Here is a 72,089-nt window from a genome sequence, read left to right as displayed (position 1 = left end):
TAGAATCTTAGAACATATTCTGAGCTGAAATATATTGAGGTATCTTGAACAGAATGGCCTTAGTGCCAACCAGAATGGATTTTGAAAACACTGATCATGTGAAACTCAACTCGCACTTTTCTAACATGACACATGAAAAGGTATTTCTTGAGTTCCAAAAAGAATCTCACTATCACACCTGCACTCATTGTCAAAAGTTCAATCATATAGGGTATAAACTGAAATTTGTGACTGTATTGAGGACGTTTTGATGGGGAGGACGCAACATCCCTGGGATGGAGATTCATTGTCAGATGTTCAAGTAACTTTGGGTGTGGCCCAGAGAACTACTCGTATATTTGGACCCTTGCTGTTCATGTTGTATATTAATGACCTTGAAGACAATATTAATAGTATAGTCAGGCTTTTTGCAAATGATGAATTTATCTAAAATAAAGTACTATATGAGAGAAGCTGCATAAATCTTCAGTCAGACCTGAATAAGATTTCAACGTGGTGTAGAGATGGGCAATTTGCTCTAAATGTTCACAAATATAAAATTCTGCACTTCACAAAACGTATTACCTTATGACTATAATATCAGTGTGTGTCTGTTGGAAATTGCCAACACATGCAAATACCCAGGTGTACCACTCTATAGGGATGTAGAGTGGAATGATTACATAGGCTCAATAGAGGGTCAAGAAGATGGTAGACTTCAATGTACTGGCAGAATACTGGGAAAGTGCCATCAGTCTACAAATGAGCTTGCAGAAAAATAACTCGTGCAACCGGTTCTAGAATATTGCTCAAGTGTGTGGGACCTACACCAGATAGGACTAACATGGGATATTGAACGTATACAGAGAAGGACAGCACAAATGATCACAGGTCAGGTTTGTTTAATCTATGGGACAGTGTCACAGAGATACTGACGGAACTGAGCTGGCAGACTCTCGATCGCAGACATGTGTAAACTATCCCGAGAATGTCTATTAGCAAAGCTTTAACAACTGGCTTTAAATGATTACTCTATGGATATACTAGAAACCCCATACATATCGCTCACATAGGGAATGTGAGGATGTTGTTGTTGTGGTCTTCAGTCCTGAGACTGGTTTGATGCAGCTCTCCATGCTACTCTATCCTGTGCAAGCTTCTTCATCTCCCAGTACCTATTGCAACCTACATCCTTCTGAATCTGCTTACTGTATTCATCTCTCGGTCTTCCTCTACGATTTTTACCCTCCACGCTGCCCTCCAATACTAAATTGGTGATCCCTTGATGCCTCAGAACATGTTCTACCAACCGATCCCTTCTTCTGGTCAAGTTGTGCCACAAACTTCTCTACTCTCCAATTCTATTCAATACTTCCTCATTAGTTATGTGATCTACCCATCTAATCTTCAACATTCTTCTGTAGCACCACATTTCGAAAGCTTCTATTCTCTTCTTGTCCAAACTATTTATCGTCCATGTTTCACTTCCATACATGGCTAAACTCCATAAAAATACTTTCAGAAATGACTTCCTGGTACTTAAATCTATACTCGATGTTAACAAATTTCTCTTCTTCAGAAACGCTTTCCTTGCCATTGCCAGTCTACATTTTATATCCTCTCTACTTACCAGCACAGCAAGGCCGTTTTGGTAATTGTTACAAGGCCAGATCAGTCAATCATCCAGACTGTTGCCCCTGCAGCTACTAAAAAGGCTGCTGCCCCTCTTCAGGAACCACACGTTTGTCTGGCCTCTCAACAGATACCCCTCTGTTGTGGTTGCACCTACGATACGGCTATCTGTATCGCTGAGGCACGCAAGCCTCCCTACCAATGGCAAGGTCCATGGTTCATGGGGGGGATGTGAGGATAAGATAGAATAATTATTGCACGCCCGGAGGCGTTCAGTCAATCGTTTTTCCCCGTACTCTATACGTGAATGGAACAGGAAGAAACACGAATAACTGGTACAATGGGACGCACCCTCCGCTATGCACCTTACGATGGTTTGCATTGTATAGATGCAGATGTAAATACAGCGGTGATAACGGCATTCCTGCAGTCAATCACAGCTACGTTTCGCGATGCATGTGCACCGTTTATTAAATCAGCTACTGATTTGCTCTCTGTCTCTGTCTCTCTCTCTCTCTTATTGGCTTTACAGCATCTCTTGCCAACATGATTTTTTTTTTTTGTAGCGACAAAGAATTATGCAGCCATGAAAACATGGGCCCTTGCCTTGTAGCTTGCTGAGAGCTGTGAAGTTTGTGGCTTTGTGGCCACATGGCACAGAGCTGAGGGGAGGCGGTTTATTCTCAGTGCCAGCAACTTATTCACGTCTCAAACGTGATCTGTGTGCTCACTGCGCCGTACCGATCAGTTTGGCTTTGTGAAAGAGCGTTGTTGAACAAATGTGATGCACATTTCACTGTGAAGTTAAATTAATTAATAATAACATTGCATCACTGTGTTAGACAACACGTTGGCAACAGTACGAATTTCGATCGGTCATTGACGTGAACCATCGGAGGCAGACACCACGTTTTTGTGGCCGAGCTTTACTTTATTTGCCTGTATCTCAAATCGATGCGATTGAAATAACTGTGATGCAGTGGCAGCCTCAAAACTACATGGTCGTATTTGACATTAATTCAAGAGTGGAACTCTGGCTTATCTCTTGCAATAATACCCCATAATTCGTCCTTCCTGGAATTTTCTGCAGTGGAAATACTTATTTGCTTCAGCCAATTATGACGCGCTAGCTCATATTTCTGTTTATAGCTGCAGGTGTTACGAGGGAAGGCCCTGCCCAGATTTCTTGAAATTCACATTTTTCTTTTTCAGTTTTCACAAGTGTTTTTAAGAATTCTCAACGCATTCGGTATTCTGTCTGTTGGGTTACTCAGTGACAACAAAGGGCAGCAAGTATTCACAAACATTGTTACGGTATGGTACAGAAGTTTCCTTGAGGCCATCAGGAAGTCGCGTGTCGTCAGACATCGCCGAACATTTCCAGTGCTTACCGTCGCAACAGATCTCTTACCACTGGCACAAAGCTCTGACATCTGGCGACACTGCGCCCAACCACAAGCAATTGTCAATCGAATAAGAAAAGAATCTTCCTGCCGTCGACAGCCAGGGCCTATTGTCATTACAGATAAAACAGTCAATCACAAAACAATTTCTATCGAACTATAGATTAAAATCATTGTATACTAAGAGAAAAAATACTTTTGTAAGAATTTATTTTCTTGTATTTAGAAGTTACTTTGATCAAAGTTTCCAACATAATGTAATTTTGTTTAAATAACAATCAGATTCAATTAAAAATAGTTACCTTAAATGCAGCTATAATGTCAATTCAGAATATACAGACAGCTTTTTATTTTTAAATTTTATAGATAAGCTTCAATTTTTCCTGCATTAAAAAATTATTTCTTGTGCTGGTTGTTTGATTACCTCAGTTTATTTTTGTTTTGACACTCTACGTAAGAAAGTTTTATCTTAGTCAAAATTATTTTTTAGCAGGGTGAAATAAAGAAATTTCAATTAGGTTAACTTAAGACAATGATATTAGTTATTTCTTTTGTACCCTACGCTTCCTCTAGCTTATATTGAGGTTGGCTTGCAGTATACCATTTGCCTAATTGCATGTGGCAAGCTGCCTTAAAACTACGTCCAGGTTGAACATCTCTACAGACCTGTACACTATCAGGGTATATACGTGGACAAGCAAAAAAAAAAATCCCGGATTTTTCCCGGATTTCCCAGTTGAAAATACACTTTCTCACAGATGAAAATACACTTTCTCACAAATGAAAATACACTTTTTCCGTGTTAAGTGACAGCATACTCTTCCTCGGCACTATAAAAATCATCAATACTTTGAATGTTTATGGTTTTATATACTGACGTTTAATTTTCCGGCACTTTAGAAAACGAAACTCAAGAGGAAAAACACGTTTTGAAAGACCTTTGATGTGCAGCAACATGTATGCTGCTTATTTCCGTATTATGGAGGTTGTTGTTGTTGTTGTGGTCTTCAGTCCTGAGACTGGTTTGATGCAGCTCTCCATGCTACTCTATCCTGTGCAAGCTTCTTCATCTCCCAGTACCTGCTGCAACCTACATCCTTCTGAATCTGCTTAGTGTATTCATCTCTTGGTCTCCCTCTACGATTTTTACCCTCCACACTGCCCTCCAATACTAAATTGGTGATCCCTCGATGTCTCAGAACATGTTCTACCAACCGATCCCTTCTTCTAGTCAAGTTGTGCCACAAGCTCCTCTTCTCCCCAATTCTATTCAATACCTCCACATTAGTTATGTGATCTACCCATCTAATCTTCCGCATTCTTCTGTAGCACCACATTTCGAAAGCTTCTATTCTCTTCTTGTCCAAACTAGTTATTGACCATGTTTCACTTCCATACATGGCTACACTCCATAAAAATACTTTCAGAAACAACTTCCTGACCATTAAATCTATACTCGATGTTAACAAATTTCTCTTCTTCAGAAACGCTTTCGTTGCCATTGCCAGTCTACATTTTATATCCCCTCTACTTCGACCATCATCAGTTATTTTACTCCCTAAATAGCAAAACTCCTTTACTACTTTAAGTGTCTCATTTACTAATCTAATTCCCTCAGCATCACCCGATTTAATGTGACTACATTCCATTATCCTCGTTTTGCTTTTATTGATGTTCACCTTATATCCTCCTTTTAAGACACTGTCCATTCCGTTCAACTGCTCTTCCAAGTCCTTTGCTGTCTCTGACAGAATTACAATGTCATCGGCGAACCTCAAAGTTTTTATTTCTTCTTCCTGGATTTTAATACCGACTCCAAATTTTTATTTTGTTTCCTTTACTGCTTGCTCAATATACAGATTGAATAACATCGGGGAGAGGCTACAACCCTGCCTCACTCCCTTCCCAACCACTGCTTCCCTTTCATGTCCCTCGACTCTTATAACTGCCATCTGGTTTCTGTACAAATTGTAAATAGCCTTACGCTCCCTGTATTTTTCCCCTGCCACCTTTAGAATTTGAAAGAGAGTATTCCAGACAACATTGTCAAAAGCTTTCTCTAAATCTACAAATGCTAGAAACGTAGGTTTGCTTTTCTTAATCTTTGTTCTAAGATAAGTCGTAAGGTTAGTATTGCCTCACGTGTTCCAACATTTCTGCGGAATCCAAACTGATCTTCCGCAAGGTCCGCTTCTACCAGTTTTTCCATTCGTCTGTGAAGAATTCGTGTTAGTATTTTGCAGCTGTGACTTATTAAACTGATAGTTCGGTAATTTTCACATCTGTCAACACCTGCTTTCTTTGGGATTGGAATTATTATATTCTTCTTGAAGTCTGAGGGTATTTCGCCTATCTCATACATCTTGCTCACCAGATGGTAGAGTTTTGTCATGACTGGCTCTCCAAAGGCCGTCAGCAGTTCTAATGGAATGTTGTCTACTCCCGGGGCCTTGTTGCGACTCAGGTCTTTCAGTGCTCTGTCAAACTCTTCCCGCAGTATTGTATCTCCAATTTCATCTTCATCTGCATCCTCTTCCATTTCTAGTACATCGCCCTTGTATAAACCTTCTATATACTCATTCCAACTTTCTGCTTTCCCTTTTTTGCTTATAACGGGGTTTCCATCTGAGCTCTTGATATTCATACAAGTGGCTCTCTTTTCTCCAAAGTTCTGTTTAATTTTCCTGTAGGCAGTATCTATCTTACCCCTAGTGAGATAAGCTTCTACATCCTTACATTTGTCCTCTAGCCATCCCTGCTTAGCCATTTTGCACTTCCTGTCGATCTCATTTTTTAGACGTTTGTATTCCTTTTTGCCTGCTTCATTTACTGCATTTTTATATTTTCACCTTTCATCAATTAAATTCAATATTTCTTCTGTTACCCAAGGATTTCTATTAGCCCTCGTCTTTTTACCTACTTTATCTTCTGCTGCCTTCACTACTTCATCCCTCAGAGCTACCCATACTTCTTCTACTGTGTTTCTATCCCCCATTCCTGTCAATTGTTCCCTTATGCTCTCCCTGAAACTCTGTACAACCTCTGGTTCTTTCAGTTTATCCAGGTCCCATCACCTTAGATTAGCACCTTTTTGTAGTTTCCTCAGTTTTAATCTACAGGTCATAACCAATAGATTGCGGTCAGAGTCCACATCTGCCACTGGAAATGTCCTACAATTTAAAACCTGGTTCAACTTCTTTTATGTTTCTTAAACCAAGTATTAGCTATGATTAAGTTATGCTCTGGGCAAAATTCTACCAGACGGGTCCTCTTTCATTTCTTCCCCCCAATCCATATTCACCTACTATGTTTCCTTCTCTCCTTTTTCCTACTACCGAATTCCAGTCACCCATGACTATTAAATTTTCGTCTCCCTTCACTACCTGAATAATTTCTTTTATCTCATCATAGATTTCCTCAATTTCTTCATCATCTGCAGAGCTAGTTGGCATATAAACTTGTACTACTGTAGTAGGTGTGGGCTTTGTGTCTATCTTGGCCACAATAATGCGTTCACTATGCTGTTTGTAGTAGCTTACCCGCACTCCTATAGTTTTATTCGTTATTAAACCTACTCCTGCATTACCCCTATTTGATTTTGTATTTATAACCCTGTGTTCACCTGACCAAAAGTCTTCTTCCTCCTGCCACCGTCCTTCACTAATTCCCACTATATCTAACTTTAACCTATCCATTTCCCTTTTTAAATTTTCTAACCTACCTGTCCGATTAAGGGATCTGACATTCCACGCTCCGATCCGTAGAACGCCAGTTTTCTTTCCCCTGATAACGTCGTCCTCTTGGGTAGTCCCCACCCGGAGATCCAAAAGGGGGACTATTTTACCTCCGGAATATTTTACCCAAGAGTACGCCATCATCATTTAATCATACAGTAAAGCTGCATGCCCTCGGGAAAGATTACGGCTGTAGTTTCCCCTTGCTTTCAGCTGTTCGCAGTACCAGCAGAGCAAGGCCGTTTTGGTAATTGTTACAAGGCTAGATCAGTCAATCATCCAGACTGTTGCCCCTGCAGCTACTAAAAAGGCTGCTGCCCCTCTTCAGGAACCACACGTTTGTCTGGCCTCTCAACAGATACTCCCCCGTTGTGGTTGCACCTACGTACCGTATCGCTGAGGCATGCAAGCCTCCCCACCAACGGCAAGGTCCATGGTTCATGGGGGGAGGTATAAATCTGAATTCCACCAAATAACGCATGTCACTTTCCGAAGCATTGAAACTGAGTTTCTGATGCGCTTTTGTAAGTATCATAGCTCGTTCACGTGATCTCGCCAGCTGATGACAGCAATAGGACACGTGATGTAGTCAGCCAATAGGAAGATCACTCTTCAGTAGCGCGAATACACAAATAAGAAAAGTTAATGGCTTAAATTAATATACATAGCATTCACGTATAATATTGGTCTCAAAGATTAATAAGCTGGAAGAGAAGCTAAGCTTCCACATATAATGTTGATCTTTTTTGCTCGTGTTGCACTTTAAGATACACACACAAATGTGCCAGTAAAATTTTTAATAACGACGCAAATGTCTCTTCTTCTGAGCTCAAAATATTTCTAAATAGTCGTCTTCAAAGAGTTGATTTTTAAATGAGAGTCAAATGCTTTGTGATTTAAGAAATTCATTGTACATTCTCGCACATAATTCATCTTGCGTAAAAGGAAATCTGCTTTGAATGAAACGATTTTCAAACCACCGTTCGCAATATTTTCCCGCAACCTGTTAGAAATAGGTTCGTTTCAGCAATTGCAAGAATGCGCCAGATAACTGGCACCACCGTGCTTGCGCAGCTAGGATGACGCAGGAAGCCCGTATGTTCGCACGTGTAAAACATTAAAAGGTCTTACATACGTCATAAAATAAACAAGACATCAAACGACACTTCAAGAGCGTCGGGAACCATACTAAAGAGCATAATTCAGCTTAAAATGCACATCCATATGTAAATTTTCTTGGAGAACCAGTTCTCATCTTTGGTTCTTTATTATAGCATAATGCCATACATGCACTTGAAATGAAACGAACAGTTGACACTAGCCAATAGTGTGAAATTAAACACTTCGTTTCAAATAAATTAATTGCCTCAGTAGAAAGGATTAATAAAAGCCAATTCTCTTTAGCAAAGCAGCAAAAATAACTTCATTGTTCTGTAAGGCGATTAATACTTGACTGTCAAGGGTGGAAATAAAATATGAAACTATTAACATATTTTAGCCTGCCGTAATTATGCGAACGTATTTAAAATCATTTGATAGCTCCCAGCCACAAAAATCCGTTCTGTTATCATTTAACGTGAGAACAATAAACGAAGAGGAAACAACAAAATCACTGAATGTAAACACAGGTCACGTGGAGACGACCCACCTCCCCACCACAACTTTGAATGTTCTGTGCATCAGCCCCGGATCTATGATATTTTTGAAACGGGGCAATATTAAATAGTGGCGCCCAGCCACACTTCCGTAACCAGAAGCGGGAAAAAGAACTACTCATACGCGACTCTACTGCGCATGCGCAAGAGCCCGCCCGCAATGCTCAAACGAATCTAATTTTAACAGTTGTCACGTCACGCTCATCGGTGGCAATTTGTTGTTATAAAGCATGGCATAGTGTTCCTAAAGCCTTTGACACACTTTACTGTTGGCAGACGCTTGTTCGAGCACTGTTTTGTTGTTGTATACGGCACATTTCCTTTGCAACTTAAGTTTTATTTTCGTTTTTGTCCAGTTTATGTATTGTTGCTGCAGTGTCATTCTCCAGTAGCGGGATACAATAATATCCTTTGTTAGAGTATTAGTTCTTATCAGTCAAAATCACAAAAATTTAACTGAAAACTAAAACAATGAAAAACTCTCGGAATTCTAAACAATTCTCGGGTTTTTCCCGGATCTCCCGGTTGTCCCGGGTCGTATACACCCTGACTATGATACGATGTGAAATCTCAACTATGCTGATAAGCCACCCAGTATCAAGGAAGCAAACACTTAGCGTGCTCAGTTATCTCACTGGGTAATGACATTGTTGTTGTTGTTGTTGCTGTCTTCAGTCCTGAGACTGGTTTGATGCAGCTCTCCATGCTACTCTATCCTGTGCAAGCTTCTTCATCTCCCAGTACCTACTGCAACCTACATCCTTCTGAATCTGCTTAGTGTATTCATCTCTTGGTCTCCCTCTACGATTTTTACCCTCCACGCTACCCTCCAATGCTAAATTTGTGATCCCTTGATGCCTCAGAACATGTCCTACTATCCGATCCCTTCTTCTAGTCAAGTTGTGCCACAAACTTCTCTTCTCCCCAATCCTATTCAATACCTCCTCATTAGTTACGTGATCTATCCACTTTATCTTCAGCATTCTTCTGTAGCACCACATTTCGAAAGCTTCTATTCTCTTCTTGTCTAAATTATTTATCGTCCATGTTTCACTTCCATACATGGGTACACTCGAAACAAATACTTTCAGAAACAACTTCCTGATACATAAATCTATATTCGATTCTTCTTCAGATTCTTCTTCAGAAACGCTTTCCTGGCCATTGCCAGTCTACATTTTATATCCTCTCTACTTCGACCATCATCAGTTATTTTACTTCCTAAATAGCAAAACTCCTTTACTACTTTAAGTGTCTCATTTACTAATCTAATTCCCTCAGCATCACCCGATTTAATTTGACTACATTCCATTATCCTCGTTTTGCTTTTGTTGATGTTCATCTTATATCCTCCTTTCAAGACACTGTCCATTCCGTTCAATTGCTCTTCCAAGTCCTTTGCTGTCCTGACAGAATTACAATGTCATCAGCAAACCTCAAAGTTTTTATTTCTTCTCCGTGAATTTTAAGACCTAATCCAAATTTTTCTTTTGTTTCCTTTACCGCCTGCCAAATATACAGATTGAATAACATCGGGGAGAGGCTACAACCCTGTCTCACTCCTTTCCCAACCACTGCTTCCCTTTCATGCCCCTCGACTCTTATAACTGCGATCTGGTTTTTGTACAAATTGTAAATAGCCTTTCGCTCCCTGTATTTTACCCCTGCCACCTTCAGAATTTGAAAGAGAGTATTCCAGTCAACATTGTCAAAAGCTTTCTCTAAGTCTACAAATGCTAGAAACGTAGGTTTGCCTTTTCTTCATCTTTCTTCTAAGATAAGCCGTAAGGTCAGTATTGCCTCACGTGCTCCAACATTTCTACGGAATCCAAACTGATCCTCCCCGAGGTCCGCATCTACCAGTTTTTCCATTCTTCTGTAAAGAATTCGCGTTAGTATTTTGCAGCTGTGACTTATTAAACTGATAGTTCGGTAATTTTCACATCTGTCAACACCTGCTTTCTTTGGGATTGGAATTATTATATTCTTCTTGAAGTCTGAGGGTATTTCGCCTGTCTCGTACATCTTGCTTATCAGCTGGTAGAGTTTTGTCATGAGTGGCTCTCCCAAGGCCATCAGTAGTTCTAATGGAATGTTGTCTACTCCCGGGGCCTTGTTGCGACTCAGGCCTTTCAGTGCTCTGTCAAACTCTTCACGCAGTATCGTATCTCCCATTTCATTTTCATCTACATCCTCTTCCATTTCCATAATATTGTCCTCAAGTACATCGCCTTCCCTTCTTTGCTTAGAAATGGGTTGCCATCTTAGCTCTTGATATTCATACACGTGGTTCTCTTCTCTCCAGAGGTCTCTTTAATTTTCCTGTAGGCAGTATCTATCTTACCCTTAGTGAGATAAGCTTCTACATCCTTACATTTGTCCTCTAGCCATCTCTGCTTAGCCATTTTGCACTTCCTGTCGATCTCATTTTTGAGTCGTTTGTATTCCTGTTTACCTGCTTCATTTACTGCATTTTTATATTTTCTCCTTTCATCAATGAAATTCAATATTTCTTCTGTTACTCAAGGATTTCTAGCAGCCCTCGTCTTTTTACCTACTTTATCTTCTGCTGCCTTCACTACTTCATCCCTCAGAGCTACCCATTCTTCTTCTACTGTGTTTCTTTCCCCCATTCCTGTCAATTGTTCGCTTAGTCTCTCCTTGAAACTCTGTACAACCTCTGGTTCTTTCAGCTTATCCAGATCCCATGTCCTTAAATTCCCACATTTTTCCAGTTTCTTCAGTTTTAACCTACAGGTCATAACCAGTAGATTGTGGTCAGAGTCCACATCTGCCCCTGGAAATGTCCTACAATTTAAAATCTGATTCCTAAATCTCTGTCTTACCATTATATAATCTATCTGATACCTTTTAGTATCTCCAGGATTCTTCCATGTATACAACCTTCTTTTATGATTCTTGGACCAAGTGTTAGCTATGATTAAGTTATGTTCTGTGCAAAATTCTACCAGATGGCTTCCTCTTTCATTTCTTAGCCCCAATCCATATTCACCTACTATGTTTCCTTCTCTCGCTTTTCCTGCTGACGAATTCCAGTCACCCATGACTATTAAATTTTCGTCTCCCTTCACTACCTGAATAATTTCTTTTATCTCATCATACATTTCATCAATTTCTTCACCATCTGCAGAGCTAGTTGGCATATAAACTTGTACTACTGTAGTAGGCATGGGCTTTGTCTCTATCTTGGCCACAATAATGCGTTCACTATGCTGTTTGTAGTAGCTTACCCGCACTCCTATTTTTTTATTCATTATTAAACCTACTCCTGCATTACCCCTATTTGATTTTGTATTTATAACCCTGTATTCACCTGACCAAAAGTCTTGTTCCTCCTGCCACCGAACTTCACTAATTCCCACTATATCTAACTTTAACCTATCCATTTCCCTTTTTAAATTTTCTAACCTACCTGCCCGATTAAGGGATCTGACATTCCACGCTCCGATCCGTAGAACGCCAGTTTTCTTTCTCGTCATAACGACGTCCTCCTGAGTAGTCCCCGCCCGGAGATCCGAATGGGGAACTATTTTACCTCTGGAATATTTTACCCAAGAGGACACCATCATCATTTAATCATACAGTAAAGCTGCATGTCCTCGGGAAAAATTACGGCTGTAGTTTCCCCTTGCTTTCAGCCGTTCGCAGTACCAGCACAGCAAGGCCGTTTTGGTTAATGTTGCAAGGCCAGATCAGTCAATCATCCAGACTGTTGCCCCTGCAACTACTGAAAAGGCTGCTGCCCCTCTTCAGGAACCACATGTTTGTCTGGCCTCTTAACAGATACCCCTCCGTTGTGGTTGCACCTACGGTACGGCCATCTGTATCGCTGAGGCATGCAAGCCTCCCCACCAACGGCAAGATCCATGGTTCATGGGGGGGGGGGGGGTTATGACATTAATAGCTACATATCTTTAATTTATTTAGCAACACTTATGACACAATCATTTCACAGTTTCCCAGATTTTCGCAAAACGCAAATGAGGAGTGAACACATACTTGTCTAGCTATATGAATTGAAATATGTACAGTACTGTAGAATACTTTTTTATATAAAAGGTAGGCAACGTACTAAAATGAAACATTACGTGTACTTAGTTCTAACCGATTGCATCCGGTGACTCTGTATGATGAGTGTAGGTCATTTGTGGTGCTCGATATCTCGCTGTTTTTTTTTTTTTTTTCTTCTTCAAGGCTGCGATGAACAAAATAATAATTTAACTACTCACAACATTGTAACAGACTGAAAACCTAAGGTCGCAACAAGTGCCCCGCAGTCAAGTGCACTCAAAGGGGCGGGGGAGTAGCTGGCATCACGCACGTTACAACAAGTAAACTGAAATACTTCGTCCTGTTCCGTTCTTGAAGTTTGTGGGTGTATGGTTTCGAGAGTAATAAAGACACATGTAGTTGGAAAAGCCCTCTCCTGCTTTACTTGATGACACACATCTCTTCAGTGAGAGAGACATACGCTCACAATGCCTTTCTGCGTCTCAAAACGATTGTTGCACCTAAAAATAATTATTTACTGCTTCATTACAGTCACCATCACACAGTAGATTATGAACAAGCAGGAGGAGGTGGTCTCACAAAACTGACTGTAACTTAAAAAAGGCAGTACTAATATACAGGAAGTAGATGGCCGAGTGGTGGACTGGGCGAAACCGTGTTCCCGCCCCCGCTAAAGGGTGGGCACAAAACCTGGACTGCGGAGGTGACGTCAACAACTGCTACTCGTCTCTCCTTTAACGTTTACTCGCAAAGTTCTGAAGTGTCAAAGAGAATCTGTGTAAAATTGCCTTGTGTCCTGTCTGTTGCTCTTTCTGTGTACAGTAATCGAGGATTCATCGCTCCCGGCACCGTAGCGCAACAGCAAAGTAAACCGCAGCGCAAGCGCATGCGGGCTTGTCGCGCACTTTCGTCAAGCGCGCCCCAAATTCTAGAGCCCTAGGCCATCACCTAGTTCGCGTTTACGAACGGACCTGCCCTGCCTTCAAGTGTATTAAAATCATATGGAAAATCCTCCTAGAACAACCCAAATATCTCCTTATCTTTCAACTTCTTGCCATATTCTGCAATGAAAAATAGGAGCTATAGTCCTTACAATCGCAAATTTTCGAAAATCTTCAATATTTTCTGCTTCTAGACAGTTATTAGTGTAAATGAACTTACCATAAAATGGAGAAAATGTTAAAACCGGATTACCATAGGAAACACTCAGAATCAGACGTACCCTCCTACCGAATGCAACTAATACTTAGCGCCAGGAGTACAGGACTGAGCGCGCTGAAATTCAAACTGCTGAAGAACCACAGATACTACGCCGTTGGAAGTTCTGCGATGTGTTGACAGAATGCTACAAGGTGACCACAAGCGTTCAGGTAACCAAACTGAGTAGACTGTGTCCTGTCAGGCATCATATAACAGAAAGTGTTATATGTTTCTTTTGCTGAAACTGGACTTCGAAGTTTTACCATAGGTTACACCAGATGATGAAGCTATGAACCTTGGTCGATATTTATTTTGAGCGTCAGTTGTTGTCATTATCATATCTGTGGAGGCAGTTTGGGTTTTGGCGTTGTTTATGTTTTAGGAAGTTGAATGAAATACAGTAGCTATGTCAGCGGAAGAAGGACCGGAGTTACGTGAACTGATTGCTCAAACACTAGAAAATAATGGTGTTTTGGCGAAAATTAGGGTAAGAAGAACGACTTCCAACCGTTATTCGAATAGTGTTCACTGTACGACTACAATTTTTTGACATATCTCGATTTGTTGTTAGGAGCCCAATTTCTATTACTTTGTGACGGGCGTATCTCATAATTACAGCGAAGTTTAAAATAATTATAAAAGCAGAGTCATAAGTTTTATACTGGTATATGTGTGGTCTTCTTACGACGCACGAGATGTGCAGACATTATTTGCAGAAGGGTAGTGCTTGTTTATCGTCCGTCAGTCATGAAAGGGCTGAACGGATCATGTTTTTGTGGTAATGATGCGTAGGGGAAACGAAGTCGGACTTGGGCCGTTCCCCACATTGCATCCTGAAATCTAAGGATTCCGTACTAAACCAGCACATATTAATGTAAGTGCAGTCGCATCGTTGGTTGATGATTTACTGGTTGAGAGGATGTTGCTTGTTATCTCGAGAGAAGTGTCATCGTCAAAAGTAGAAATGACTTAAGGTGTGGCCCTGACAGATGTGTTGGGACCCTTGCAGTCCATGTTGCATGTTAATGATCTCGCAGACCATATTAATATTGGCCATGGGCTTTTTGTAGGTAGTGCTCTTATCCATATCTAAGTACTACCAGGAAGAAAATAGCATAAATATTAGGGATAAGAAATATAATGACCACACAGTCTGTTATAAGTAAAGCATGTGGCAGGCCTTGGTTGATAGGATACTAGAAAAACGCAATCCGTCTGCAATGGAGACTGCTTGCACAATACTTGTTTCACCCATCCTATATACTGTATATGTGTGAGGACCAGTTCAACATAGAACTAACAGGGGACATTGAATGTAGGGTCATTCCATGTCAATGCACCAAATAATTCTAGGATTTGTAATGCTCCATCTCAGATTTTCATGAAACTTTGTATATGTGCTTATATCTATAACCTAGAACTTCTAGAAATTATTTTTGGTCTCAGACTAAAACTCTTTTATTTTGAATTTTCAATACAGTGATGTTCTGAATTTGGCTCTGTGAGAATGTAATGTCCAAGCAAGATGGTACCTATCTACACAAAATACAACTCATGTACATTAAGCTTTTGATTTAGGATTTTTTAACTTGAGAGAGAGAGAGAGAGAGAGAGAGAGAGAGAGAGAGAGAGAGAGAGAGAGGCATATAGGTAACAATAATACATTTATTTAAACAGTGAAGTAACATCACATTTCTCCATCCATCTGGGAACGTAGCTTTGGTCTTAAAAAATGTCTAATGTTAACCTTTCTATTAAAATAAAAATATTAATGGTTTTAATGCGAATGGACACACATAATTGAAAGTCAAAAAAACTTTTTACTATGATGAAAAATGAGGCATTCCTAGTAGGTTCAGTCAGGTCTGACAACCACTGCCTCAGATGCTGGGGTCTCAAATTAACATCAGTTATTCTAGGCAAACAAATTAATCTTAAGTGTGAAAAATTTAGTTCATTTTGTGGTTTTGGAAAGAATATAATATGTTGCATGTATCTGTGCAACTAACCACCAACTCACAGTGATGATGTGTTCTGTGTGTTTGCAGTAGCTTGTTTAAAACCTGTACACGAAAACACAACAACCACCACTGTCATGTATTGTTGAACATTGTTGACATGCAACAATCAGCCCCTTTTGCCTCAATGACTCCTTTTCTTCTGTGAGACAGGTCATATTTGCCTGTGGTACAACCATTTATCATTGTTTGTAATGTACAGTGTTTTTAATGGGAATACAGAAGCGACTGATTCCACCTGACAACAAAGACGAAAATAGATCAAAAAACCAACACACACATCATCCTTAAAAAATATAATCAGACTAACGGGACAAGCGTGGTTTTTGGGAGGGGACAAACTAAATATAAACTCATATAAACACACACCACCATACCAAATGACACAAGACAACAAAATAAATCGGCAATACACATAATTGCCAAATTCCACTACACACGATATCCTCTGGAATCGGTCACTTCCCTTCGCATATATAGCTCAACAGCAACTGTCGATACCATATTATAAACCTCCAAAAATTACACCACCGCCACAACTATTGGTACCACAAAACAAACACCTAGACAAACAAAATTGGAATCTAATGCTTCCCTTGACCTATATAGCTCAACAGCAGCTCACAATACCAAAACACCCATAGCTACGACCGTGCATCGGAATCGGACACTTTGTGTCACTTATACGGGTCAACAGCAACTCACGATACCAAAACACCGATACCACCAACCAAACAACACGCAAAAAATACACCAAGAAGAGAGACTACTTACCACAAAAAAGTTCCGGCACTGCACTCTAGGTCAGCCACTACAATCTCTCTCTCTCTCTCTCTCTCTCTCTCTCTCTCTCTCTCTCTCTCTCTCACACACACACACACACACACACACACACACACACACACACACACAAAAAACCCAAAAGAAACTCGCAGCCCACCATCCCCCTTTTCGCCCCTACCTCGACCCTCCCCCCAAAATGAAAGACCCATCAACAAATAAAAACCAAAAAATAAACAGATATCAATCACACACTACAACTCAACGACAACTGCAACAACATAATCACAAAACAACCACCCATCTACCTCCACAAACATTACCAACAACTACAGCCCCCCACCCCCCTCCCACACCAGAGCCACAGCCCCCCTCCCTCACAACACCTTCTTAACCCACCACCTTCGCCCTTAAAACAAAAATGCAGTAGCCCACAGGGACGCTCTTCCACCAACAATACTTACCTAAATGAGACTGAGGGTTAGAAGAACACCTGTTCCTGCTCCCAATAAGTCACTTAACCGTCCCCCAAAACCCCTCTATCATATTTGAACAAGCCCCAGTCTCATAATTTTTGAATTCCAAACGATGGTTAACTACTAGATGATGATACCCCCTCTCGCCCAACCCCATATAAGAGGAGAAAGCATTGGAAACTATTGTGCTGCCCTCTTCAATAAACTAATCAATTAATCCCACCACTTCCCTTTTCGTCCACCCCTCCAAAACCCTAAAAACACTCTGAGAAACACCCCCAGATACAGTGCCCCCCCCCCCCCCACCCATAAACCAACCAGAGACTTATCCCTCCCATACTACTTCTTTCCAAGCTGTGACTTGTCAACCTCCACCCAACTTACCCCTGTACTTAATATACTCAGAACACACTTCCCTACAAAATGAAAGCTAGTCAAGAACCGTCCTCTTACTCACACAAGTCTCATGCGCACAAAAACTGTGAGAGGATCTATAACAAAAATAATATATCATCAACACAATCTCTCGCGTGCCCAACCTAGACCCCTCGAACCAGGTAACACGCCTTACGGAGTGCCATAGGTTGTCCCTATGGCACCGCCACATGTAGCCGTCCCAGGTCCGAGATGCTGGAACTTCTGCCAACCTCATTTCCTGCCGACACATGCGACACCTAACCACTTCTGCCAGCAGCCCATATAGTTGCAAAACTTTTATAAGGGACAACACATTTCCGCATGCAAACGAGCACTGTTAACTTTATCCATCATATCCATACCTAACAAAAGCAGCCACAAATTAAATTAAACAAATTAACACATGACATACAGCAAGCAGCACTACAATAAATTAGACATAATAGAAACTTAATTGTTAACTCACTGAAACCAATTCCTGTTGCAGCACAGTCAAAACCAATATCTTGCAGGCCAAGCAGCAACACCAAAATGAACCCAATACACCACGAAACAAGCAAACCTGAAACACACCACCGACCACAACAAAATGACATCTATAAATACAACACACTCATAAACTAAATTCCACTCCGTCATGACGTCACACCCCACAACCACCTTACATCACGGGCCAAAGCCGACAGGTGGGATCGGACGCCTCCGTTGACCCTTTTTTACTGAAGTAGTCCTCAGTTATTTACAATGGAAAATACAAATTCATGTAGTGTCAGAAAAATACTTAAAACACCATGTCAGTTGGTGACCTATCATCCCAGTAAAAAATCTTTAAAAATTTTTAGAGCTGAGTGAAGACCAGCAAGATTTGATAGTGTTATGGTCTAGTATAAACTTCCCAGATGATTGAGAAAGAACTGTGTGAACATCTCAGTTACTATATCTGAGGGTTTTTGTAAGGCATCAAACAACTTGGTGTGATCCTTTCAAAATACACAGGCAGACATTTAAAAGATCCTTGAGGTCAGTAAGTTTGCCTTTGTCTAAATCATTAAATGCTAAGAGAGTGGATGTAAAGCACAATGTATTGTAAGATTTCTGAACAAAAGATGCATCAGTGATGAAAATGAAAGTGCTGCCAGTGACCACGAGGTGACATTTCATGAGTGAGTGCTAAAATGTCAAAGTATCAAGGATGCAAATAAAACTTCAGATGATTTGGGACGCTCTCCCTTAAAACTTCATTCCGGTCACCAAATCACAGCAACATCGCTTATGGCAAAAGGAAGATAGGAAAACTGTACCAGGGATTGGATTGCAGTACTGAAATTTCTGACAGTAGGGAGGATAATACATACGATGAAATTGTTGACAAAGCCAAAGATTTTGATGCCATTATATTATAATGCAATAAAAAGTGGCTTGTATAAAAATGTCTGAAAAAATTCTAGTTTTAATTTTAGATCCTCAATCTTGGTTAGCAGAAAAAAATTATGTCAGAATTCAATGTTTGTTAGTATGAAATTCAAATGTAAATAAAATAGAAAGAAACTTCCACATGGGAAAAATATATTAAAAACAAAGATTCCAAGACTTGCCAAGCAGGAAATTTTGTGTGTGTGGGTGTGTGTGTGTATGTGTTTTTTTTATTTATTGTGCCTGTCTACCGGCGCTTTCCCCACTTGGTAAGTCTTGGAATCTTTGTTTTTAATATCTTAGTATGTAATTCGACAGGCAAGGAAATGGAAAACAGAGATGGGTATTTTATCAGTTCCTAAGCCAAAAAGAAGTAAAATGATCATTGACAAAGTTGTAAAGTTTGTCCCTGATTTTTACCAAAATGGTGAATATACGTGAATGTTTCCAGGAGCAAAAGACAAAGTTAGTATTCAGAAGAATGAGTGTATGCAAAAAAAGACTTACCTTTTGCAACCTAAGGGAACTATAATATTGTTTTAAATGGGAGAACCCAAACATTTACATTTGTTTTTCAAAATTTTGTTCACCAAGACCAAAGTGATATATTTTAGCTGGTGTTTCAGGCGCTCATTCATTTTGTGTCTGTGGTATTCATGAAAATGTAAAACTGCTTTTGGGTGTGGAACACACTCAAGAAACATATGAAGAATTTACAAAATTTCTTGTATGTGACTCGGTAAACTATGACTGCATGCTTAGTCACTGTAATGATTTCCCAGTGATGACAAATTGCTAGAATTTTTGAAAGAAACATTATCTTACAAAGATTATGATAGTGAAATTGAGTACAGCCAGTGGATTAACACAGACCATCATACTGAATTGGTAAAGCAATGTGCAACTGTTGATGAACACACTGATTTGTTGGTAACAAAATTACAGGCAAATAAATCACTCTTCTTTATATCTTAAGTGTCTGTCAAGGGCCGTGAAAAATTTGAAAGAAAATCTAACCCCGGAAAAAGCAACTCTGTTAATAGACTTTGCTGAAAACTGCAGTGTTTCAGAATGAAATCCAGTGTTACCACTGGACAAGAAGCAGCTGTATAATCCATCCCATTTGTGTTTATGTAGTAAATGAGAAAAATAAATTGATAACAGCAAACCATTGCTTTATAAGTGATGATATGTATCACATTGTAGGATTTGTAAAAGCTGATCAGAAAAATATGGTTAAGCAGTTGGCTGAACTCTACCCCCAAGTCAGGAAATCGCATTATTTTAGTGATGGATGTGCTGTTCAATATAAAATTAGGAAGAACTTGTGAACACACAAATGATTTTTCCAGTGATGCTGAAAATTCTATGGGTTTTTGTTGGGTTGTAGCCCAAGGAAACGCACTGATTTCTGTAAGACTCGATATTTTTCTTTAGACGCCCACATTACAAGAAGTTGTACAGCCGACTGAACAAGCAAGATGGCATGGGCCATTAGGTTAGTAGAGTCAAAGAACTTGCAGTGGCAGAGATATATCATTCATATTTGAAGGTGGTAAGGGAGACAGCAGTGATGTGATAGGGATGTCCATCTCTGGAGGTTGTTGTAGTAGGGACCAAGCTGGGATGTCAACGTGGAACACTTCTAGGTGGTGTGGACAGATGAGGCATCGGCACACACATGAAGATGGAGCGGTGTGGAGAGGGACTGTGTCCCCTGTGTTGTCGGCTGGCAGCATTCGAACTGTAACCCCCTCTATGGGGGTTACCGTAGCTTGGAGAAATGTGTGGTCAATCCCACGGGGGAGCAGGTGATCAACTGATGAACAGTGTCCCCTGTTGGGTGGGGCGAGTTGTCTTGCAGCAGGATGAAGATGTGGATGTTTTTGACGAGGATGGTGATGTCCTCCACATGTTCGAGTGGAACGTTGGTTTTCAGAGCCACTAACGGGGGTAGGGAGGAGGAGGTAGAGAGAGAGGGCGAGAACCAGAGGAACGGCATTGTTGGTGGCGCAGACGCACATTTGGGTGAGATCTACAGTAGCAGCTCTGAGTGGACATAGCTTGAGCACAAGTCCTGAGTGCTGGAAGGCTGCATAATGTCGTCGGGAATTAAATACACTGGGTCGAGGTGTGCTGTTCGCCCATACCCTGTCAACCTCCCAGCGTGGTCCCTGTCGCAACAATCACCGGAGATGGACAACCCCCATCATATCACTGCTGTTTCCCTCACTGCCGGACACATCCTTCTTGCGCTACTCTCAAACTGTGCTGCACGGTGGGTGGGGGGGGGCTGTCTGGTGTCGACTAGTACGGACAACATATATCTACCATCGCAAGTTCTTTGACTCTGTTAAACTAACGTCCTATGCTGTCTTGTCTTGCTTATTCAGTTGGCTGTACAACTTGTTGTAATGTGGATGTCTGTAATGAAATAAACTGAGTTTTACAGAAATGAGTGTGTTTCCTTGGGCTACAACCCAACAGAAATCCTACAATTCCTTTTTTGCTACTAGCTACAGTAAATCTGTGTGTGATGTGGTGGGAGGAACTGTACAACATGTGTTGAGTTTTCAGCTAGGCTAATATCAAACTGCAAGACTAATATCAACAAATGATTTTTCCATTTCTTAGAGAGAATCAATGTAAATTTCCTATGGAAGAAACTCTAGAAGAATTTTGATAGCATGTACACTAGCTGGTACCAGGAATTTTCACAATTACAAGCCTCTTTCCTGCGAGTCATTAGAAATTAGAAAAGTAACTTGTTTTGAAACCCTTCCTTGATTTTCTCATTCAATGTAAATGTCCTGCAGGGGGACATGTACCTGTCCTCAACAAAACTTTTTTCTGGCAGCTGTATATGATGCCTTTGTCAGGAATGCATATGATGGAGGAGATGCTGAACCACTTTTTCTCCACCCACCTTGACCATTAGTTTCATTTTTTTGACCGGAGGAGGAAGACTTCTTTTGTGCCTTTGGAAAACATATTATGCACTGTTGGTGCACCTGAATTAAGCACACATCCTCTTGAATTGATGCACGCGTGTATTCATCATGGCGTACTATCGACAAGTTCTTCAAGGCAATGTTGGACCAGATAGTCCCACTCCTCAGTGGAGCTTTGGCGTAGATCCCTCAGAGTAGTTGGTGGGTCACATCATTCACAAACATCCCTTTTCAATCTATTCCAGGCATGTTCGATAGGGTTCGTGTCTGGAGAATATGCTGGCTGCTCTAGTCAAGCAATGTCGTTATCCTAAAGGAAGTCATTCAAAGGTGTGCGCGATGGGAGTACGAATTGTTGTCCACGAAGACAAGTACCTTGCCAGTATGCTGCCGATATCATTGCAGTATCAGTTGGAGGATGGCATTCACGTATTGTATAGCCATTATGGTGCCTTCCATGACCGTCAGCGGCATACATCGGCCCCACATAATGCCACCCCAAAACAGCAGGGAACCTCCACCATGCTTCACTTGCTGGACAGTGTGTCTAAGGCGTGCAACCTGACCAGTTTGCCCCCAAACGTGTCTCCGATGATTGTCATGTTGAGGGCATATGCAACACTCATCAGTGAAAAGAATGTGATGCCAATCATGAGCGGTCCATTTGGCATGTTGTTGGGCCCATCTGTACATCGCTGCGAGGTGTCATGTTGATGGACCTCGCCATGGACGTCGTCGGGAGTGATGTTGCGCATCAAGCAGCCTATGGCACACAGTTTGAGTCCCTAGGCCTGACAAGACGTCTCCTGAGACGCGACAAGGTAGCATTAGGCAAAATGCAACAGGGAATGACAATATTAATGTGGTAATAGTAAACTGCAGGAGCATCTATAGAAAGGTCCCAGAACTGCTCTCATTAATAAACGGTCACAATGTCCACATAATACTAGGAACGGATAGTTGGCTGAAACCAGATGTAAACAGTAATGAAATTCTAAACACAGATTGGAATGTAATGCAGAGACAAGCTGGACAGTGAAGGTGGAGGCATGTTTATAGTGATAAAAACTGCAATAGTATCGAAGGAAATTGACAGAGATCCGAAATGAGAAATAATTTGGGTGAAGGTCACAGTTAAAGCAGGCTCAGACATGGTAATTGGGTGTGTCTATGGGCTCAGCGGCTGTTGTGGCAGAGCACCTGAAGGAAAATTTGGAAAATATTTCGAGTAGATTTCCCAACCATGTTATAGTTTTGGGTGGTGATTTTAATTTACCAGATATAGACTAGGAGACTCAGACATTTATAACGGGAAGCAGGGACAAGAATCCAGTGAAATTTTTTTAAGTGCATTATCTGAAAACAACCTTGAGCGGTTAAACAGAGAACCGACTCATGGCCATAACATATTAGACCTTCTGGTGACAAACAGACCCGGACTATTTGAAACAGTTAACGCAGAACAGGAAATCAGTGCTCATAAAGCTGTTACAGCATTGTTGATTTCATCCTTAAATAGAAATATTAAAAAAGGTAGGTAGATTTTTCTGTTTAGCAAAAGTGACCAAAAGTAGATTTCATAGTACTTGATGGCTCAACACAAAAGTTTTATCTCAAGTACAGATATTGTTGAGGATCAGTGGACAAAGTTCAAAACCATCGTACAATATGTGTTAGATGCGTATGTGCCAAGCAAGATCGTAATAGATGCTAAAGAGCCACTGTGGTGCAACAACCGAGTTAGAAAACTGGTACAGAAGTAAAGGGAACTTCACAGCAAACATAAATGTAGCCAAAGCCTTGCAGATAAACAAAAATTACACGAAGCGAAATGTAGTGTGAGTAGGGCTATGCGAGAGCCGTTCAATGAATTCGAAAGTAAATATCTGTGTACTGACTTGACAGAAAATACTAAGAAATTTTGGTTTTCCGTCAAAGCAGTAGGTGGATCAAAACAAAATGTCCAGACACTCTTTGACCAAAATGGTACTGAAACAGAGGAAGACAGGCTAAAGGCCGAAATACTAAATGTTTTTTTCCAAAGCCGTTTCACAGAGGAAGATTGCACTGTAGTTCCTTCTCTAGATTGTCGCACAGATGACAAAATGGTAGATATCAAAATAGATGACAGAGGGATAGAAAAACAATTAAAATCGCTCAAAAGAGGAGAGGACACTGGACATGATGGGATGATGGGATACCAACTCGATTTTACACAAAGGGAGTTAACCATCTTCTTGCAGCTGTGTACCATAGGTCTCTAGAAGAGCGTAGCATTCCAAAAGATTGGAAAAGGGCACAGGTCATCCCCGTTTTCTAGAAGGGACATCGAATAGATGTGCAGAACTATAGACCTATATCTCTATCGTTGATCAGTTGTAGAATTTTGTAACACGTATTATAATCAAGTATAATGTCTTTTCTGGAGACTAGAAATCTACTCTGTAGGAATCAGCATGGGTTTTGAAAAAGACAATCGTCCACACGGCTCAGAGGGCCATAGACACAGGTTCCCAAGTAGATGCCATCTTTCTTGTCTTCCACAAGGTGTTTGATACAGTTCCCCACAGTCAATGAACAATGTAAGAGTGCATTGACTATCTACATGTACATGATTACTTCGCAATTCACATTTAAGTGCTTGGCAGAGGGTTCATCGAACCATAATCATACTATGCCTCTACCATTCCACTCCTGAACAGTCCGTGGGAAAAACGAACACCTAAACCTTTCTGTTCGAGCTCTGATTTCTCTTATTTTATTTTGATGATCATTCCTACCTATGTAGGTTGGGCTCAACAAAATATTTTCGCATTCGGAAGAGAAAGTTGGTTACAGAAATTTTGGAAATAGATCTCGCCGCGACAAAAAACGTCTTTGCTTTAATGACTTCCATCCCAACTCGCGTATCATATCTGCCACACTCTCTCCCCTATTACGTGATAATACAAAACGAGCTGCCCTTCTTTGCACCCTTTCGATGTCCTCCGTCAATCCCACCTGATAAGGATCCCACACCATGCAGCAATATTCTAACAGAGGACAAACGAGTGTAGTGTAAGCTGTCTCTTCAGTGGACTTTTTGCATCTTCTAAGTGTCCTGCTAATGAAACGCAATCTTTTGCTCGCCTTCCCCACAATATTATCTATCTGAAGTTATTCGTAATTTTAACAGCTAGGTACTTAGTTGAATTGACAGCCTTGAGAATTGTACTATTTATTGAGTAATCAAATTCCAACGGATTTCTTTTGGAACTCATGTGGATCACCTCACACTTTTCGTTATTTAGGGTCAACTACCACCTGCCACACCATACAGTAATGTTTTCTAAATTGCTTTTCAACTGATACTGGTCTTTGGATGACCTTTCTAGACGGAAAATTACAGCGTCATCTGCGAACAACCTAAGAGAACTGCTCAGATTGTCACTCAGGTCATTTATATAGATCAGGAACAGCAGAGGTCCCAGGACGCTTCCCTGGGAAACACCTGATACCACTTCAGTTTTACTCGATGTTTTGCCGTCTATTACTACGAACTGCGACCTTCCTGACAGGAAATCACGAATCCAGTCGCACAACTGAGACGATACCCCACAGGCCCGCAGCTTGATTAGAAGTCGCTTGTGAGTAACGGTGTCAAAAACTTTCCAGAAATCTAGAAATACGGAATCAACTTGAGATCCCCTGTCGATAGCGGCCATTACTTCGTGCGAATAAAGAGCTAGCTGCGTTGCACAAGAACGATGTTTTCTGAGACCAATTGTGTGATTGGACTGAAGGGTTCATAGATAAACGAATGCAGCATGTCATTCTCAATGGAGAGAAGTCTTCCGAAGTAAGAGTGATTTCAGGTGTGCCACAGGGGAGTGTCGTAGGACCGTTGCTATTCACAATATATATAAATGACCTTGTGGATAACATCGGAAGTTCACTGAGGCTTTTTGCGTATGATGCTGTAGTGTACTGAGAGGTTGTAACAATGGAAAATTGTACTAAAATGCAGGAGGATCTGCAACGAATTGACGCATGGTACAGGGGATGGCAATTGAATCCAAATGTAGAAAAGTGTAATGTGCTGTGAATACACAGAAAGTAGGATCCTTTATCATTTAGCTACAGTGTAGCAGATCAACAACTGAAAGCAGTTAATTCCATAAATTATCTGGGAGTAGGCATTACGATTGGTTTAAAATGGAATGACCATATAAAATCAATTGTTGGTAAAGCAGATGCCAGACTGAGATTCATTGTAAGAATCCTAAGGAAATGCAATCCATAAACAAAGGAAGTAGGTTACAGTACACTTGTTCTCCCACTGCTTGAATACTGCTGACCGGTGTGGGATCCGTACCAGATAGGGTTGATATAAGAGATAGAGAAGATCCAACAGAGAGCAGCGTGCTCTGTTACAGGATCATTTAGTAATCGTGAAAGCGTTACGGAGATGATAGATAAACTCCAGTGGAAGACTCTGCAAGAGAGACGCTCAGTAGGTCGGTACGGGCTTTTGTTGTAGTGTCGAGAACTTACGTTCACAGAGGAGTCAAGCAGTATAGTGTTCCCTCCTACATATATCTCGCGAAGAGACCATGAGGATAAAATCAGAGAAATTAGAGCCCACACAGAAGCATATCGACAATATGTCTTTCCACAAACAATACAAGACTGGAATAGACGGGAGAACCAATAGAGGTACTAAAAGTACCATCCGCCACACACCGTCAGGTGTGAGACATCCTGTCTCGTATTGTTCGTGGAAAGAAATATTGTTGGTATGCCTCTGTGTGGGCTCTAATCTCTCTGATGTTATCCTCATAGTCTCTTCACGAGATATACGTAGGAGGGAACAATATACTGCTTGACTCCTCGGTGAAGGTATGTTCTCGACACTTCAACAAAAGCCCATACCGTCCTACTGAGCGTCTCTCTTGCAGAGTCTTCCACTGGAGTTTATCTATCATCTCCGTAACACTTTTGCAATTACTAAAGGATCCTGTAATGGAGCACGCTGCTCTCTGTTGGATCTTCTCTATCTCGTATCAACCCTATCTGGTACGGATCCCACACCGGTGAGCAGTATTCAAGCAGTGAACGAACAAGTGTACTGTAACCTACTTCCTTTGTTTTCGGATTGCATTTCCTTAGGATTCTTACAATGAATCTGTCTGGCATCTGCTTTACCAACGATTGATTTTATATGGTCATTCCATTTTAAATCAATCGTAATGCCTAATTAACTGCTTTCAGTTGTTGTTCTGCTACACTGTAGCTAAATGATAAAGGATCCTTTTTTCTGTGTATTCACAGCACATTACACTTTTCTACATTTGGATTCAATTGCCATCCCCTGTACCATGTGTCAATTCGTTGCAGATCCTCCTGCATTTCAGTACAATTTTCCATTGTTACAACCTCTCAGTATACTACAGCATCATACGAAAAAAGCCTCACTGAACTTCCGATGTTATCCACAAGGTCATTTATATATATTGTGAATAGCAACGGTCCTACGACACTCCCCTGCGGCACACCTGAAATCACTCTTACTTCGGAAGACTTCTCTCCGTTGAGAATGACATGATGCATTCTGTTATCTAGGAACTCTTCAATCCAATCACACAATTGGTGTGATAGTCCATATGCTCTTACTTTGTTCATTAAACTACTGTCGGGGAACTGTATCAAATGCCTTGCGGAAGTCAAGTGCCTTTGCTAACAGTACAAAATCATATGGAACCCCTTTCTTGGGCTTGTGATGAGTGCAGAGTTCAGTTGGTAAGAACTGATGGTAGGATGGTAGTGTCATGCAGACGTCATGAAACCATGAACCCAAGTTGTCAACAAGTCACTGTACTGAGTAAGCTGGTGGAGGCTCGACAATAGTGTGTACTGTGTTTACGTGGAAGGGACTAGGTCCAGGTTATTTACTGCTACGTAGAAACCGTTTGCAGCCATTCATGGACTTCATGTTCCCAAACAGCGATGGATGACAGTGCTCTGTGTCACTGGTCCACACTTGTTTGTGACTGGTTTGAAGAACATACTGAAGAATTTGAGTGAATGGTTCGCTTACCCTGATTGCTCGACATGAACCCTGCCAAACATTTATGGGACATAATCTAGAGGTCAGTTCATGCACCACAACCTGCTCCAGGAACACCTTTGCAATTATGGACAGCTATAGAGGCAGCATGGCTCAATATTTCTGCAGTGGACTTTCAATTTTTAGGGTCCACGCCACATCGAGCTGCAACACTATGCCAGGCAAAAGGAGGTCCAATACGATATTAGGAGGTATCCCATGACTTTTGTCGCCTCAGTGAACTGTGGTGGGTAATTTCTTTGTCTACCTTGCATGTAATAGTGCTTTCTCTGAATGCATTGTATCTTAGTATGTAGAGAGAGATGGCAGAAACTTTTTCTGGAGATGTATCATTATTACTGTTATTATTATTATTGTTGTTGTTACAGGCTCAGCTAAGAGCAAGTGTTATCTTGGCAATCGAAGACCAAGAAGCATTTCAGGTAAGCCATTGTTATTTGTGAAATATATGTATTGTAATAGAAATTTCTTAACATTTACTCTTTTCATTGTTTATTTCAGACAAAGGTTCCATTCACAAATCAACCACTGAGAACATTTTTGAAGACCTTTGAAGGTGCTTTTATAACTTGCTTGGTACGAGAGTTTTTAGAGTTTTTTAATTTGGATTTCACTTTGTCTGTATTTGACCCTGAAACATTCCATGGAAAGGAATACAGCTATGGGGGACGGACAGAGCTTATGAAAGAATTAAAATTACAAAACAACAGTGGTGAGTAATTAAACAGTTAAAATGCAACAGTGCAATAAAGAAAGTCTCCCATGTTCTCACATTAATTCAGATAGTTTTAATTTGATCAGTGCTGATACAAAGTGTTGTGTGTCAGCCTTTCATCATCTAACAGTAGGTAGGTATATAGCAATTTTGGTAGTAAGTAGAGGGGAAGTGGTGTCTGGTGAAGGTAAGAGATACAGCGTGGACCCTTAGGTTTTCTTTGCCTGATTGGTTAATGGTTTACTTCCTTGTGTTCAGCTGAATCTTTATTCCATTTTCACACATTATTGTGACAACCAACCCAGTCATCATCTTCAGCAGCTACGAGTTGTTTGTACTTGCTGCCTGGACTCCAACCAGATTGCGAAAACAGAAATACACTCTTGACTGAGCACCTGGAAGTACACCATTAATGGAGGGGCGCAGTTTCCAGCTAGTTCCAATCATATTCGCAAGTCTTCTGAAAAATCTGATAATATGCATTATACTGTTTCCTTGGCTGAGCTGCACTTAGTTCCTCCAAAATGTGATGACACCAATAAGCTGCATAAATTGCTACACACCCCTGCACCTGTCTTTGTTTGTTTGTGTGTCTGTGTGTTTGTCAGGTTCTGTGACTGGTTGCTAGGTAAACTGTTCATGTGTTGAAGATTTCACTTGTTAAAATTTTTTGTAGAAAAACCTTTATGCTTGGAGGAACTTGCATATATGTTGGAGAAGACATCAAACACTGTTTGTTAAAGATCATTTATCAGCAGGGAAAGAGCATGACATCGAAATTTCTGCTACAGAACTGACTTATTTAAATAGAATTGTTATTTGTACGTATAGAAGCCCAGATGGAAACATAATTACTTTCCTTATAAATATTGAGAAGGCACATAACGTATAAAAGTAAGTAGTAAAGCAATGTGCACAAGTTAATATGAGTGAGAAGCTAAGTAGATGTTGCAGTAGTAATCTCTGTATTGCACATTACCCTGTCTTCCATCTTTAAGCTCTCAGGTTTTCAAATCTCGTCCGATGCAGTCCATCAGTCTATCCTTCTCATCCCATACGGTAAGTCTCCCCTGACCCATGGTTCTGGGTGACTTTTCCAAAATCTACCCATTTTCCTAGACCTTTCCAGTCCTTTGCTTTCACCCTTCTTCCTTCATCTTCAATCCTTCTGCATGAAGAAGAAGCCATTAGCCCCGAAAGCTTGCCAGTCACAACATTTTTTTATATTTGTGTTCTGCTGCTGCTTAGTGAGCAGATTTTTTATTTATCCAATTAAATAATTTTATCAATCTTGTTATAGAAAAGGTTAGATTGCTACTTGTCATATAGTGGAGATGCTGAGTCGCAGATTGGCTCAGCAAAAAGACTGTCAAATGAGTAAGTGTTTGGTCAAAAATGCCTTCGTAGGAATTATACAAAACACACACACACACACACACACACACACACACACACACACACACACACGCGACAGTACGTGGCTGCCAAGGCCACACTGTGGTAAGTGGTGCGTGATGGGAGAAACAATCTGGATGGTGGGGATAAGGAGAGTCTGGGGTGGGGAAGTAGAGGAAAAGCAGGGTATGGGTGAGGAACGGTTAAGTGCTGTTTGTGGGGACATACAGGGATGAGGTGGAAAGAGGATAGGACAGCTAAGTGCAGTTGGGAGGTTAGACATTGGGTGGGGGGAGGGGCAGCGGAAAAAGAGAAAAGTAAAAAGACTGTGAGTGCGTTGGTGAAATGGAGTGCTGTGTGTAGTGTTGGAATGGGATCAGCGAAGAGGATAAGTGGGTAAAGGACAATGAGTAATGAAGATTGGGAGCAGGAGGGTTACGGGAATGTTGGATATATTGCAGGGAGAGTTTCTACCTGTGCTGTTCAAAAGTTTGGTATTAGTAGGGGGGATGAGGACAGCACAGGCTGTAAGCAGTCATCAAAATGAGGAACGTGTTGTTGAGCAGCAATTGGGTGGTCCAGCTGTTTCTTGGCCACAGTTATATCAGTGGCCATTCATGCAGACAGACATCTTGTTGGTTGTCATGCCCATGTAGAATGCACCACAGTGGTTGCAGCTTAGCTTGCAGGTCACTTGACTGGTTTCACAGGTAGCCCTGTCTTTGATGGTATGGGTGGTGCTTGTGATGCGACTAGTGTAGATGGTGGTGGGAAGGTGTATAGGACAGGTCTTGGACCTAGGCCTATTGCAGGGATGTGAGACATGAGGCAAGCAGTTGAAAGTGGGGGTGCAGTAGGGATGGACAAGGATACCGCATAGGTGGAGGGCTGCAGAATACCATTGTAGAGAGGGGTGGGGGAAATAATAGGGAGGATATTCCTCATTTTAGATCATGACAAGAGGTAGTCAAAACACTCCCCATCCCCACCACAGCCTCCTCCTTACCCCCACCACCCAGATTGCTTCTACCATCATGTGCTGCAGCTCGCAGACTTGGCCTTGGCAGCCAGAGACTGTGGTCATGTGCATGTGAGCATCATTTGCATGATTGTGTGTGCACGTTTTGTAGTTCAGATGAATTCCTTTTGGCCGGAAGCTGATTTATAGTCTTTTTGTTGTGCCTATCTGTGTCTCAGCATCTCCACTATATTGTGAATAGCAATCTATCCTTTTCATATCATGTACGGTGACTTCAACATAGATTCCAACATGAACTCAAAATACAAATTAAATCTTGAGGCCTTATCAAAAACTTACAACATACGCACAACCGTTAAATCCCCTGCCAGGGTCACCAAATCATCCAGAAGTACTGCAGATCAGGTACTAATAAATAAAGATAAATATTTGTGCAAAACAGGAAATATGAATACAGATTTCAGTGATTATTATGCACAATTTATTGAATTCCCAATAGAAACCACTGGCAATACTGAGCCACGAGCAACAAGAAAAGGTGGAAATTTTAGCGAGAAAAAACTTGGAACACGTGAGGCAGTTAATGAAAAAAGAGACATGGAATGACATATACAACTGTGGGGGCACATGTAGAAAACTTGACATGTTCATGGAAATATTCTCACGTAATTTCAGTAAATATCACATATTTCAGTAAATATTCTCACATAATTTCAATATTTCTTTCCCAGCTAAAAACAAAAAAATTCAAAACTAGTAGAAGAAATGTTTCTTGGCTGACAACAGGTGTTAAGACACTGCACTTAAAAGAGGAGACTTTATGAAATTTCAACCACACATTATGTTACTGAAGAACTGTTAGTCACAGCCCAACATGGTTTCCACTAAGGCCGGTCAACAGAAATGACAATATTTGAATTTCTGAGTGAAGTTCAAATGGCTCTGAGCACTATGGGACTCAACTGCTGTGGTCATTAGTCCCCTAGAACTTAGAACTACTTAAACCTAACTAACCTAAGGACATCACACACATCCATGCCCGAGGCAGGATTCGAACCTGCGACCGTAGCAGTCGCACGGTTCCGGACTGCGCGCCTAGAACCGCAAGACCACCGCGGCCGGCTGAGTGAAGTGATCCAAAAATGTGATAGTGGAGAAAAAGTAACTACCATATGCCGTGAGCTGTCAAAACCTTCCACATCGTATGCTATAGCTGCAGAAACTTATTAGTATTGGTATTAGAGGTACACTTAACAACTGGCTTTGATCACATCTTACTGGTCCCAAGCAAGGAGTAGCAATATGGTTTCAAGAAGATAATAAAGCAACCAGACACTATACTGATTACAGAGAAGTAAAATGGGGTATTCTGCAAGGTCAATACTGGGCCCTTTTCTATTTTTGATGTATATAAATGATGTAACGTTAACCAAAGAGTGTCATAGTACTATCCAGTTTGCAGATGACACAAGCATTTTAGTCAGCGGAATTGTTACATAACTAGGGTTGTAAATTGCTTCAGCCAAAGCAAACTAATAACAAGCAGAAGTAACACAGTATCATTAAATTTTCATAATGTTAAGAGAAACAGTGAAGAGGGTATAAAAATTCAGATATCAGTCACACAATTGCAAGTATAGCTAATACAAAATATCTGGAGATCTTGCTCCAAGCTAACCTTAGATGGAATATTCACATTGATAGCATATTTAAGAGACTAAGTACCATGTGAAAATGCTAACACAAATTCTTTACAGAGGAGTGGAAAAACTGGTAGAAGCTGACATTGCGGAAGATAAGTTTGGGATCCAGAGAAATGTGGGCACATGCAAGGCAATACTGACCTTACAACTTACCTTAAAAGATAGGCTAAGGAAATGCAAACCTACATTTATAACATTTGTAGATTTACAGAAAGCTTTTGATAATGGTGACTGGAATACTTTCTTTGAAACTCTGAAGGTAGCAGGGGTAAAACGCAGGGTACAAAAGGCTGTTTACAATTTGTACACAAACCAGATGGCAGTTATATGAGAGTCAAGAAGCTTGAAAGGGAAGCAGTGGTTGAGAACAGAGTGAGACAAGGCTGTATCATTTCCCCAATGCTATTCAATCTGTACATTGAGCAAGCAGTATAGCCATTGGATCACAGGCTTCTCTGCATACAGAGGAGCCCGTGGTCCAGCAGTTGTAAAGATCCAGATGAGTCATAAACCTGACAATTCGCCTGAAGATGGCAAGTAAGAAACCTGTTGGAATGTTGCCGGAGAACAATGCGTTAACTCAGCTGTCAACTCGAGAAGATTTTATCATCATAAAGACTTAGAGGTTTGCTTATGACATTGTAATTCTGTCAGACACAGTAGAGAACTTGGAAGAGCGGTTGGAAAGAATGGAACAATACCAGAGAAGGAAAGTTGCTACTCACCGTATAGCGAAGATGCTGAGTCGCGATAGGCACAACAAAAAGATTCACACAATTATAGCTTTCAGCCATTAAGGCCATTAAGGCCTTTGTCAGCAGTACACACACACACACACACACACACACACACACACACACACACACACACAACTTGCACACTCGTCTGCAGTCTCGAGAGAGCTGAAACTACACTGCGAGCAGCAGCACCAGTGCATGATGGGAGTGGCAACTGGGTGGGGGTAAGGAGGAGGCTGGAGCTTGGAGGGAGAGGTATAGTATGGTAGGAGTGGCGGACAATGAAGTGTTGCAGTTTAGACGGAGAGCAGGAGAGGAGGTGCAGAGGGGGGGGGGGGGGGGGTAAGTAGCAGAAAGGAGAGAAATAAACAGAAATTAAAAAGACTGGGTGTGGCAAGCAGTTTCGGCAGTCAGTGGTTTTACTCCAGATGATGATGGAGGAGAGAGCCATCAAAAGGTGAATAATTTTTTGAATTGACACAGCATGAAAAAAGAGAAAATTTTATTCAGATAAGTAAACCCATAGCAATTGCAGTATCAATGTGCAAGACAAAAACACTACAAACTTATGAAGTAACTTAATGTTAGTTTGTCATAAATAGTCAAGGTTTGATCATTCTGCAACAGGTGTGGAGAAAGCAGCAATTACAAATGGGAAAAAACTCTCCATTAAGCAAAAGCATTACATTTCTCCACACATCTGTTTAAAATGGTGTTGTAAGTTATGTTATGCTGCTAAGATGGTTACTTTTGTTGAAGCAACAGTTAATTGTTGTTTGTAGAGAAGGAATCCAAGGACATAAAATAGAAAAAAAAATACTCAGAAATTATATTAAGCTGCTGATATTGCAACACCTTTCACCACAGCTGTAAGTAGAAATTTCATGAAAATCAGCACATCACTCAAATGAAGATACTAGATGCAAGTACAAGAAGCCATACTGTTGGAATGTTATGTATCTGTGTAGAATTCACTGGATTTTAATGCAGCATGAAATGGAACATGATCCACAAACCAACAGTGGGCTTATGTGGTAACTACCTTTGAAAAGAGCTAGAATTTTTGGCACAAAGTGAACAGGGCACAATAATTCCATTTAGCATATTTTAAATAATCAATTATGTTATTTATTACAAATCTTACATATTTTCTGTGTAAAAAAAATACAACATTATATAGTATTGTAATGGTTTGTGTAAAATCATGTAAAACTTGTTGTTTGAAGCTGTTGTTTCATTTTTATCTTAATGTGCCTCCTGTTTACCGGATCAAATGATTTAAAAATTGTAAATCGTGTAATAAGCGGTACTGACAAAAGTAAGCCTGTGAGGATGGGTTGTGAGTCATGCTTGGCTAGCTCAATCAGTAGAAAACTTGCTCGCAAGGGTCAAAAGTCCCAGGTTCAAGTCCTGAACTAGCATGCAGATTTAATCTGGCAGGAAATTTAAAATAAAACATACTTTGCAGACAGGTTAACAAACCTACAGAAATTGTGGATCACTACTTGATTTGTTTCACCGAGGAATGCTGTTCGCAAGTGATGATCCGATGGTCTACCATGTGATTTAGGTATAAGCATTGTTAAAAGTGAATGTGAGCCCATGTGAAATTTGGCTTTGCAGGAGTCAGTTATTGGCTTAATGAAGTATTGAGTTAGCCATTGTTGTCTGCTTACAGGACTTGGGTGGGGAAAGATAAAGGTCTCGATTCAGATTAAAACACTGTTTCACAATGAAGTTCATTTTGGTGCACAATCCACTGAACAAATTCTTTCTGGAACAAATTAGAAGAAAAAGGAAACAACACAAGCAGAAGAATCACACAAATATAATGTGATACTGCTGATGCTTGTATGATATGCCTAAACTCTACTAGCTTAATTTTCAGAGCTTGATCAAATTATTTGCTGAGTATTTTTCTGTAGGGATTAGTTTTGTTTGTGACCTTGATTACATTTGAGACCAGACCATGTTGAATCAGGAATTTGTGTAATACAAAATGTGTGTTGCAATTGCAATGGAAATATTTCCATTGTCAGCAACCACAAGCTGAAGATGCCCTTTGTTGGTGGTCCACTGTTTTTGAAATTTTCGCTATAATAAACTGACACTCCAGTATACCTTCGGCACACTGGTGTTGAAGGTGTCACATATTCAATCTGGTAAGTAAAAAATCTGTGCAATTCACATTTTATTTACATCTATAAACCAACTTCTGAATTTTCCTTTATGTGAGACCACATGTGCCAGAAAAAGCTGCCTCGAAATTATGGATTCTAAGATGCTACTGTTTTGTGTCTTTTCCATAATCTTTCAGTGATTGTGGAAGTACTAATGCATATCATAATTGCTTTTTTCAAACATTTGTGATTGTCACGAAAAACTCTTAGTATATCATCAGTTGTAAATTTAATATGCACTTTTAAGCAACTCTTGGTTATAAACAGATTTGGCATGTTTACAGAATGAGATTTTCACTCTGCAGCAGAGTGTGCACTGATATGAAACTTCCTGGCAGATTAAAACTGTGTGCCTGACAGAGACTCGAACTCGGGATCTTTGCCTTTCGCGGGCAAGTGCTCTACCATCTGAGCTACCGAAGCACGACTCACGCCCGGTACTCACAGCTTTACTTCTGCCGTTTTGGTATGTTTAGTTTAATGTGTGGCCTGATGCCCTTCCTCCTGTCACCCCCCCCTCCCTCCCGCTTCACAGGGTTCCTAGTACCTGCGGTGCGGTCACTAGTCACAAGTACGAGCAAAGGCAGGCATAGGAACTGGCTGTACGATGCTGTTCCAGTTGCCTATATACCATCCTGGTAGTCCGGGAATACGGCATATGGTGGTGCCAGGGGCTGAGTCGAGGCTCTCTTCCATCTCTCAACACTGGCCCTCTAGTGGTTATCTCAAAATGGACTACGTGGCCAGTTGGCAAATCTATATGCCCGGTCTGCGTATGTTATCTTTGCAGCTGCATGGCATGGCTGGCCATGCTTTGTGCGTATTGACATCCACCGCTGTAGGCTGGTGGCAAAATGATAGCAGATACCGCAATAATGAAGTACTATCTGTAAAAAGGTGGACAAATGTTCAATCAGACCTTGACAAGATTTCAAAGAGGTGCAGAAATTGGCAAATTGCTTTAAATGTTCAGAAATAGAAAACTGTGCACTTCACAAAATGAAATAATGTTGTGTTCTGTGACTATAGTATCAGTGAGTCCCAGTGGAATTGGTCAACTCATACAAATACCCAGGTATAACAATTTGTAGAGATATGAAATGGAAGGATCACATAGGTTGCAAACTGTGCAGTTCATCGTTAGAATACTAGGGAAATACAGTCATTTTACAAAAGAGACTGTGTAACAAAAACTCATGCGTTTCCTCCAGGAATATTTTTTAAGTATGTGGGACCCATGCCAAATTGGACTAATGGGGAATATTGAATGGGTATGAAGAAGGCAGCATGAATGATCACAGGTTTGTTCAACCCATGAGAGTGTGTCATGAAGATGCTAAAATAACTTAACTGGTTGACACTTGATGAATAGTCGCAAACTATCCTGTGAAAACATACTGAGAGAGTTTCTATAATCAACTTTGAGGAATCTGGGAACATATTGCATACTCCTACGTATTGCTCCCATAAAGATTTCAAAGACAAGATTAGATCGATGACACTGCATACAGATGCACTGGAGTGCTCATTCTTCCCGTGCTCCATACATGAATGGAACAGCAAAAAGCCCTTATGACTGGTATAATGGAATGTACCCTGTGCCACGTACTTCACAGTGGTTTGCAGAATATGATGTAGATCTAGATGACTCGTGGTAATTATTGTTGACACACAGTCAAATGCCTTCTCTTCTCTTTGCCCTCCGACTGTTTCTGTTTCTGGCAGTGTTAGTTGTAGGTAAGCGATATGGATGGGGTTAGTTGTATAGTGTTGGCTGACATTCTCCTCATGTGTGGTATTGTGGTATGGAATGGAAGAGCCATACAATGATGCTAAGAAGAGCTGTTCCCACAGGAATAAAATGATCATGACAGTACGTTTACATCTGCTTCATAGTTGTCTACCCGAAACCAGATCTGCTGTGTTCGATAAATCAGAATACTCAACATTGTAATGTAACAGTATTATGAAATGGGAAATTGCTACTCTCCATATAGTGAAGATGCTGAGTTGCAAATAGGCAAAACAAAAAGACTGTCACAATATAAGCATTAACAATCTAGATAGTCAAATTACATTTACATAGGGAATAGTTATAAGATAAACCAGAAAATCAGTTAAGAAATGTGATGGATTAGTTATGAAAGAAAAAGGCAAATAATAAATTTTAGGAGTCTGGTGCCAGAGTATTTGATAATCACTTCATATTAGTAGCTTAGAAAATTAATGCACACTATTCAAGTGCTAAATAGAATACATCCATGAAAGAATAACCCACACACACAAAGCCAAATCATAATTACCCCTGGCAGAGAAATTTGGGATGCAGAAATGCCCTCAAGGTTTATGTAATATCTCAAATAATTTACTAAAATTGTGTTCTTCACAAATATTCAGTGACTTTAGTCACACATGGAATGTTTTAAAGTCAGTTTGTAAATTACTCTTGCCACAAAGTCACATAATGTAAAAGTTTTTAAACTCAGTGCACCATGCCTTACAATATGCCTACACATATCAAAATAATTCAGAATTGGGACCTGATAGATGTTTCACTGTGCTGCCCTCTTCAAACTGTTATGGAGATGGCCTCCAAAATACTGAAATAATATTCTTCTTTTTTATTGTGACTCCGTAAATGAGCAATCACCCTGTCTCACTTGTAGTTGGAGAACCCAGGCTTGACTTCTGATGCTGCCAAAAGTGATTAGGGTCCTCAGCATCATGAAGACAACTAAGACAATGGAGGAGTTACTGAAAGCAGCAGCAAGAACTCTTGTTTTGAAAGTTGGATGTGGGGTGGGATGTGAGTCTTTTGGTATCAACCTAATACTCTTTTTTTTTTTTATTTTTCAGGATGGAAAGGAGGGCAGCACTGTCCGTGAAGTCATCTGTCTTTTTTATTGCATTGCAAATCTAGATTTCACCTGACAGTGCATTATAAATAGTCATGTAGACTGAACATAGTTATAGTGTCATATATTCCAACCTAATGCAAGCCTGTACAAGCATTAGGTGCTAATGTGACTAATGCATAACTCCAGTTTACATTACTAGTTATAATGTACTGGTGGTAGCTGCACTATCAGCTGAAATGTAGATCTGCAGTACAATAAAAAAGACAGATGACTCATGACTGATGCTGATCTTCTTTTTGTCCTGGATTACACTACAGTCTTGTGGCACACCCATTCAGTGGAATCAAACATAATGAAGATTTTATATTTTTCCCATCTTATGACGCTTCGGATATAATATGAATCTTTGAATATTTGGCAACATGGTGTGCACTTCAACCTGTTCACGCCTACAAATTATGCCATTCTTCTTGTGAACTGTAGTTAGGTCAAATGATTTCATATGTAAAAGCTTTTTGCAGGAATCAAAACAAGTATCTGGAACATTAGGGCCTATGAAGAGCTTGCCGTTCCTCGTGGCCAGTGTCATTGCTTTTGCAGTTGGGTGTCACAGTCTTTGATACTCTCTCATTCTAAAAACTTGAGAGCAAATTTTTACTTTTATAGGTACTACAATCAAGACCATACTTCATCCTTTAACAATTGTTAATTATTTTATTTTTATGACAGACATGCTTGTCTTGCAGCATCTCGAATGAACTACTGAAATTAAAAGTATGAGATAGAAAACTGAGACATCCTTTGGTGCCTCTTTCAATAGCATATTGTTCATGAAATACATAGAACTGGGTTTAGGTTGCAACGTCCGCAAAGTTTTAATCTTGCATGTATTTCAATTTCAGCAAACACAGTAGTTAAAGTTACTTTACTCATGTAGTTATTACTTTCTTATTTTGTGCATATAACCTTCTACTTTTTTAAATAAGTTATGATAAAACTAATAAACCATAATTATGTAACTACTGAAGTTAACACTAACATTAAATTTTCTCATTTCAGAAAGAAATGCTCCAGTTCTGTCATGTCTTCTGCAGAATGTTTTAAAACATAGTGAAAAGCCAACAGAAAATGTACGTTTAATGCTTTGGTGCCAGATACATATTTATTTAATATCCTCAGTGTCCATTGATCTGTGAGCTTCATAATAAGATTATTACTGTCCATTACAAAAATATACAAAACTCTTTACAGGACATAGCCAGTAAAAAGTCTGACATACTGTCAGTACCATCACAAGATGCTAGTGTGGCAGACAGTGTGCCTGACACAAGTAGGATTTTGGATATAAGTCTGAATGAAGATTCAGTCTCTGTTCAAACCAGAAACAGACAGAAGTCTCAAGAAAAATATGGCCCAACTGAAGAAACAGTCAGCACCAGTAAGAAGGACGACAGTAGCAAAATATCAAAGGGAAGCGTGAGCCATACATCATCTAAATCTGAGAAGCTACCACAAGCCACAGCTGGGAAAAGAGATACGGAGTACGTTAATTGCTACTGCATGTTGGTACATTATTCACCCTAGAATTACAACACTATAGCAATAAGAAACTCTCACTTCTTCTGAGAAACACACATTCAGATTAACTGTAATCATTATTTTTGTCTGTAGCAACTCATGTTTTAGAACAGTAAAATTAATTCATAAAGTTTCAGTGATGGAATATATTTACAACATGGGAGCCAACTAACTTCACTGAGCAACTTGCCTCCCCTGGCTGGCATGCTTAAGAATGATGTTAGACCTACTGCAGTGCAGATGTCTAAAAGCTCTGAAGGGGACAGAAGCATGAAGCCATTGATCAATTTGGGGAATGGTAAGTATTTATATATCTGTACATTTATAAGTTGAAGTCCCTTGCTTACTTCCATCTATATGTTTCTACTAATCTCAGGAACTACTGTTGGCAGTTTGATACAGTTTTTACTAATAGGTGGACTGATCTGTGAGGAAGGTTTGTGTGTATAATTTATAAATATTTTATTCAGATTAGCTGAACTATGAAGAATTCGTCTCCCGCTGCTGTGAAAACAGTGCCATTACCACCTGGCAGTGAATGGTGGAACTCCTCAGACGCAAACCTCTGCATGGCGCGATGCAGTCATGGCCAAACTGAGCACAGCGCAAGTGCTCCACTTTGTTTGATGTACATGTTCAGTATGGGGCAGTCGGTGTGGCTGCAACTATTTCATTTTGTGTGCAGCCATGTGTAATCTAAAGTGCACCAATCAAAAAGTAGCAGCATTGCTCATAAAGATTCATGGTCTACTTAAAGAAAAAACAGTAGTTGTGGGCATAATCTTCACACCGTAGAAATAGAGGGAGGAATGGGATTCACTACAGATTTTGAAAGACTTCACAGATTGTTGGCGAATGTGTTTTGAAAAAAGGTGAAAATTTTATAGTATAAGTTTCTGCTGCGCCCCCTATTTGCAGTCACAATTGACACTCATAATTCACTGGGCATTCTTCAAACAATGGGGAGTGTATTACTTAACTTCAAAGTATCACAAGCAATTGTTTGAGAGCAATTGCATGGCAGAAAAACATTCTAAGCCAAAACAGTGTTTTTTTCTTAATTTTTTGTGCGAGGGATGTGTTCTTTTGTCTAAAGTTTTTCGGAAGTGCAGGAGATAACTTAACTTTCAGCTTTCTGCTTTCTTAGAAACTAAACATAGATGAAGACATGATTCTTGCATGACAGGGAGAAAAAGTCTACCACAAATAGTCTGTGGCAAAGAAGTACACAATTTGCATGGGGGGGGGGGGGGGCTTATTCCACACCAATAGGTCTAATTTCAGAAAAGGTCCTTGTATGACCATCACAGTGCTGAAATTTTGTATGAACATTTGCATGTTTCCAGTGAACATTGGTAAAGTTTCACGATCATTAATTCAATACTTCTGGAGATATAATCATTTGTTTGACCCCATAGCTCAGCTATCAACAGTGCGCACATGAGTTTTCAGCAACTTTGAGACATAATACCTCCAGTAATATTTTCTTGAAAGGAACAAAAGTAGGTCATTGTGTACAACATTCTGTGCTTTCTTAAGAGAAATACTAAAAAAAAAAGATTTCCTCTGTGATTTGCATATGGATAATTTGAGCCAAAGTTGACATAAAAAGTAAACAATCAAAAAACTGTGAAATTTAGCTCTTTATATCTCTGGAAGTAATTGTGGGATATGCCTGAAACCTTGCACATTGTAACTTTCCAATCCAAGGCCTTAGACTATAAAATTTCATTATCCTACTGTTGTCCAATAGTTTACAAGTTGAAGGCAAAGTTGACCGCTTTTCTAAAAATGCCAAAAATGAGTATTTTTGTCCCACTTTTACAAAAAAAGTCTTCTGAAAACACATTGAAACCATTTTCATTAGAAATACCATGTTCTAAATCACCTAAAGTACTGTATTTGGTTTTGTAATGCGCACATACAAAGCAAAAAAAAAAAAAAAAAAAAAAAAAAAAAACACCAAGCAAGGTGTAGGTGTGTTGAAAGTGGGCCCATACTCTGCTGGTACTCAAATTAAAACTGACATCTTTTATTATGTTATGCTCTTTTTAAACATTCTTTGTGGAAGATAATATCAAAAGTCCTGACTACTAGGAAATGAGCTTGAGCCAGAAAAACTGTAAGTAAGTAGTCTCTTCTGTAGTTTTTTTTAAAGACATCTCTATAGCATTCAGCTCTTCAAAGTTCTTGTCATAAAACATGAAATGGATTAAGAAATTAAAAAAGCAATAGTTTTCTCTTTTTCTGTGGCTCTAATAATTTGAGGTAATCACATTTGAAAAGTGTAATATTTTGTATTCTGTCGTGTCAAAATTTCATACCAAATAATCCCATTAGTGACATTCACATGCTACAGCAAATAAATGAAATCTGTAAAAATTGAAGTAGCTTGAAGTAAACAAGCTTGGGATCCTAAAAGTGACCTCTTCTAGCTTTTGATTTTGAATTGTATAGAAATGTATCATCAGCTTGGGATCTGTGTAAAGAAACCCTTTTTAGGTTTGGGAACTTGTGATAAAGAAGCTCACCCATGGCTGCTACTACACAGCTATTGGTCATGGCCCCTATGGCAGTGGGGATGCTGGTTTCTCGTCTTAAAAGGAAAGAGCAGTGGTTAAGCCACCTTGGATCCCACCAACACATTAATACAATTTTTCATGTGTACACTAATGTTCCACATTAACCGCAAACTACACTAGCACAGAGTATGCTATACCTTAAACCAGAATTAAACTATTACATTACCAGCATTGCACAGCAAAAAGACATGCTAATAATCCTCTATTATAAAATTAATCCATTCCAAAAATGTCAGGAAGACTGATCTAAACTTATCAAATTTACACAATGTGACAGTGATGTAAAACCTGCAAGCCATTTATACGATGCATACTGCAACTGTTACAGAGCAATTTTACTACCATTGTCTCCTCTGCCTTGGTAATGCACAGTTAGATTGTGAAATTTATAACCAGATTGATTCAGTAGTTATAGCAGAAAAACTGACTGAAACGTGTCACGATGAATCATGGTAAAAGACACTCCTTTTTTTTTGAAGTTTTTCCAGTTATTCGGGCCTTGTCTCACCTTCTAGTAATCAAGAATTTTAATACTGTCTTTCCCAGAGAGTACTAAACAGCATCTACATCTTGTCATTTTTTGCAGAACCAAATATAGTTTTTAGGTGGTTTATAACATGGTCTTTCTAATGAGAACAGTTTAAAAGTGTTCTCAGTAGACTTTTTTTTTTGTAAAAGTGGGCCAAAAATAGACATTTTCAGTGCTGTTAAGAAAAATCATCAACTTTGCCTGCAAATTGTAAACTAATGGAAAGCAGTAGGAGAATGAAATTGTGTGTTCTAAGACCTTGTTTTGGTAAATTATTATGTGCAAAATTTCAGGTTTATTCCGCAATCACTTCCAGGGGTATAAAAAGCTAAACTTCACATTTTTTTAAGTGTGTACTTTTTCGGTCGACCTTGGTTCAAATTATCCATATGCAAATCATTCAGGAAATCTTTCTTTGTTATTTTGCTTAAGAGAGTGTAAAAAGTTGTACAAGATAACCTAGTTTTGTTTCTTTCTAGAACATATTACTGGAGTTGTTATGTCTCAAATTTGCCAAAAATTCACCTGTGCACTGTTGATAGCTGCACTGTGGGGTCAAACAAATGATTATATCTCTGGAAGTATTGAATTAATTATCATGAAACTGTACCAATGTTGTGATAGTCATGTGGATACTTCTAGGCCACTTGGCATGGAATGAACCATGGATTATTTATGCTGGTTGCAAACATATTACTTATACCATGATGTACACCCACTGTTGCCACAATATGTCACTCCATATGCCAGTTAAATATGAAACACACAACATTCGTGCCTCATTTCCTGGTGTGCGCCACTTAAATCATTTAACTTATCAGATACTGATCATGTTCAGTTGCCTAACACTGTTGTCTGAATTTTATGCATAACTGTACACAATGGCCAGTAAACACCTTCACTGCTATGTCGGACAAGTTGTCCAGTGTTCCATACTTGATACTACGTATACAAAGCTGGGACAGGTCACTAGTGACATGATAGTTAACTAAATGCCAAATCGTTTAGTTCTTGCATGTGAGGATTAGGTCTTTACAAGATACTTATCACAGCAAATTAGCAAGAAAAATTTTTCCGAGGAGGAGAAATATTGCCACAAGCTGTGCTGCCTGCAGTGCAATGTAGTGATTACTGTTTCTTGCTGGTATGCAGTGGGTCACCATTTCAAACCCCATCCATCAGCAATTATTTGTTGTTTAGTATTTATATCTGGAAAAGTTCTTGGAACTTCTTATGTTTGTATATTCTGGAATATTTGATGTTCATGAAAACAGCAACACTCTGTGTACAGAGTTACATTCTGTTCAGGCTATTGATGTTCACTGACAACCTTACAGTTGGATTCCAGTTGCACATCAGGCACTCATCAGTGTTATTTGGAGATGCTGTTCAACATCCAACAAAATGGCTGAAAAGATCCAACTGAGCCTCAAAATACAGTGGGTGGGATGACATGATGTGTTTGGCTAATATGTACATTTATTTGGATGGCACAGCCCAGCAGTAGTTCTTGAACAATGAAAAGAAGCTAAATAGCTGGTATAAATTCGAGACCAAACTGAAGAAATGGCAATAATCGGCAGCAAGTCCACTTACCGGTAGAACAATTGAAGAAGAGGAGCCAACATCATGGGGAAACGACACAGTCCTACTTACAGAAAGTGTTGGCTTTATACCACTTTGTAAGTCTGATTATGACAGAAGAAGAAGACCTATACCAAGCTCTTATGGTAAAGTATGTCACGGCAACAGAGGAATTAATCAAGTGGTCCCATTGCATTGAGGAAATGCAGCAGAAAAGAATCTGACAAAATAGTTGGGACTGAGTCCCAAATGTGCTCCCTAAGGCAATTATGGAAGACTAACATGATGACACCTCTCTCACACACAGGTTGTAAGAGAAGGCAGCCGGAACTGTCAGACCAAGTGAGCAAGAGATAGGAGGTAATAGAAAATATTGAAGGAGAGATTTATTGATCTTTAGCAGCAGTCTACACAACCAGTCAAACATGTTATGGGAAATGAATCCAGAATTATATGGTGTGAACCCAGAATTAATTGGTAGCTGTCAAACAACTACCCAGCACCTGTTTAACACAGATACAACCAACTCCTCCTTTAAGTATAATGTCCACAGAAGAACGGGCATTTGGAAGACGGACAGCAACATTACGCTTGTCTACATCGAGATTCAATTGCCATTCCCTGTACCATGTGTCAATTCATTACAGATCCTCCTGCATTCCAGTATAATTTTCCATTGTTACAGCCTTTCGATATACTACAGCATCATACGAAAAAAGGCTCATATATATATTGAATAGCAACGGTCCTACGACACTCCCCTGCGGCACACCTGAAATCACTCTTACTTCGGAAGACTTCTCTCCATTGAGAATGACATGCTGCATCTGTTGTCTAGGAACTCTTCAATCCAATCACACAATTGGTGTGGTAGTCCATATGCTCTTACTTTGTTCATTAAACGACTGTGGGGAACTGTATCAAACACCTTGCGGAAGTCAAGAAACACGGCATCTACCTGGGAACCCGTGTCTATGGCCCTCTGAGTCTCGTGGATAAAAAGGTGAGCTGGGTTTCAAACGCTCGTCTTTTTCAAAACCCATGATGATTCCTACAGAGTAGATTCCTAGTCTCCAGAAAAGTTATTATACTCTTAACATAATATGTGTTCCAAAATTCTACAACTGATCGACGTTAGAGATATAGGTCTATAGTTCTGCACATCTGTTCGATGTTCCTTCTTGAAAACAGGGATTACCTGTGCCCTTTTCCAATCTTTTGGAACGCTATGCTCTTCTAGAGTCCTACGGTACACAGCTGCAAGAAGAGGGGCAAGTTTTTTCGCGTACTCTGTGTAAAATCAAACTGGTATCCCATCAAGTCCAGCAGTCTGTCCTCTTTCGAGTGATTTTAATTGTTTTCCTATCCCTCTGTCATCTATTTCGATACCTACCATTTTGTCATCTGTGCGACAATCTAGGGAAGGAACTACAGTGCAGTCTTCCTCTGTGAAACAGCTTTGGAAAAAAACATTTAGTATCTCGGCCTTTAGTCTGTCATCCTCGGTTTCAGTACCATTTTGGTCACAGAGTGCCTGGACATTTTGTTTTGATCCACTTACCACTTTGACGTAAGACCAAAATTTGTTAGATTTTTCTGCCAAGTCAGTACATAGAACTATACTTTCAAATTCATTGAATGCCTCTCGCATAGCCCTCCTCACACTACATTTCACTTCGTGTAATTTTTGTTTGTCTGCAAGGCTTTGGCTATGTCTATGTTTGCTGTGAAGTTCCCTTTGCTTCCGTAGCAGTTTTCTATCTCTGGTCTTGTACCACAGTGGCTCTTTTCCATCTCTTACGATCTTGCTCGGCACATACTCATCTAATGCATATTGTACGATGGTTTTGAGCTTTGTCCACTGACCCTCAACACTATGTGTACTTGAGATAAAACCTTTGTGTTGAGCCGCCAAGTACTCTGAAATCAGCTTTTCATCACTTTTGCTAAACAGAAAAATCTTCCTACCTTTTTTAATATTTCTATTTACTGCTAAAATTATCGATGCAGTAACAGCTTTATGATTGCTGATTCCCTGTTCTGCGTTAACTGTTTCAAATAGTTTGTGACTGTTTGTCACCAGAAGGTCTAATATGTTATGGCCATGAGTCGGTTCTCTGTTTAACCGCTCAAGGTGGTTTTCAGATAATGCACTTAAAAAAATTTCACTGGGTTCTTTGTCCCTGCTTCCCGTTATAAATGTTTGAGTCTCCCAGTCTATATTTGGGAAATTATAATCTCCGCCCGGAACTATAACATGGTTGGGAAATCGACTCGAAATATTTTCCAAATTTTCCTTCAGGTGCTCTGCCACAACAGCTGCTGAGCCAAAGGGCCTATAGAGACATCCTACTACCAAGTTTGAGCTTGCTTTAACCGTGACCTTTGCACAAATTATTTCACATTTCGGATCTCCGTCAATTTTTATCACTGTAAACACGCCTCCCCCTTCACTGTCCAGCCTCTCTCTGCAGTATACATTCCAGTCTGAGTTTAGAATTTCATTACTGTTTACATCTTGTTTAAGCCAACTTTCCATGCCCAGTACTGTGTGGACATTGTGACCATTTATTAATGAGAGCAGTTCTGTGACGTTTCTATAGACACTCCTGCAGTTTACTATTACCACATTAATATTGTTATTTCCTGTTGCGTTTTGCCTACTACTACCTTGTCACGTCTCAGGAGGCGTCTTGTCGAGAAATTTGCACCCCAGATCTCTGCAGAACCATCTAAGCCTCTGGTTTAAGCCTTCCACTCAGCTCAAAACAATCGGACTGCGATCAGTTCTGGGAACGATACTACAAATAGTTAGCTCAGATTTCACCCTGCAAGCGAGGCTTTCTGCCTTCACCAACTCCACCAAATGCCTGTATCAACTGAGAATGACCTCTGAACCCAGACGGCAGGAGTCATTGTCGCTGACATGAGCAACAATTTGCAGTTGGGTGCACCCAGTGCTTTCTATCGCCGCCAGCAGGGCCTCCACCACATCTTGGATGAGACCCCCTGGCAAGCAGACAGAGTGAACACTAGCCTTCTTCCCCGACCTTTCCGCTATTTCCCTAAGGGGTCCATCACCCGCCTAACATTGGAGCTCCCAATCACTAATAAACCCCTCCCTTCGTGTGCCTGCTAGGACCTTGCAGAAGGAGCAGCCACATGTCCACTCACAGGCAGAGCGGGCGATGCCACACAGCTAGCTTCCACATTAACCCTCCGCCCCGTGCAACGCGAATGCCACTGAACCTGCCACTCCCCTTTCGGAGAGGGTGGCCCAACCGCTACCGGTACCCGCGAAGATGCCTCGACAGCAGGGACCATGGGTGAAACATGTAGCACCTGGGATGTACCCTGCGACGCACCAGACTCCCCACTGCTGCTACACTGCAAGGCAGCAGCCTGAAGACAGCTGACCACAGCCATCAGCATGTTCAGCTGTTCGCGAACAGTGGCCAGCTCCTCCTGCGTCCATACACAGCAGTCACACATCCTATCCATTCTAAGAAATCAACAATTTACTGTAGAGAGTTAATCAACTTTTAACTAGACTGCTAATTCACTAAAGGCGGCTGATAGCTGACTAAACTGTGGTTACTAGACACTTCTTGTTAGAAACAATGAAAATAAGCACTACCTGTCTCTGGACTGTATTCAAAACACACGAAATCTATTGATCACAATTACTAGTATTCGAAAATTAAAGCTTCCTGGGACTTTTTTATCCCACAATCATCAGTGAGACGAGTTACAGTTGTTAATCTAGATGCTCAATTAAATTATGAAGCTTTTGTCAATTGCAAAATGCTGCTTAGGCTCACAAAAGAAATCTACATACCAGTGAAAATGATAAGCATTGTAGTTGGTCAAGGAGAACTCTCATTCTCTAAGTGTCACAAGCAGTCAAAACTCGCCCCTAAAGCTATGTGCTTAGGGACACCCAAATGATACCACAGAGGGTAGCTTAATACACATTGGCAAAGAATCATTCTGTATTGCCACTATGGACAACACAGGAAGGGAAGGTACTATCGATCTGTCAATAAGCTCTAGCCTGACTGAGGAACAGTGTTGACAAATGTTAGCCATTTTGCACCAATTCTGGGATGTTTTCAATCATCTATCAATTAGCCAGCACTTGCTGTACAACTAATAATCCGGGAGGAAGTGGAGAAGATGCTGCTTGATGACATCATTGATCCATCAGTGTGTCCTTGGTATTTTCTTGTAGTCCTTGTGTAAAAGAAGGATGACAACATGGCATTTATGCATCGAGTATAGGTGACTGAACAAAGTCATGAAAAAAGATATCTACCCATTGGCACACATTGATGGCACTTTAGATTTTTTGAGAGAAGCAAAGTATTTCACAGCTGTGGACATGCACACAGGCAATTTGCAAATCAAAATTGATGAGGCTGACCAGAAAAGCTGCTTTCATAGCTCCTAAAGGCCTGTGACAAGAAAACATCACGAATTTGGCATCATATTTTCAGAAGGAAAAAAGCGAACTTGCAAGATGTTGGCCCCAGTAGTCGATCCCACATGGAAGTTTGAGCTCTAATTCTTACAGTATGCAGTTATGACCTTCTGATAGTACAGCTTTTAAACTTTTGCAGGCACCAGTTGTTTGTCATTTGCACTGCAGCTGCCTAATGCACGAGCGAGAAGTACTGTACAGCCGAGTCGCACACAGAGCCCTCCTATTCATGGGATGTTGAAGAAAGAGAAGAGAAGAGGGGAGGGGAAGTGGCCACATCTGCCCAACATACCTTAAAATCTCGTTTGTGCATCTGTTAGTCTTTGCGAAAGATAGTAGTATGATTATGTACTATGTCAACTGTGTTATAGCTTCCTTGCACACTGTGTGTTTCTTTAGTAGATACAGGAATGAGGAACAGATGCTGTTCATGAACATAGAAGTCAGATATTATTTTATTTTATATCTAATATCAAATAGTGAAAATATTACATAACTTTGTCGCTGTAGTTGCAATGTCAGTTGCTAACAGTAGCTTTGAATGTTGAAACATATAAAGATACCATAGGTGTACAATTCAGTCAGTCTTAAGTACAATAACTAATCAGTAGACCATGAGCCCTGGGTACTTTGAAATTCTGTAAATGTTATTCAACTGGCAGACACACAAAAAGGGGTTTAGTGCATGAATGTTTGAACTTAAGTATACCCACTGCTGGAGCTCCTGAGAGGGTTGTTTACATCTCATTGGCATAATCAGTCATGGCAGTGCCCTTGTGCAGCAGTGGCTGCTGTAGGAAGTGTGCTGGAGTAACTGGTGGCACCCGTATTGAAAAGTGCAGCAGACCAGATAGTGACCGATACTGCAAACCTCATCCACATATGCATTCAGTATTATTTTAATAATATTCTCATATTGACATTCTGCAGCTGTATATACGCCATAAAATCGAAATGAATAAATCTGAGCAACCGAAAAGAATTATTATGAAATGAAGTTAATTATTTTTGATGTACAATTTAATCATGCCAATCACATAGAGGAATGGTGCACACAGCAGTGATTTTAATAATTAAAGATTGGTACACTATTTCTTTCATGTTACACTCGTTCATTTCATTCATTTAAAGTACATTTGTGACTCGCCACATAAAAATGTTAAGAGCAAAGAGATCTCTGCCATCAGCTATAGGTTAGAACCTCTGCACTTAAGACACAATGAACGAAGCATTCTACCAGTGTCAAAACAGTGCATCACAAACCGTTACTCAATCCACTCTACAGTACTTCACTTTCAGGTATTAAGCAGCTGCAGTGGGGTAGAGCAAGTGATGGCTGATGCATATGCATTTTAAAAGGTGTACTTTCAGAAGGTTATAATTGCATATTATCAAAATTATGATCCAAATTTTCATGTAGGATTGATTGCTAGGGCTGATAACTTTCAAATGTGCTTTTTCTCCTCTGTAAAACATGAAGTCAAATTTATTATATTTCCTTGTGAATTCAAAGTTGTGTCTTTGCTATCTCGAGGATATATATATATATATATATATATATATATATATATATATATATATATATATATATTTTACACATTTGGAGAACTTTTATGCTACCTGACAACTGTTTTATTTCCTTGACACTCGAGAAATATAAATCTTGGGGCACCTAGTGAAAGGCAATGGATTTTCACTTAATTCTGAAAGGCAATGGATTTTCAGAGAAAATCAGAGCAGTCACTTATTTTCCAACTCCTCGACACATTCATAATGTAAGAAGTTTGCTCGGAATGGGCTCGTGCTACCGGAGATTCACAGAGGACTTCTGTACAAGGCATGTCCATTGGAAGGACTACTGCAGGGGATGCAAAATTTTTGTGTAAGGAGGCATAAGAAAGTTCTTGTGTCATCAAGGAAATGCTGACTTCTCTTCCAGTCCTGGCATTGAATGATAAAAATGCCAGGACAGAACTTCACCTTGACAGTAGCAGTTTCGGGATCTTTGCAGTTCTAGTAAAAATTCAGGAAGGTGCTGAAAATGTGATAGCTTGTGCTTCCAGAGTACTCCCAAAGTCGGAGGTGAATTATTATACAGCAGAGAAAGAGTGCCTTGAAGCTGTTTGAGCCATCAGAAAATACCTGTTTTATTTATTTGGCAAACCATTCGCTATTGTAATGGACCACCATTTTTAATTATGGCTGTCTAGTTTGAAGGATTGAGTTGACTAAGATGGGCAGGGAGGCTTCAGAATGGGACATCAGATTTGTATACAAAAGCAGACACTAACACGAGGGTATTGCCGGATGGAGTGGCCGAGCGGTTCTAGGCGCTACAGTCTGGAACCGCACGACCGCTATGGTCGCAGGTTCGAATCCTGCTTTGGGCATGGATGTGTGTGATGTCCTTAGGTTAGTTAGGTTTAAGTAGTTCTAAGTTCTAGGGGACTGATGACCTCAGAAGTTAAGTCCCATAGTGCTCAGAGCTATTTGAACCATTTTTAACACGGGGTATTGCTGACTGCCTTTCAAGGAATTCTGTGCCAAAATGCAGCAGCAGGAGTGAAATGTGTCATTGTTGCATTAAATAACATTGCTGCTTAACAAGGGCAAGGTCCAGAATTGCTAAAAACCAACACAGAAACGTTGAAGGATGAGGAACTGGCAAAAGGAGAATTCCTATCAATGAATGGACCACTGTATGGAAGGAGTGGGGTGGAAGTGGTTGCTTGTTGTCCCAGCTCCTTAGTGACAAACTATCCTGAAGTTTATCTATAATGCTCCAACATCTCATCATCTAGGATTTGTGAAGACTCTAGACAGAATCAAACGCAAGTATCAATGGTAAGTCTCTACTGATTCTGATGCCATGTAACCCACTATAAGGAATGCCAGCGATGGAAGCACATTCTGGAATTACCTTCAGAAAAATTAAAAATAACAGAGAGTATGGTGAATAAGTAGAGATGTGAGCCAAAGAGACTGTGACTAGATGTGAGAAGTGTAGATCACACAGAGGTGAACACAGGGATGATAGTGGGTGGGGGGAGGGGGCAATGGACAATGCAGTGGAGGAAAGAACAGTACCAAAGAAACATAATGCTGTAATTAGGATTTCTAAATTATATTACTGGCCATTAAAATTGCTACACCAAGAAGAAATGCAGATGATAAACGGGTATTCATTGGACAAATGTATTATATTAGAACTGACATGTGATTACATTTTCACGTAATTTGGGTGCATAGGTCCTGAGAAATCAGTACCCAGAACAACCACCTCTGGCCGTAATAATGGCCTTGATACGCTTGGGTATTGAGTCAAACAGAGCTTGGATGACGTGTACAGGTACAGCTGCCCATGCAGCTTCAACACGATACCACATTTCATCAAGAGTGGTGACTGGTGTATTGTGACGAGTCAGTTGCTTGGCCACCATTGACCAGACGTTTTCAGTTGGTAAGAGATCTGGAGAATATGCTGGCCAGGGCAGCAGTCGAACATTTTCTGTATCCAGAAAGGCCTGTACAGGACCTGCAACATGTGGTCATGCATTATCCTTCTTAAATGTAGGGTTTTGCAGGTATCAAATGAAGGGTAGAGCCATGGGTAATAACAGATCTGAAATGTAACATCCATTGTTCAAAGGGCTGTCAATGCGAACAAGAGGTGACGGAGACGTGTAACCAGTGGCCCCCATGATGTCACGCCTGGTGATACACCAGTATGGCGATGATGAATACACGCTTCTAATGTGCATTCAGCGCGATGTCGCCAAACACGGATGCGACCATCATGATGCTGTAAATAGAACCTGGATTCATCCGAAAAAATGATGTTTTGCCATTCGTGCACCCAGGTTCATCGTTGAGTACACCATCGCAGGCACTCCTGTCTGTGATGCAGCGTCAAGGGTAACCGCAGCCATGGTCTCCGAGCTGATAGTCCATGCTGCTGCAAACATCATCGAACTGTTCGTGCAGATGGCTGTTGTCTTGCAAACATCCCCGTCTGTTGACTCAGGGATCGAGACGTGGCTGCATGATCCATTACAGCCATGCGGATAAGATGCCCATTGGGATCCAGCAGGGAGTTCCGTATTACCCTCCTGAACCCACTGATTCCATATTCTGCTAACAGTCATTGGATCTCGACCGACACAAGCAGCAATGTCGCAATACGATAAACCGCCATCGCAATAGGCTACAATCCTACCTTTATCGAAGTCGGAAATGTGAGGGTACGCATTTCTCCTCCTTACAGGAGGCATCACAACAACATTTCACCAGGCAACGCCGGTCAGCTGCTGTTTGTGTATGAGAAATTGGTTGGAAACTTCCCTCATTTCAGCACGTTCTAGGTATTGCCACTGGCGCCAACCTTGTGTGAATGCTCTGAAAAGCTAATCATTTGCATATCATAGCATCTTATTCCTTTCGGTTAAATTTCGCGTCTGTAGCACATCATCTTAGTGGTGTAGCAATATTAATGGCCAGTAGTGTATGAGAGGAAAAGTAAATAAATGGGATTGAAACTCATTCAGAACTAATTTTCATTTCAGAAAACTGTAATTGTGATAACTATTGCATTTGGGTTACACAGAAAAAGAAAATTGAGAAAACTGTTAAAATTACAATATGACACAATGGCTGGCTATTAACTACCTCCAGGAGGCAAATTGCTAGTGCTGCCAACAGAAAAACAGAGCGCTAATATACCTTAATCTAGCATTCACAGTGTACATGTGCATATGGTATAGAAAGTTCTTGCAGAATGTAAATAATTTAGGAGTGAAAGTGACAACTCATTGTATAGTAGAAGTGTTGGGGTTGTCTACAGCTACACTAAAAAGAATGAAAACTTCACTAACTTTCAGAGATATGCTCCAATTCATGGAGGAAAAATGATAGGTTGGGGAAAAAGAGGAGGGGGGAAGGGGGTAGGGTGCAAGTGCCTCAGAGCCTAGATTAAGGGAGACACACTTGCTGTCTGGAGAATTTGTAAAAAAACACTGCTGAATGCAGAAAAAAATATCACCATAAAATGAAAAAGAAGAGGAACAACTTACTGTAAACACACATGGCCAAACTACTAAGAACAGCCAGAAAGGTTGCTCACTGTAAAATTCATTATTATTGATGTTACAAAAATACATTTCTGCTGTTACAAACAGAATAGGTGGCACTTTAACCATAATTCTCTTAAGGTATACAGTTAGGAATAAATCAGAAGAAGCTATTTACAGAGCATCATTAGACAGCAGATGTTTATTGTAGTCTCTTTAAGACTGAACTTATTGCACAGTTGTCCAAAGTTTTATGAACGATTCAGTGTTGTTAAACCTTACTACTAATTCTATATGTGGACAAAGGTAATTCAATTATCATAAAAAAGGCATAATATTAGTGAGAGATAATGTCTTCCGTAAAGTCTGTGTGTGTTTAATTACTGCCAGCTTTGCCAAAGATTTCTTGAAGAATCAATTTACAGTTGGTCAGTGACCTCCATTTTGAGACTACTGATGACTAATTTCTACTATAAATTTATTACGTCAGTGCAACTGTTCAGAAATTAAATCATATTACAGACATCTTATACCTCATTAACTTTGATATCATTGTAGAAAGGTTTTAATTGTACAACTGAATTCTCACTGAAATTGATGCTTGGTTCATTTATATCCTCTGAATGTGATTTAATTTTTTTATCCTTCCATTAGATTGCTTATCTATTTAAAGGCAGCCTGTCCTCCTTCATCTGTAATTATCTGTGATTCCTTTAATACCTCATTACTTTTTTCTTCACTTGGGAACAGCGGGCTTCAAACTTCTGTTGTTGCACAGTGTCCCTTTTTTGTCAGACATGGCGCAGATCTTCAGTTGGAAGTGTGTTATAGGATATCATTTTGTCTATTCTCGGTGATAAATGACTTTCACCGTGTAATAACGTATTTTTGCTGTAAAGAAATGAGGAGATAATTAGTGCACTCTATTCCCAGTAGCCAGAGACTGGTCATGTGTGTGAGAGCTGCATTTAAGTGAATGTCTGCATGTATGTTGGCTGTTTTGGAAGAAGGTCTTCTAGCTGAAAACATGCATTTTTAGTAATCTTTTTGTTGTGCCTGTCTGCGATTCATTATCTCTGGTGTATGGTGAGTAGCAATCTGTCTTTTTCATAATATTACGTGATTGGATAGATAAAAAAAATCTACTCACCAAGTGGCGGCAGGAGAACACACGTAAACAAAAAAAGTTTTTACTTATGCAAGCTTTTGGAGCCAGTGGAGGTGAGGGATCAAGCAAAAGGAACTGGAGAGGTTTAGGAAAAGGGGCAGAGTGCGAAAAAGTCTTCCAGAACCCAGGGTCAGGGGAGACTTAGCAGACGGTTGAGAAGGAAATTTGTGTTCTCCCACTGCTAATTGGTGAGTAGATTTTTTTTTATCTCTCCAATTACATTATATTGTCAGAAATTGATTCTTTTCATAATATTGTCATACAAAAATCGAAATGTGCAACTGAGACACCAAAATGAATGATAAATTTTGACTAACTGAAGATTTTTATGCAGCCCAAACTGGCAACAACATGATATAAAATTTATGAGGTAAACTGAATAAACACTATTTTACAACAATTCCTAATCATTGTTAAACCCAAATCAGTAGCCTGCCTTTATTGATTCACTGTGACATCAGTTCACAACCAGATAGTGAAAGTGTTTCACTGACTATGCCAGTTATTATAGTAGTGGTAAAAGGCTGAGGTAACTATCAAGATTATGGATGTTTTGGCTAGGTTCATGAAATGAGTAAAGAAGGTAGATGCGTCACTATATATGACATGAGCAGTGAGCTGTGTGGAAAAAATGCCATAGCTTCAGAACATGTAGTATGGGTTTGCCATTAACTACAAAAACATTTGGGATTTGGATACTTAATTTAATGAACAGAGAATTCTTATTCTGGAGAACATTTTTTTGTTTACTCTCGAAAAAAGTTTGATTGTGAAAAATCTTCAATGTTTGTTTTTTCAGACAAAAATATTTCCCTTTATTGCTCATTGTTTATATATCTCTGCTGTGTTGTGCAGTAAATTATGTAATATTACATACATAAGCTTGTTACCGTTAAATCTACACTACATTGAAATGCTTAAAGGGCTCTGGAAAGCCCTATCTTTCCAATGTTAAAATAGTGCTTGCAAATTACATGTTTTCTCAGAAAGTATTTGAGCTACGAAGTTGAAATTTTTACAGGTTATTTATTGGAGTATTGGCTACAATTTTTAAAAAATTTGAATTCAGTTGTTACAGATTAATTTTTTCTACTGTATGAAAATTCACAACTTTCGTGCATTTTTTGTTTATAAATTCAACAGTATACAGGTTTTTGGAAAAATGCTGTGTTAAGTTACCCAAAAGTGACTGTGTAACATTTCCTAAAAATTGGAATCAAATTGGTTTCGTATATCCTAAGAAAACATGTAATTCTTATGAAAAAATAAAACTTTTGGGAATCGACCTTTTTAGTGCATTCTAGATCCATAGGATGGATTATATTTATCTTCTGTAAACCCCTCCTCCAGCTTCCTCTTTTTCCTCCTGTTTGCTCTGGCTTGTATTGATATGCTATTTACAGCCCTATCAGTAGCCCGAAGACATTCCTTGTCTAAATCAAGCATCGTTCGTACTATGTTGAAACATATCTTCATTCCCATATTTCAAAATACTTTGCACCTTACAACATTGCCATAATTAAAAGTAGCAACAGCATCATACACACCAAAGTGAAGTGTTTCTATTCCAACGAACACAGCCTTGGGGTTTCTTGACCATATAACATTATTTACACTTTCATTGGGATTTTGAGTTTTTCCATGAACACAATTTTTCAACAGTTCAGGATCAGCTAAGTCTCTGAAAATAGGTTTTGTCATCTCCATTACCACATCAGGCAGACTATGTTTATGAGTGTACTTTTCACCAGTTTGCAATCCCTTGTACTTACACCAATATTTTCTCCTTTGGGACATGAGTAATGATGGGGACTTTTATCAGTTGAAAAAGTATGAAAAAAAAAGCCCAAACAGCTTTCTTTGTTTCATTGACAGTGTGTGTGTTTTGCCTAATGGCCATTCCATAATAGGTCTGTATTTTGTCAATTTCACCCTCAGTTAACCTCCCCTTCCTATCCAGCCTTTTACCATCAGTGAGTTCTTGGATTTTGTACAATGCTTGTCGCCAAAGTCATCACCCCATTCATTTCTGTACATGTCCAATACATTAAAATTTCTGCACTGCATCGTCACCACCATAGGGCTTCAGTTCGTAAATTTGTTTGAAACTTTTAGAGTCACTGTCACCAAGATAATTCACATATCACATGCTACAGAATGTTGAAATATACTAACAACACCAGCCACTTCCATTCCTCCACTACTGCTACTATAGTTAGCTGTGCAGTTTTTATCATATGTACCTTTATTTTTTTTTGTGGACACCTAAATGTTTAGATATTACTGCTACATCTAAAACTTTTCCTCTACACATGCTGGTGGCGGATACTACACCACGAAGAGATGTGTTTCCCTGTTTATGTCAGGTACCATTGAATGCTGCAGTCAAGTCTCTATTACTGTGGTTTTCTATTACTGCCTCTACCACAGCTTTCTTCATAGGTTCTATACAGACATCATCTACTTTAGACCCTGTAAATCTTTTATAGTTTGTAAACTTAGTTGGGAGATTTGGAAGATTCATCATGCCACAGAAAACTGCACCTGCAGTAGCCCCCATACACATACCAATTGTACACAAGGCATAAACAAATCTAATGTGTTCATAGATTTCACTACCTTTTTCTTCATTTGAAGTTAGTGCAACACTGTTCCAAAAGGTAGTCATGTATGAACACTTGCCACACTTCAGCTTCAGTTCCATTTCACAGCCAAGTCCTACATGTTGTTGTTGTTAGATTCCGCTGAGAACTGCCATATCAAATATTTCATTCACATCTGATTTGCCCATAAAACATTCATAGCTTTCACTAACTGATCCAAGCTTCCTCTGCGAAATACTTTCTTTCCCACTTTTATTTGCAATGGGCAGGTGTACCAGCAAGGTTAGATCCACACACTTGGTTATCGCCTCTATTGTTTACGGTAATAACACCTACCTTTGGCTTTCCAACATTTTTCATTTTTTTAAAAGCCTTCAGAGGATTTATAGTTTCTTTACATTTACCCATGATTATCCTTCAATAAAACAGAGACTTTAATGAACAAAATTCACTATGAATATTTTCAAGATTACAAAAGAGTAAATAAACATCAAACACACATATGTATTGAACTGTCAAAAGTTAGCCACAAAACATCATTTTGTAACACTTATTTTCTCTCACAGCACTAAAATGTACATGATGAGCATGTAGATTCATAAGTTCAACGTTTGACAGCAGCTTAACAGTGCCACAGTGGGTGACGTCCATGCAGAACATATTTTAAAAATAGTTGTAGTCTTTTGAACTGAATAAATTATATATTGATTGAAAGTGGAAAGTCTGTATATTTTTAAAATGCAAGAAAGTAAAAATTAAACATTTCATGATTTTGAACCTTTCTGGAGCCCCTTAATGTTTTTATAAATCATTAGCTATATACAGTTTCTTTGTTGAATGGCTGTAGTACCTAAACTGTTTCTTCTAATTTTATCCACACAGAGAATACTGAATACATCTGTATCATTTCAGAAACTGCTGACAACTATGAAGAAGATTTTCAGTCTTCTGTGAGTGGCAGTGGTCAGGGAGGAAAAAGTGGCAAACTTACCACACCTGGAAGCGATACTGAGATAGAGGAAGATATTGGCACTGATGATATTTTGAGTAATGCATCAGTGGTATGAACTTTTTGTGTTTTCAAAGTACTTTATTTGTAACTATTTGTTAAAGGTTGAAGCTATGGTGCCACTGAAGCTGCAACCTTAAGGTCCCTGCAGAACCATAGCATTAGCCTTTAACAGTTTCTTGTCAACTGAAGAACAGAAAGTAAAGAAACTTTAACTGTATTATTTCTTAGAAAAACAACATACTAAAGGAAGTTGCTTATTGTTTCAGACTGATGACCTCACAGTTGATGTAACAGCTTCAAACTTGAGTGGTGTTGGTGACTATATGGAGAATATAAGCTGACAAGATCTCTCTACACGCTAATTACCTGAAGAGTATAAAAAACAATGTTAGGAATTATGCCTTTTTTGTAAAAACTGCAGTGCTAGCAGTTTGGACTGATATATGCCATAAAACTGATTTAGATTTGTTAAATACACATGTATATTTTGAAGCATTGATTCATAATGTAAAATACTGAGTGAATATGTGTTTCACGTAAGTAAGTTCCATTTACACCGTATTTGTGAAAGCAGCAAGTCAAATATCTGGAAGCACGCAGACTATGTTCTCTGCACCCTGTGCAAGTAAATAATCCCAAAACTGCAGAAAGAGGGAATGATCCAGAATTATAATTGTACGATTGTAAACATTTTAGGGTAAACAAGATTACACGATCTCTATTAATATAAAGGCAGTTTTATTACAAACCACAATTACAGTAGAAAGAATGATGCAGACACTATATATCTGAACAGTGTTAACAGAGGTGAAGTTCTGAAAAGATAAATATTTTCAGCAGCAATATTAAAAACAGTTCTTCAAACTGAGGTCCTAAGTGTTAGGGTATGACCTATGTAAACCTGAACACACTCACAAAGTATGTATGCTGGTGATAATATATGTATTTGATACTTAATCAAGAACTTATGTTATGACACGCCTTTTCATTACTGCTACTTAAAATGTGCTGTGGTTACCACAGATGAAACTACTACTCTGCAAAAGCGAACTGGTTACCTGGTCATTGTGGCAACACTGAATGAAGTTCCCATTTAGAAAAAGAACAGAAATGTAACAAACAGTGTATCTCACCTTGGACATTCATGACATTTTGCTTGCAGTATCTGTAAAACTACCTTCCCTGGTAATGCTGCTATTTTCCAACAAATGTTTCTGCTGATTTATTATATTTTCAGTTTCCTTGTCCAGCACAGTATCTTCCTCCAGTAATCATTGCACACTTTATTTATGTGGTACACAGCCTTTCCATCTCTACTCTTCTGAAGTCACAACAGTAATTTGACGGCACTAAAAGCAAACAGGCTGTATGGTCTAGTAAATATCGTTTTTGGCTAGCAATGCTGAGGTCCAAGGGCTGATTCCCAATGATCATCTCAAATTTTTATCTGGATGAAGGGTTTGGAAGGAGGTCCTGTCAGCCTTTTGTGGGACCAACTGAAAAAGCTGTTTGAATATGAAGCAGCAAAATTGTGTGTAAGTCACTGACATAATATTCCTTCAAAAGGCTTGCATCAGCCTAGGTCACACATGACATTTATTTATTAACAATGAAAGCATCAGCCGTTACTTTTTCAGGTCAAAGAGAAAGTTGCTTGAAATATTATGACTATGAATCTTACTCTTTGTAAAATTCCAAACCAGTACTACAGGATTTAGGTCTGGCTCATTTGATGTAAAATCACTCAAAATAAAATCTTGGTGCCATACTGTCACAGGTGTTTTTTAAAAATTGGTGCAAGAAAGTACAAAATGAAAGAAGATTAAAATACACTTCATTTTCACAAACTGTTGTCTGTAGGGAAGGTGGATTAAAAGTTTGTAAGCATTATAACTTCTTTTATTTATGAATTACTTTTATTAAATTTGATGTCATTAGAGAGAGAAAAAGATCCACTACGATATAAAGTTACTGCTGTGCTGGAATTATGCATACTAATACTTACAAATCTGTAATGAAAGTAATTTCTAAAGACCTTTTTCCAAATTTTTTGCACTTAACTCACAAGTTTCACCATCATAATTTTTGTTTCGCATGATGCCTATAATCATACCTTCCAACATAAAAAAATCAGGAGAGTGTTTCTGTTTAGCAATTTAAAACCGAAAAACATAGAAATGTATTTGTTTTATTTTGTTATTCTTAGCTAGTGTGCAAGAGATCGTTGTCAAACAGGCAGTCATGAAAATGTTTTCATATTTGACTTGGCAAAGATCAGTATGAAAAAACAGAAAATGGTCCACTTGGCCACATGAATTTGACCTTTGCATCTCTATTTTCTTCGCTGATCTCTCAGAATTTTTCTAAGCCACCTTCAGTTATCACAGGTAGAGGCCTTCTTTTGAAGCCCAAGATGAACATGTATGGCTTTGAATAGAGGGTGGTGGTGGTGGTGATAGACACTTTCTCAGCAGCCTGCTTTTATTCAGTAGTTTCAAAATATGATTAACTCATGTTCCAGGAAATACCACTTTCGTATTAGTTTTGTAACATACTTGTGAATTTTGGTACCTTCTCTCATAAAATGTTTTTATTCCTGGAACGTGAATTTTGCAAATATATTTTTTTTTTAAAAATCGTATGGACTTGAAATGTTCCTGTCATAAGGATGCTATACACTTGAAAATGCTCAGTAATATCACTAACTCGATTTCATGCATTTTTGTCCCGAATAGTGGCAAAAGAATTCCATTTTGCAGTTACCAACCTAGCCACACACATTTCATGAACCCTGCAGAACCCCATTCTCTTTCATACTGTTCTGGGGGTACTGCGGGCAGCACCAACTTGCAACTGGAAAGTACGGTGCCGGGAGTGGACCCTGGAGATATTACTTGTGTAAGGTACCGAGGATGTGGTGTCGTAATCCTTCTGCAGGTCAAAGAAGACAACTATAATGTGTTGATGTTAGGCAGAAGTTGTTTGGATGACAAACTCCACGTAAACGAGATTAACACTAGTGGAATAGCCTTGGCGAAAACCACCCTCTTATGGAGCTGTACGATCCTGAGACTTGAGGAGCCAACACAGTGACTGGCTCACTGTGCATTCAAGCAGCTTAAGAAAACATTGGTGATACTAATAGGACAATAACTGTCCACTTCGAGAGGGTGCTTACCTCATTTCAGTACTGGGACAATGATGCTTTCTTGCCATTGCGATGGAAACTCACTCTCGCTCCAGGTGCTGTTAAAGATGGCAAGGATATCATCCTGACAATCCACTGATAGGCCCCTGATCATTTGGTTGTGGATGCGGTCTGGCCCTGGAGCGGTATCACGGCAGTGGGCTAGGACACTGAGGAATTACAACTCACTCAGTGGTGCATTATATGGCTCCAGGTGGTGTGTAGTAAAAGATAATTGCTTTCACTTCACCCACTGTTTTAGAACACATAAGGCAGGTTGATAATTCTCAGACGCTGAGGCTCTAGAGCAATGCAGAGCAAAATGTTTGGCGACGGAGTCTGGGTCAGTGTAGACAGTGCCATTCAAGGTAATACCAGGTACACCTGCAGGCACCTGGTATCGGTAGTGGTGTCTGCTCTTTGTCCAAACCTGCGAAGGAGAGGTACATGGTCCAATGGTCTAAACATATTGTTCCCAGCAGTCTTGCTTCTGTCATTTTATTAGGTATCGGACCCAAGTACAGACCGCTTAAATCCAATGAGGTGCCCCATGATTCGTGCCGCTTATTGTGTTGGAGAGCCTGCCTGAGGTCTCTTATGGACTCTGCGATTTCCAAGGATCACCAAGGTACTGTCTTCCATTGGGGTCAGGCCCAAGGAATGATATCACTAAATCAGCTGCCAAAATAATGGCTATTGTATTTGGAATGCCTCATCGATATCTCTGCATGGCAGGCAGCTGAGGGTGACAGCAGAGGTGAAAACACCGGAATCAACACTTGTGAGAGACCATGTGGGCAGGTGTCCAGGGGTGTGACACTGAGGGAGGGATAGGAAGATCTAGAAGTGCTACTGTCACACAGGTCATCGTGCACTCTCCAGTGGATGGATGGGAGAAGACAAGGAGATAAAAAGATCAATGACTGAGAAAGTTCTGTGCACCACATTGAAGTGTGCTGGAGCACTAGTATTGAAGATGCAAGGGTCAAGTCATGCCAGTAAGTTTTCGGAGTCTTGATCACAGCCAGTGCTTGTGGTTCCACCCCACAAAGGGTTATGGGCATTGAAATGAAAGGTGGGGAAAACTGAGAAGACAATGCAAACAATATGTTCTGAGACACTTCACTGTTGGGAGGGAGGTAAACATTAAGAGGCATAAGTTCGCTATATAAATTGTCCAGAACATCTGCAAATACCGCCCGACACCCTGTCATAGGTAGCCAACATCCCCGGTATCCATGAAGGACCTGGGTCTGCCTTGCTGGAAATGAAGTCTCCTGAAGGGCAATGCAGAAGGCAGGAGAAGTGCATAGATGATGTCATAGGTCAGCCAGGTGGAATAAACCACTATAATTCCACTAGACAATAATGTTGTCAATATACTGGGAGGCCATTAAGGGACCAAGGAGGCAGGTTGTGCTTTAGGGTCACCTGCTGCCACTGGCTGAGGGCTTAAGGAATCAACACACACAGGTTCTGTGTTGTTTGGTGCAACCCAGGACCTTGGGGACTGCCAGAATCTCCACTTCAGTCACAGGAGTGGAACAAGTGGGAGCTGGTGGCCACCATAATCTCCTCCTCCTTGGAGAACTTCTTCCTATCTTTTCTCTCTGTTGAGCATTTGGGTGGCTCCTTTAACCACTGGTTGATGTCCAGTTATAGACCAGCAGAAACTTTCAAAGGCAGTATGTCGAGGGACCCCTTCCTGGAATTCTGCCACCAAAGGGGGTGGCAACATCTTAGCTGTAGCACATGACACTGTCATACATGCTGCGTGCACCCGTTTGTATTTCTTCTTGGCATGTTGATAGATAAGTTAGTTTCTCCAGTCTTCTATTCTTGTATTGTCTTATCTTTCTGGAAAGCTGTGCAATCTGGCAAGCAGGGAGAATGGTGCTTTCCTCAGAAAAAACACAGATGGGGGCATTTGCATGCAGCAGTCGTCCACAGTGTCTACAAATGGGGCTAGCAATGCAACGTGAAGACGTGGCCAAATTTCAGACAATTGAAGTCCGCATTGGGGAGGGGGTGGGGGGGGGGCGGTGAGAGAGAGAGAGAGAGAGAGAGAGAGAGAGAGAGAGAGAGAGAGAGAGAGAGAGTGAGTGAGAGAGAGAGAGAGAGAGAGAGAGAGAGAGAGAGAGAGAAACATACGGTTCCACATCACATTGGTATAGCATCACCTTGCCCTTTTCAGACAATGGGTCAGCCTCAAAGACCAAGATGGAGGCATGTAGCTCATCGTCAGATTGCAAGAGTAGGTCTTGGTGAAAAATGATACCCTGAGCCATATTTAGACTGTTATGGGGAATGGCAGGCACCAGTATGTCATTCAAGTTATTACTAATGAGCAGCACCCGTGACTAGGCAGGGGATGCAGTTTTGATCAAAAGTCATCCACTTTTCATTTTAGAGATGCCTGCCAATTCCAAAACTTGTCTTTTATGTTCTCCACAAACAATAAGGGCTTTGTGGCCAAGCATGAATCCCCCATCAGTCCTTGTGCAAAGCAAGTATTGCGAAGAGTATTTCTCTGCTTGCTGCTAAGCCCTATGTTCCTCTCGTGACACAACCAGGGAAGGAAACATTTTGGGGTCATATTTCTCTGCATTAAATGAGGACTTTACTTCCATAGAGATTGCTGGGGCTGTATGGCCACCAGTGTGAGGTAGTTTCATACGCTTCATTTGTGGCTCATCTGCCATGGTGTCACCCACTCCAAATGGGGGCTCTCCCCATGAACACCACTCAGTCTCAGCAGTGGCTACCTGGCCATTAGTCTCTTGCTCGGAGTCCCCTTGCCCCACTTACTGCAGGCACATACTCCTCGTCACATATTGGGTGTTTTCAGCTCAGGTGCCAACAGTGTGATCACTGTGTGGTGAGGGGGTAACCATCGTGCAGGTACTTAATGAACCCTCCCACAACAGGATGGCTGCTGTGGTAGGTTTTGGGTGTATTACCTTAGTAAAGGGAAGGGTGCAGAGGTGGAAGGGCACAAAGGTGGAGCACAAACCACATTGGGTGACCTTTCCCGTGTGACCCGCACTTTGGAAATTTTGAAAATTGGTAGCATGTCAAACCCAACAATGGGTACCATGTGTTTATTGAATGAAAAGTTTAAGAAACTGCCAGAAGTGGAAACACGAGTTCCAAATCATAAACCAGGTCCAAGCAGATCTACACCAAGAAAACCATCTGATGGAGAGGCAGAGGGGGAAAGGGATTGTAGAAGTATAAGCATGCAGCATGGAAAGAAAATAATTCTGCAAAGGATGGGGGCCCCATGGTATCCAAGCACATCCTCAAAAAAGTGTTGACCCCCTTTTTAGCTTCTACCAGCTTGTTAATTGACCAAAAAGTTCATTTGTGTATGGTCAGTTCACAGTGCCCAGCAAGCACAATATTTCTGACCTCCTGTGGGTGCTTTAGACTGAGTCTTGTTTCCCATTCCTTGCCAAGACTGCTTCACTCACAGTTCTGCTTGATAACATTGTGTCTGGTGTGTGTTTTTATTACCTCTCTAATGACACTGCCCTGGTATTTCTGCAGGTATGTTTGTGCTAAAATGCTGGTGCATTTCTATTCCATTGCATGAGTCCCAGACAGAAGTGCTGTACAACTGCAGACTTACTAGGACACTGTATATAGTGCCACACTGGCACGGAATCTGGTTTACCACGGCCTTCTGTAAACTGAGGTCACCTTTGATCCTCTTCAATAATGTCCATGTTTCATTGTGTGCATAGAAGACAGTTTTTACATGGTGCTTTTTCAGGATGTCCTTGCTTTTTCCTAATTGCATGCCAGCAGTGTGTGACTGTATAAAGACTGTGGCTACCTATTTCTTCATAACTTCTTCCGTATCCAAAGGCTGTACTGTAGTGGTAGGGTGCAGAGTGCGCCTGACATGCTATTCTTAGTAACACTTTTTTTTTGAAACACTGTTCTGAGACAGGGGAGACACATTGCATCGTAGATGAAGTACGCTATGTGTACCATCATCTCTGGCATTTGCAAAACTGCATACAGTAAATGTAAGAAATTTTACATCAGGCAGGCTACTAGGAGCTTTGACACACATTTTAATACCCAAGTATCAGTCTGCCTTTTGGTGTAAACATACAAGTATTTCTGATTGTATTCATCATCATTTTTAAATTTTATACAGGGGGGCTCCTAGAAGTTAACCTTTGAATACTGTCAACGAATTTGGGATAATAAGTTACTACACGTGACAACTTAATGTATTTAACTAAAAAAGTCGGTTTAATCAGAACTCTTCAACTGATGAGTACCTGTCCTCATTTGTGTTGATCTCAAATCATGAGCATGTCAAATGTGGTGTGAAAGGAGTCAAATACAATTCTATTTATAAAACAATTTTTTACATTATATTTTTAAAAATACAACCACACACTAAATAAAGGACATATACCTGTAGCTCTCCTTAAATATTAACAAAAATGTAGCAAACTTGTACATTGTTCTACTTTAACACAAATGAGTGGTGCTACAGAAGAATGCTGAAGATTAGATGGGTAGATCACATAACTAATGAGGAAGTACTGAACAGGACTGGGGAGAAGAGAAGTTTGTGGCACAACTTGACCAGAAGAAGGGATCAGTTGGTAGGACATGTTATGGGGCATCAAAGGATCACCAATTTAGTATTGGAGGGCAGCGTGGAGGGTAAAAATCGTAGAGGGAGACCAAGAGATGAATACACTAAGCAGATTCAGAAGGATTTAGGTTACAGTGGGTACGGGGAGATGAAGAAGCTTGAACAGGATAGAGTAGCATGGAGAGCTGCATCAAACCAGTCTCAGGACTGAAGACCACAACAACAACAACAACACAAATGACTAGATAATGTACATGTAATGGCACACTTCTTTGATTATTTATGAAAACAAATAGCTGGACTGCAATTCTATGGATTATAATTTGGAAAACAGCAAAAATACATATACTCAGTGTACAGAAGTTCCTTGTAAGGTAAATGTTCAAAGTAGTTCATCATAAAGAGTATAGGTATTTCACATCCATAAAAGACAACCTTCTGATAAGAAATAAGATAATTCATGGATTACAATTCAATAATTTATCACAGACAATTATAGTTTCTGATGTTGTTGTGGGCTTCAGTCCGGAGACTGGTTTGATGCAGCTCTACTTGCTACTCTATTCTGTGCAAGCCTCTTCATCTCCGAGTAACGAGATGTAACCACTACAACTTACATCCTTCTGAAACTGCTTACTGTATTCATCTCTTGATCTACCTCTACAATTTTTCCCTCCATGATTCCCTCCAATACCAAATAGGTGATCCCCTGGTGCCTCAGAACGTGTTCTACCAACCGGTCCCTTCTTTTAGTCAGGTTGTGCCACAATATCCTCTTCTCCCCAATTCTATTCAGTACCTCCTCATTAGTTACTTGATCTATCCATATAATCTTCAGCATTCTTCTATAGCACCACATTTCGAAAGCTTCTATTCTCTTCTTGTCTAAACTATTTATTGCCCATGTTTCATCTCTGTTCATGGCTACACTCCATACAAATACTTTCAGAAAAGACTTCTGTGACACTTAAATCTGTATTCGATGTTAACAAATTTATCCTCTTCAGAAACGATTTCTTTGCCATAGCCAGTCTACATTTTATATGCTCTCTACTTCACCATGATAAGTTATTTTGCTTCCCAAATAGAAAAAACTCTTCTACCACTTTGTCTCATTTCTTAATGTAATTCCCTCAGCATCACCTGATTTAATTCGACTACTTTCCATTATCCTCATTTTGCTTTTGTTGATGTTCATCTTATATTCTCCTTTCAAGATACTGTCCATTCCATTCAACTGCTCTTCCAGATACTTTGCTGTCTGACAGAATTACAATGTCATCGGCAAACCTCAAAGTTTTTATTTCTTCCCCAGGGATTTTAATTCCTACTCCAAATTTTTTTTTGGTGCCTTTTACTGCTTGCTCAATATACAGATTGAATAACGTCGGACACGCTACAACCCTGTCCCACTCTGTTCTCAAACACTGTTTCCCTTTCATGCCCCTTGACTCCCATCACTGCCATTTGTTTTTCTACAAATTGTAAATAGCCTTTTGCTCCCTGTATTTGACCCCTATCACCTTCAGAATTTGAAAGAGAGTATTCCAGTCAACATTGTCAAAAGCTTTATCCAAGTCTACAAATGTTAAGAAACATAGGTTTGCTTTTCCTTAATTTGTCTTCTAAGACAAGTCATAGGTTCAGTATTGCCTCGTATGTTCAACATTTCTACAGAATCCAAACTGCTCTTCTCCAAGGTCGGCTTCTGCCAGTTTTTCCATTCGTCTGCAAAGAATTCGCTTTAGTATTTTGCAGCCATGACTTATTAAACTGATAGTTCAGGATTGGAATTACTGCATTCTTCTTGAAGTCTGAGGGTATTTTGCCATCTCTTTACATCTTGCTCAGCAGATGGAAGAGTTTTGTCATGACTGGTTCTCCCAAGGCTGTCAGTAGTTGTAATGGAATGTTGTCTATCCCCAGGGCCTTGTATCAGTGCTCTGTCAAACTCTTCATGCAGTATCATATCTGCCATTTCACTTTCATCTATGTCCTCTTCCATTTCCACAATATTGCCCTCAAGTACATTGCCCTTGTGTAGACCCTCTACATACTCCTTCCATCTTTCTGCTTTCCCTTCTTTGCTTAGGTCGCGTTTTCCATTTGCGTTCTTGATATTCGTACAAGTGGTTCTCTTTCCTCCAAAGGTCTCTTTAATTTTCCTGTAGGCAGTATCTATCTTCCCCTTGTGATATATCCTCTGCATCCTTACATTTGCCCTCTAGCCATCTGTGCTTAGCCATTTTGCACTTCTTGTCGATCTCTTTTTTTGAGATTTGTATTTGTTTTTGACAATTTCATAATACCTAATGTAGCGAAAATATCCAAAGTATGTGGACTTTATATTTTGTTTAAGTCTCCAGTGCAATAGATCATTTTGATTGCATAAGTAGGTTTGCACACAATGGTAGATCATTTATGATCAAAAACAACAGTAACACTCAGTGTGTATGCTTGGGGACCTTATTCAACATGTTGAAGAGGCTATTCCAGTAGCCATAGAGGGAACAGAGTGGAACCAACTGCAGATTGTGGCACATGTTGGAACAAATTGTGCCTTTTGTCTGGGCTCCCAGGTCATTCACGGCAGAGAAGGTTTAGAAGACCAGCCTAGTGCATCAAGTTTCAATGAAGTTCAAGATTTGCTGCACTGTCCCCAGAACTGATCGTGACCCTTTGGTTCTTAGTCGAGTGGAAGGACTGAACCAGAGACTGAAAGCTTTGTGACAAGCTAGGCTGAGACTTCCTGGACTTGCGCCATAGAACTGAGAACTGTAGGGTCCCCCTAAATAGGTCAGATGCGCACTACACATCAGAGGCTGTTAACTCAGAAGCTGAGTGTGTGTGGGATGCGACCAAACTGCTGAGGTCATTGGTTCCACAACTTACACACTATATAAACTAACTTGTCCTAAGAACACACAAACACAATCCATTCCTGAGGGGGGACTTGAACCTCCAGCAGGAGGGGACACACAATCCATGACTTTGTGCCTCAAAATGCCAGAGTTTGAAGTGCTCATGAAAAGCAGTGAAGCTCACATAATACTGGGCAAAGAAAGCTGGTTGATACCTGAAACTGATGTAAGTAATTGGGGAAAACATTACTTTATATTGAAAGGATAGGCAAATAGGATATGGAGATCATGTATTTGTCGCAGTAGACAAGAAACTCATATCAGCCTTGGTAGAAATTGAAGCTGCACGTGAGACTGTTTGGGCAAGACTCAGTATCAAGGGTGCACATAAAATGATAATTGACGTAAATCATCCAAAAATTAATTGGGGAAATTACAATTTTGTTACTGGTGGGTATGATCACCCCCCCCCCCCCCCCCAAGACACCCTTACTGTCACTGAAAACTATCTCGAACATATAGTTAGGAATCCCACTTCCGATGGAAAGATATTGAATCTAATGGCAACAAATAGACCTGACTACTTTGAGGATGGTTACATCAAAACCAGTATCACTAACAATGACATAATTGTGGCAACAATAATGACCAAAGTACAAACTAAAACAGTGGAAAGATATATATGTTAATTAAACTAGATAAAAAATCAGTAATCTCAATGAGAAACTTGAAACTTTCAGCACAGGTGAGGAGCATGAAGAGGAACTTTGGCTCAAGTTTAAAAGAATAGTTGACCATGCACTGGATAAGTATCCAGTAGAACAGTTCATAATGGGAGAGAACCTAAATGGTATCCAGTCACTGAAAAGAAACAGAGATTAGTGTGTAACAGGTGTAAGACAAATTGTATGGCTACAGGTATATCAAGACAAATTTAGAAAAGATATCTGTACAGTGCAAAAATTGGCAATTGACCCTAAATAATGAAAAGTGCGAAATCATCCACATGAGTGCTAAATGAAATTCATTAAACTTCAGTTACATGATAAATCATTCAAATCTAAAGGCTGTAAATTCAACTAAATACCTAGGAATTACAATTATGAACAACTTAAATGGAAGGAACACACAGAAAATGTTGTGGGGAAGGCTAACCAAAGACTGCGTTTTATTGTCAGGACACTTAGAAAATGTACCAGATCTGCTAAGGAGACTGCCTACACTATGCTTGTCCGTCCTCTTTTAGAATAACTGCTGTGTGGTGTGGGATCCTTCCCAGATAGGACTGATGGAGTTCAAAGAAGGGCAGCATGTTTGTTAATATCGCGAAATAGGGAAGAGTGTGTCACTGAAATGATATGGGATTTGGGGTGGACATATTTAAAACAAAAGCATTTTTCATTGCAGAGCAACCTTCTCACGAAATTTCAGTTACCAACTTCCTCCTCCGAATGTGGAAATATTTTATTGTCCAACCTACATAGGGAGAAACGACCACCATGGTAAAATAAGGGAAATCAGAGCTTGTACAGAAATATATAGATGTTCGTTCTTGCCATGTGCTACACGAGATTGAAACAATGGAGTGTGGTTTCAGCTGTCTGAGACTGCAGATGTGTGTGCAAGTTGCGTTTGCTTGAGTATGTGTGTGCATGTGTACATTGCTGACAAAAGCCTTAATGGCTGAAAGGTATAATTGTGTGAATCTTTTTGTTGTGACTATCGTGACTCAGCATCTCTGCTATATGGTGAGTAGCAACTTTCCTTCTCTAATATTGCTACTAACAAATAACAGTACTTACATTTTGACAGTTCCCACCCACACAGCCTTGTCATTTGAGGCAAATGTATTTGTTTGGATGCAGACTCTTTACGGCAATACGTCACAACTCTTACTTCAGCCTTCACTGGACATAACTATCCCAACAGCCTAGTTCACAAACAAATCATATCCATTCCTGGTACTGCTGATCCCTCCAAAAACCAACTTTGGAGCACACCATTTGTCACCCAATATTATCCTGGTCTTGAATGTATCAATCAGGTACTTTGACAGGACTATGACTTCCTACAATCGTTCCCCGAAGAGAGATCCGTCTGAGATTCTGCCCACCACACCTAGAATAGCTTTCTGTCGCCCTCCCAGTTCCGCAATATCCTTGTGAGACCCTATGCTCCTTCTGCACCTCCCTACCTTATGGCTCCTACCCTGTGACCATTCCCGCTGCAAGACTTGCCCTATGCACCCTCCTACTGCCACCTATTCCAAACCTGTTACTGGCAAAACGTGTGCTATCACCACCTGTGAAATGACACGTCATATACTAGCTATTACGTAAACACTGTTCGGACTTTTATACCAGCATGACAACCATCCAATTATCAGTCAGGATGAATGGCATAGGCAGAGGGTGTGTACAGGCAACACCCAATATCCTGTTGTAGAGCATGCTCT

At 40.1% G+C, this 72,089-nt stretch overlaps 1 protein-coding gene across 2 annotated transcripts; it reads left to right on the top strand.

Moving 5' to 3' along the window:
* Positions 1-13,790: 13,790 nt before the first annotated feature.
* Positions 13,791-60,010, top strand: LOC126282232 (centrosomal protein 43-like). 2 transcript variants are annotated; one of them, XM_049981822.1, is made up of 8 exons: positions 13,791-14,122; positions 28,165-28,218; positions 28,298-28,508; positions 39,423-39,493; positions 39,615-39,904; positions 40,079-40,239; positions 58,866-59,014; positions 59,232-60,010. In XM_049981822.1, exons 1-8 carry the CDS (start codon positions 14,042-14,044, stop codon positions 59,304-59,306), a joined length of 1,092 nt encoding a protein of 363 aa, XP_049837779.1. In that variant the 5' UTR covers positions 13,791-14,041; the 3' UTR covers positions 59,307-60,010. The 2 variants fall into 2 exon arrangements, with proteins under 2 accessions (XP_049837779.1, XP_049837769.1); XM_049981812.1 differs by having other exon boundaries at positions 13,794-14,122; positions 40,073-40,239.
* The last annotated feature ends 12,079 nt before the right edge of the window (positions 60,011-72,089 follow it).

Source organism: Schistocerca gregaria, chromosome 1 (assembly GCF_023897955.1).
Source record: "Schistocerca gregaria isolate iqSchGreg1 chromosome 1, iqSchGreg1.2, whole genome shotgun sequence".
Lineage (NCBI taxonomy): Eukaryota > Metazoa > Arthropoda > Insecta > Orthoptera > Acrididae > Schistocerca > Schistocerca gregaria.
Note: the sequence above shows the minus strand (reverse complement) of the source record. Positions and strands in the feature narration are given on the sequence as shown.

Excerpts from the sequence above, each read along its gene's own strand:
- LOC126282232 (XM_049981812.1), top strand. The coding sequence starts at position 14,042 with ATGTCAGCGGAAGAAGGACCGGAGTTACGTGAACTGATTGCTCAAACA. Across the intron at positions 14,123-28,164 it reads GTGTTTTGGCGAAAATTAGG|GCTCAGCTAAGAGCAAGTGT; the intron begins GTAAGAAGAACG and ends TTGTTGTTACAG. Across the intron at positions 39,494-39,614 it reads GTGAAAAGCCAACAGAAAAT|GACATAGCCAGTAAAAAGTC; the intron begins GTACGTTTAATG and ends AACTCTTTACAG.